The sequence below is a fragment of the Ursus arctos genome, unplaced genomic scaffold, assembly GCF_023065955.2.
Source record: "Ursus arctos isolate Adak ecotype North America unplaced genomic scaffold, UrsArc2.0 scaffold_32, whole genome shotgun sequence".
NCBI lineage: Eukaryota > Metazoa > Chordata > Mammalia > Carnivora > Ursidae > Ursus > Ursus arctos.
This window is the reverse complement of record NW_026623008.1, coordinates 14315822-14386115: the sequence shown is the minus strand read 5'-3', so window position 1 is coordinate 14386115 and position 70294 is coordinate 14315822. Positions and strand designations below refer to the sequence as shown.

The following is a 70294-nucleotide window of genomic DNA, read 5'->3' as shown; positions in this document are numbered from 1 at the left end:
CTCAACAGCTGGAAGGAGGGAGGTGCCACTTACCAAATGGGAAAGACAAGGATGAATCAGGTTTCTGAGGAGGGCAGGTGCTCAGCTGGGGACGTGTTAAGGTCTCGGCTGTCTGAGAGAGGTTTCAGTCTGTGGGTCAGGTGTGCATGCAGAAGCCCCCTCCGCACACCCCCACCCCCAGGGATGACATTTCAAGCATCTAGATTGAATGCACTCATCTAGTTGATTAAGTGGGGGCAGATAAGAAGAGGCCCAGGTCCGAGCCCTGGGGCCCCCCAGGGTTAGGAGACCGGGGAGATGAGGAGCCAGCAAAGAAGGAGCAGAGACTCTCGGAGGAGAAACCAAGGAAGGAAGCCTGTCAGCAGGAGGGAGGGACCTCTCACCTCTCTATCCTGGGGCACCAGATTATGCTTTTTCCTCTCCTCTATGTCTGTCTTCACTCCCCTCTTCACTTCCCTCTGGGTTTATCCCTGTCCCTCCCTGTCCCCCACTCTCCTTTTCTCTCTCCCCAGGGCTTTTTGTGTCTTCCTCCACCTCTCTCTCCCTCAGCCTCCTTTCCTGGGCTTCGGCCTCTACCCCTCCCTGCCCAGCGCCGCAGGGGGTGAGACCCCTGGGGTGCGGGGCTCTCCTGCAGCCCAGGCACCAGCCAATCTCCTGACGTCTCAGAAGCAGCTTGTGGGCCAAAGGGCCGCGCCTCCTGCCCGCGTAATGCGCTCCAGTATTTATTTCCATGCGGGTCAGACTATTATTTATTAAGGTATCCCTGCCAGCTGTGCGTGGGCTAATTGTTCTTAATGTGCCCCCTTCCGGTTCCCACGGCGACGCCTTCCTGGCAGCGTAGCCAGCGCGGCTCCGAGCGGGGAAACCGAGGCCCGAGCGCGCGGAGGGTGCCAGGAGTGCGGGTGACCGCGGGGTGCCGGCGCGGAGAGAGACCAGTGCGCACTCGAGGCACAGGGGGTGCTGGGAGCACGCGGTGGAGAGGTGCGGACGCGGGAGCGCGGGCCAGGGGTCGCGGAGCTCTGACCTGGAGCGCCATGCGGAGTCTGGGAGCGGGTGGGGGACCCTGAGAACAAGGGACGGTGCAGGGAAGACTGGGGGGGGGTGTCTTCTAGCAGGCGAGGGACCCCGAGAGCGAGGAGCCGTGCAAAGGGACTCAGGTGAGGGTCTTGGAATGGATCGGGGATCTCAGGAGGGGCGGTGCAGGGGACCCAGATGGGGGTCTTGGAGCGGGTGGGGGTCCCCGAGCGCGAGATCTGGCGGGAGTGAATTTCGGACGCACGGCGCTTGGGCCTGACGCGGCTCGCCTGGCAGTGGGCGGATAGACAGACGACCGCGGGGCCCTGGAGGGGGCCGTCGCCTACCCCCACCCCACCGCGTAGGCGGCGGCTTCGCCTCGCCCGGTTCTCCCGACGTCAGCAGCAGCCGCCGGAGCCGGAGGGAGCGGTTTAATTGGCAGGATTTTGGGTTAAGGACAGATGTGGCTTCGCCGGGTTTGGAGGCAGGGCGCGCGGGGGCGGGGGCGGGGAGGGTGGCTGGACGGAGGGGGGAGGGGAGCGGGGGAAATAGACCGAGAGAGACCCCGGCTGGGCGCCCCTGGAGAGTGGAGACAAAAGCAGAGGTGGGCGACAGCTGGGAGCGAGAAGCAGGTGGAGGGACGGCAAAGACAGCTGGGAAGAAACAGAGGCGACGTGGAGGCTGCAGAGACAGCCGGGAGAGGGCGCTGGCGAGCTGGCTTCTGCCCTCTGATCACCACCCTCCCTTGCCTGAGACCACCCCCCTCCCTCTATTAGCACAGTCCCTCCCAGGCGGCCGTCTTCCTTGCGGGAGGGCCTAGCTTGGGGACATTGAGTCATTTTATTACTGGTGCCGTGGGTACAGTGTCTGCCCACTCCCAGTCCTTGTTGGTGTCACCCTGAAAGTTCTCTCCTGGCTGGGAATTGCAGCTTAAGAAAACCCAGGGAACTGTGCCTCCCCCCCCCCCCTCGCCCCGCACCGGCTCCCCCACCCTTCCCCGCCTCCCAGCATTCAGTATAGGCTGACTTCAAGCAGGCAGCATAGCAGCCCCTTGGGACCCCCTGTGAGTCGCACAGGCCAAGCACATTTCTTCCTGTGAACAGCGCTGAGGGAGGGTTGGTGACAGGCCGATGCTGGGTGGAGAGGCCCAGCCCAGAAACACGCATTTTCCACCACTCAGGGCCAGACCTCTCATTGATGGTGGTTGTAATTTCATCAGGCCTGTGGCCCTGAGAGACAGTGTTGTGTTGGCCGCAGAGCTTTCTAGAAGGGCATCCAGTGGATTTGTGGGGTCAGTAGTCGCTCTGCAGTTTCCCTAGGCTCCCAGAGCTTATGTCTCCACCCCTGGACCAGCTGTGTGGCCATGCAGGATGCTGCCACCTGCATGCTGGGGGCTTGTGGCCCAAGGGAAGAAGAGTCCTTGTCTCCAGGAGAGCTGACACAACCTCATGGGCATCCCCACCCATGGATATTCTGGAATGTTCTGAAGTCGGGAACCAGGATGGTAAAGTCATCACCTGCTCTTATCCAGCTCTCCTCCCTCGTTCCCTAGATGGGGAACCTGAGGCCCAGAGTCTGTGCACCTGGAATGACCTGGGCCTTCACGGTGGGACTGTTGGGGGTGGGGGGCTGTGGACGGTGCCTGCCCCATCTCCTCATTTCAGCATCAGGGCGGCTGGGTTTTACTCCAAAGTGGGGAGAGCAGCAAGATTCGTTTTCTGTGTGCCCAGCCCTCTTTCCAGCTCCTGCTCCCCATCAGCTAGTGCTCTCTCCTGCCTTAGGACCCGACTTCACCGCCTAAGGGTCTAGCTTGTGGGAACCGTCCTCACCTGCACACCTGTGTCCACAGGGGCCTTTCCAAAGACCTTCCCTTAGAGGAGCTGTGATGCAGGATCTTTAGGCCCAACAAGGGCAGGCCTGGAGGGACCCGGGGGACTGGGGTCCAGGCTGCATCTCTTCTCAGGCCTCAGTATCTCCATCTGTAGAATGGGGCAGGGTGGACCTTTGGAGGTTTCTGAGCGCCCTTTCCAGCTCTGACAGCTCGGGACTGCCCACAGTAGGAGGAGCAGCGGGGACCTGGGTCGGGTGGGTCAGGGCCCCTCTGCCGCTTCCCTTCCTTGGGGCAGGAGCAGAGGGGGTGATGGGGACAAACAGCAGAGAAGAGGCAAAGCTCTCTGGCCCCCAGGGTGGCGTGTTCTATGCAGGAAGAGCATTTGTTACCCAGTCTCCTCCTGTGCCTGGAGCTCTGGGGTGGGGAGGAGGGGACTTAGTGGGCAAGGGGGCAGTGAGCCTGCAGTCCTAGCAGCTGAGCTCGGCAGAGTGGGAGAAAATGAAAAGCTTGGTATCAAAGGCTCCCTGCATGGCCCAGCTGCCTGGCCTGCTGGGAGCTGGCACCCAGGAGATGTGGGGTGTGGGAACCAGTGGGGCCAGTGTCTTGAAGGAAGGAGACCTGGCCCTAGGGTTGGGCGGACGTGGGTTTGGATCCTGCCCCACCAGTTTCTAGCCAGGGGACCCTGAGCAGATTAATTAATGTCCATGAACTTGGGTTTCCTCATCGGAAACACCAAAAGGCTACTTCATAGAGTTGGGAGGAGCCCGTGAGAGGCATCAGTGGAAAGACCTTAGAATACGGCTGACATTTAGGACTCTCCAATTTAAAACTGATTATTTTTATTAAAGATAGGAGGACTGGCTCACCCTCTAGGCGTGCACTTCAGCCTACATGGACGGAGCGTCTAGAAGGTTTCAGGCACCGCGGATGCCCAGTCTCTGCTCTCAGATTGCTTGTAGTCTGATGGGGGAGACACACGGCCCTGAAATACCACTGAGAAGTGCTGATAACATCCATTACCTGGAGTACAAAAGACTGTGGGGAAGGTCCAGTCGGCCCTGGGGGTACAGGTCAGGGAAGACTTCCTGGAGGAGGTGGGTTGCACACTGAGTTCTTGGTAAACATCCAACTTGGCAGAGAAAACGTGGCAAGGACATGAATGGCTTGCTTGGGGGACACTTGGAATGCAGTCTCTGCTTCTCTGTCACCTGTCAGAAGGTTGTCTACGTGCTCTAGGATAGTGGCACCCTCCCCACCCTGGCTCTGCCTTTCCCCTAACACTACTTCATTTTTCTGCCTTGTCACCTTTTGCATTAATGTACATTTCCTTAATTTTGTGCTTCGTGTCTGTCTCTCTCCACTAGAACATTAGCCCTACAAGTGCAGCATTACAGGCGCAGTTGTGTCCCCCACACCCCAATTCATATGCTGAACTCTGAATTCCTAGCACTCAGAATGTGATCATATTTGGAGATAGGATCTTTCCAGAGGTGATCAAGTTAAAATGAGGTCATTGTGGTGGGCCCTGATCCAATATGACTGGGTCCTTGGATAAAGCGGGAATTTGGAGACAGTCACGTCCCAGAGCGAAGGCCATGTGAAAACTGGGGTCTGCTGCCACGAACCAGGGAAGCCCCAGCAGCTGGGAGAGGAGCCTGGACCAGACCCTTTCCTTGCAGTGCTCAGAAGGAACCAGCCCTGTCTACACCTTGATCTTGGACTTCTAGCCTCCAAAACAGGAGACACCGCGTTTCCTAGGTCTGTAGTCCTTTGCTATGCAGCCCTAGCCAAAGCCCGGGCAGAGGCCATTGTGTTGTTGAGTGGCCCCCCGTCACTAGGGGGCACCAGCCACAGTTCTTGAATGGACTGCCCTTGCTTGCGACAGGCGGTGATGAGGGCCACATCCTGGGTGGCAGCCCGCATGGAATGGGGGGACCTGCAGAGGCTGGGCCAGCGTGTGGTGCGGTCTGGTGTCTTCAGTCCCTCTTGAGTCTCGCCTGCCTGCTTTCTGTTCTTTCCGGGAGTGGCGATCTTTGCTTTGATCCAACCCATCTTTCTCCCACCCAGGGTGCAAAGCTCGGGGGACTTGGGGGCATCTCAGATCTCCCCCTGGGGGAGGGAGAGGAGGGGTGTCTTCAGACTGATGATTGTCTGCCCACAGAGTCCTGAGACAGGTGCCACCGGAGCTGCACAAGTTGCCTCAGAGAGGGCACAGTCTGATGGAGGAGACAGAGCCCCATTTGGAAAACCCCTGGTCAGATGGAGGAGATAAGATCTGTGCCCCTGAGGAGCCTCCAGTCTGATGAGGGCTGCACATCCCTGCCCTAGGAGAGACCAGCAAGTATGGTGGGGAGGGCCCAGTCTGATGGGGGAGGCAGAACACACATACGTATACACTAGTAAATATCCCGTAAGAAGCTGCCGCTGGGAGGAGGCCTGGGAAGGCTTCCTGAAGGAGGTGGGCTCTCAGGGAGTCTGGAGAAGGAGGGCTACTAATAGGGTGGCCAGGAGGTGGAGTGGGCAGAGCAGGAAAGGCCCAAGTAGTCACCTCCTTTCCAGTTTGAGGGGAGCTAGCCCAGTGCCTGGACTCACGGGTGAGTACGTGACCGGCACAGCCTTTCAGTGGGCTTCGTAGCCATCACGAATCACCCATTTTTAGCAGGGAAAAAAGGCTGTTGACAGGGGACAGGAATAGCTTCTGAAGTCTCCCTTCATCCCTGCCGCTGCGCTCCTCTTTCCCCAAATGTCTCTGCAGGCCCAGGCCTGGAAGGCAGTGCACGCCCACAGCGCCCTCTGCCGGAAGGCATTAGAACAGCACCGCAGGCTCTGCGCGCCAAGGCATTTGTGCAAACAGCCCCAGGTTGCCGCTAGGTGGAAGCCCCAGATTCCGAAGCCAGGAGTGAAGGATAGGCAGGAAATGGGTCAGTGCCTGGGAGGGTCCATATCTGCAACCTGCAAGATCTTGGAGCTTAAGAGGAGTGTAGGGGGTGGTCAGTTCTACTTGTAGTGGCTGAGGGAGCCATCACAGACAACTCCCCCCACCCATCCCAGATCTTACGGGGGCTCAGGAGCTCTGAGTACCCAGGGCTCCACCTCCCCCCAGGCTAGGAGAGGACCTTCTCCCAAGAGATGGCCTTTCTCATTCTATCAAAGAGGATGTGTCCCTTTCTTTCTCCAACCCTGGATCTGGGGTGGCTAGACTTCAGGTGGGTGGTCTGGATGCTTCCAGAAGGGATTCATCATTGGCAGATTCTAAGTGATGCTCAGATGAGAAGGAGGGTAGCTGCTGCTGGGTGGCAGAACAAGAGAGCTTGGCAGAGCGAGGCTAGGACTCAATATACTGTTTTTTCCCCCATTTTGGATGAGGATAAAGATTAATGAAGCCTAAGGGAGCTCAGGTTTCCTAGGCAGCCAGTAGTGCCTTGGAGGGAACTGGCAACCACAGGACAGGGGACCCCGGAGACCCAGGACCTGAACCACTGGGCTCCCTTCATTCTCCCCTTCCGCAGAGTTCCTGGAGAGAATCCAGGGTCCTGAGCCTGTGCTTTCCCGAGTATGTTTTTCATAGCATGAGGGGCTAGGAGATCCTTATCGCCACCCCAGCAGGACACACACACACACACTCACACACACTCTCTCTCTCTCTCTCTCTCTCACACACACACACACACAGTGGCTTTTATAGAATGCACAGCTGGAGAAGGAAATAAGCAGGTTTCTTATAAAGATGGAGGTCATGCCCGCTTATAATGTCAGTGAGGTGCTAAAGGAACTTGTGGTCCCCCAGCAGCCTAGAGCTGTGGTCGGAGGTCAGAGATGGGGCTTGTCTAGCTCAGCAAAGGTGCATTGCCCAGCTGAAAGTCAACCACGAGGGCCACGGCTGTGCGCAGTATTTCTGTTGGTCTTGTCCATCTCCTCAGATAGTTCCTATTAGGGGCCGTTAGCACATCACAGCGATGCTTTTTGGCCTATTGGGAATTCCCATTTTAGTTGCCTGTTCTCCCTGAAGGCTGCAAAGGGACGGCCGACGTAAGGAAACAAGGTAAGCTGCTAAAGGATTTCCAAATGACTTAGGTTTGCAGTTTGTGCGGATTCCAAGACAAAATGGCAGCTGGTGATGCTTTTCAAATAAATATATTTTGTGACCACTAATTGCTTCGGAGGGAAATCTGAAATGGGGGAGGCAGCTGTGCAGAGCTGTGGTGGCAGGTGCTGTCAGTGTCCTGCCGGACCCCCACAGCTGGTTCAGTTCCCGGAGCTCCTGGGCTGAACACCTGCCCATACCTGTACTTCTCTGAGTGGTGGCTTTCCAGCTGCAGAAGTGAGCCCAGTGGGGCCACCCGTGGCGAGGCCAGAAGTGCCAAGGAATGAATGCCATTGCTTGGGAATGACCTTCAACCAGTGGCTGGGGGAGCTGGAGCACACACCGCATTCCTTCTCGGTGAACGTGGAGATGCGCGTCTACTCTGGTGTCCGGCGGGATGAAAGTCCACACTCGGCCATAACATTCCCTTTACTGGTGTCCTTTCTCTTGCTGTTTTACTTCCTCACTTGCCTCACGGTGTTTCCTGGGATGGCACAAATACACTCTTTGCACTGAATCCTTATCTCAAGCTCTGCTTCTGGGGGAACCACTGTGACCAACTTGTTCTGATTTTCCTGGGATTGTTCCACTTTTAAAAGTCAAAGTCCCACATCCTGAGACTGCCCTGCACCTCAGTCCCGGGCAGACAGGGGTGATGGGTCACTTGAGGGGGATCCTGAACCAAGAAGGATGTGAACACATGGAGCAAGGCAAACAGACCACTGAACCACCAGTTTGAAAGCCAAGTATTGGTTTTGAGAACAAAAGAGCAGACACAAGTATCATTTTGTCATATCATCAGATTCATTAGTTTTTACCAGCTAAACGCCTCTAAGAGAACAGTAGCCACCAATGACAAATAAGCCATTCCTTTGAAAACAGACAGGGTCCTACAGCCCCAGGGCGTGGTTTGCTAATTGTTGGTGGATAGAAGACGCTGACATCCAGGACTCCCACAGTGTCCGCGTGACTGGCTACTGGAAAAAGGCGGTGGGTGTTCTAAGAACAAGGAGTGTTGCAGGCACTGTGGGGACATTACAGGTGAGCAGGCAAGGGAACGGGGCAGCACGTTGTAGGCACTTAAGGCTCCGAGGGGGACAAGCACCGGCCATGCCACTTGAGCCAAAGCCACCTGGGCAAATAGCGAAACTACACCGCGTGTGTCGCCACATTCGACCACATTGAGGCAAGGCGCTGTGCCTTGGGAAGCGGCTGTAAGCTCAAGACAGCTGGCTCTGAGCCAAGGAGGCTTGCAGCATGAGCAGGAGGAATCCCACTTTGTCAGGTGATCTGGGAGGCAGTTCAGAGGTCAAAGTCAACAGGCTGGGGGCCGGGTGAACTCGCAGGTCAGGGAGCTCCATTGTAGGGGGCTGGGAGCCTTGACGGGAGATGCTGCCAAGCTCCTGACCTTAGGCCGTAGCTCTGCAGATCAGATTATCCAGCTGCAAAATGCCACATACGCCCCTGCCCTGGTTATTTTTATCCTGGCACCGTGGAGCGCGCTCCCGCTGAGGAATGCGCCCGTGGGGGGGGGGGTGGGTTGATTTCCCTAGTCCCTGTGAGATCGGTGAAAAAAACCCCCAAACCTCCCAAGTGCCACGGCAGTGAACACACAACCCATTCCTGGGGTAGCAACGCCCTCCTCTCCCCCCTTTCCAGGGCACTGGGATGCAGAATGCATTTGTGTCTGGGGACCCCTTGGAGAGGTTCCAATATGAAAGTAGTGAAAAGCAGCATTTGGACCCCTCAACAGCAGGTGCTTGTGTCACGGGTTCTAGTGGGGCAGGTGGGTGGGGTGGCTAGTTGCCAGGTGGAGGCTGCACACAGACCAGGGGAGACCCCTTTCCTCACTTCCTTTCATTGGGGGTCCCTGCCAAGGATGAGAGGAGGTTCCCCTCCTAGAGAGCAGGTGAGCCCCCTTACCCACCGCAAATAGTTTTAAGAACTCGATACTCCATTCACCCATCACAGCCACAGAGGACAGTGAATGTCATTTGTCCCCAGGCAGGGGAAGGATGGGGACGACGCAATCGCTAGCTGGAAGCCAATGCTTATTTTCAAACCCAGCACAAGTCTGCCTAAGTGTGGAGCCCAGTTTTCCGGGGATCTGGAGTTGATCTCAGCTGAGGGGGCCCGGAGAGACGACTCTGCCCTGTGTGTGGTAGGAGGTTGGACCCTTGGGACACTTTGTGGGCTGGGACTCCCGGGCTCCCTCTGGGCAAGGTGGCCCATGGCAGGCACTCCTGCCAGGGTCCCACGCTGCTGCTGGGAGCAGCTCTATCCCACCATCAGAGTCAGAAAGCTCAGGGGCTGCCCTCTAGTGCCGAGGGCGCCCAGACAGCACAGTCTGAGGCCACCCCTCCATTCGGCAGGATCAGAGGTTGGGGATGTGGCAGGGGAAGACATACGTGCCCCAGAATGCCAGGGAGTGGGGAAATGGTTCATGGAGCAGACATTCTCTGGACGCTTCTCACCAAGCTCGCAAAGGAACAGGAGCACTGGCCGATGTGTTCACTCTGCTGCCCCAGGATGCCCGGCATACAGGAGGCTCTCAATAAAGGCTCTTTGAATGTCAGTGCCAGAAGATCCCTAAGGGAGATCTAGACCAGTGTTTTCCCAACTGAATAACCCAGGGGAGAGCGCAACCTTCTGAATCACCCCATTGGAGACTGACAATACACATTTACATATTCATGACTCTGAGTCTGTCTTGACTAAAGAAATCTGTTTTCCTTGTGTTTCCCCAACATATTTGCCTGCCGGACAGTGTCTTGTGAATTGCTAATTCACATATCAACCAAGGAATGGTGTTGGAAATGCCGATTGAGTGTAACCTCCTCATTCTATGAAAGATGAAACAGGGCCCAGAGAAAGCAAGCAACTTGCCAGAAGTCACACAGCACACTGATGGACTTTAGACCAGCAAATTCCCCGGCTCTCCTCAGCGTTCTGGCCACTGAAGGCCGGCCTCTGTTGGACAGTGCCATTAGGCATTTGTACTCTCCTGATCCTTCAGCCAGGCAGGGCATAAATGTTTCTTTGCATCACCTAGAAAGCAAGAGCTAGTTTAACAAAAAATCCAGATTAATTCAAGTGAATCCCAGCTCCAGGAGCAATGTGTCCCTCCTTGAGAATTTCGGAACCACCTTAGCTTCAATGCATGTGCTAATTACCTAAGGTCTGTATCTTTTCCTTAAAGCTAGTGACTTCTGCTCTGGGCGTGGCAATCCTGGGGGCAGTTTGCGGACACTGCCTGTCATCGCAATACCTCTGAAGGTCTTTAAAAAAAATGTCTCTTATCCAGATGTCCCCCAGAGCCCTTGGGTTATTTGATATCAATGAGGATTTGTTCCTCTGCCCCTTTGGGTGCTGGGCAGGGGAGCCAGCGCGTGCGAAGCTCAGGTGCCCAGATTTCCAGCAGCTCCTCCTAGAGCAGGATCTGAGGACATTCGCTGGAGAAGGGGGTGGTACACCCACCATCTTGCTGGGTTCTCGGGTACTCCTTCCAGTTCTACACTGGGCCACCTTGAACCTTCTCATTGTCCACACTGAGCCTGAGGACCCAGAATCAGGTGGCTTGGGAGTCTGGATGGCCCAGTCCAACCTTATCATGTAAGAGGAGGAGAGGGGCCCAGAAAGCACAGCAACTGGTTCAAGGTCACACAGACAGTGCGCGTGAGTCCATGGTCACTAAGGGGGACCCATCTCAGAGGCAGAGAATCTGGGAACATCAGAGCGGGGGCAGTCTCCCAGCTCCAGCTCACACAGCAAGGGGAAGCCACTTGCCCAAACGAGTGCCAGGCATTCCCACTCTAGGCCTGACAGGCACATCCACTAAGGGTGGGCCAAGGAGGGCATGTCACACCCTTCTCTCCTTACCCTGAAGCTGCGGCTGCTGGCAGCACAAGTGTTACTTTTGTGCGGGCAGGTGTGTAGGGGGATGACAAGGCTGTCCTCACACCTGCTTGAGGCCTTGAGCAAGAGAGCCTAAAACCCTGATCCGTCTCAGTGGCATTGATTTTTAAGCCAACAGCCCAGACTGTCCTCCATGCGCCACCCGGGGTCGTGGTGGCCACGGAGCTGGTGACTGCCCCGCTGGGTTCCTCCCCAGAGGGTGATTCTAAAGCAGAACAGTCAGCCAAGCAGCCGCCAGGACTCTCTATGAGGTCTCCAGCCCCTTCCCTTCCCTTGGGGGTGGATCACCAGGTTTTCAGAGCCTCAGCAGGACCCATATGGAGAGAGCCCCACTCATGCAGGATTTTGCAGCGCAGCAGGAGGGCAGGGCAGGGCCCCAAATCCAGGGCAGGCTGTGTCGGGGGCAGGATACCCCATCGTGTCCAGGCTGCCTCTTCTCTACCCCTGAAGGACATTCTGCTGGAGCCCCTCTCCCCCTCCGCCCCGGCTGAAGACCGGGCATTTCTTGAGTCTTCGTGAGGCTGGGACGTGTGCCAGAGCCCACAGCCCCTCGACAGGTCAGTTCGCTCTGTGGGGACCTCCACATCTCCCTGGAGAGGGACTGGCTTTGTGCCAGGGCCCAGGGGCCCGAAGGGACCACTTGGTGAAGAGACGGTAAGGCCTTGGAGAGGGGGGTGTGCGGATTCAGCCGGGGGTCCCAGGCTGGGGGACTTCCACAGGAGTCTTCAGGGCAGAGACGACTGGGCGCCAGCCCCCAGGGCATCCGTGGCTGTGTCCTCACCACGGGGTACAGGTGGGCTTGAGAGAGGAAGCCCCCAGGGGCTCTCTGCTGGACAATTCAAGAGGCCTTCATTTCTTTGAATAAAGCCCTCTCCCAGGTGAAGCTGCTGGCCCCAGAGGTGCTACAGCCAAGCACTGGTTGTCTGTTGCAGAGGGGGTCCCCGGGCCCTCAGAATGCAGCCGACGTGGGGGGGGGCCTCGCACCCCCTCAGCGCCGGTGGAGTTCGCCTTGCACAATTCCTGCAACTGTGCAAATGATTTAAGGTGTCGCCTGGTTTCTCCACCAGCTTCAATGACCACGTCCATTCTGTTTGGACACTTTTGCACAGACTGAAGCTTAGCATTAACACCTCAGCTGGCAGGGTGCCCCCCGCCTTGTCCTCCCCGCCTCCTCTTCTTAGACAGGAGGTCACCGAGAGTCTGCAAACTAAAATATACTAATGGCTTCCAAGCCCAGGGAAAAGGCCCCGAGCAACTCTCTGTAACCTGCTGGGAAGGCTGTTTCTCCAGTCGGATTGTAAGTGGGATTTTGGGGTGCCGGATGGTCACCATGGAGACAAGGCAGCAGGCAGAGGGGGTCTCCCATGCCGAGATGCGAGCTCGCACGTCTGGTAACTGGCAGTCTTTGGGTTCGCTCATCCACCCTTTTATTTGAGGGGGGCTTTGCCCCTCAATGGATTGATTTTAAGCCACTCTTCCAGACCCTCTTCCAGAGAGAACTGGGGTTTAAACTGTATTTTCTTTCTCCCCACCCCACGGCTGCCTGGGTGTCCGGCCGAGAAGAACCTTTGGAGCTTCTCGAGATCTAGTCCAACTCCCTCACCTTATGAACTTATTTTACAGGTGGGGAAACTGAGGCCCAGAGGGGGGGTTAGGGCTGGCCTACAGCCACACAGCTAGGTGGTAGCAAAGTTGGGATTGAACTCAGGCCTCCTGACTGCCAGTCCAGGGCTCTTTCTAGCAACCAGTATATTGGCTCCAGCTGCAAAAGCTCCCCCGCCAGGCCCACACGGTCCCCTCCCCCTCCTCCCTTCCCACCCCTACTACACGTAATTCGGGTTATAGCAAAGCATGTTGAACTCCAGGTTCTCGTCCCAGTGCCGCAGCAGCACGAACAGCTGGCGGGCGGCCGCCTTGAGGGTGCCCCGTGTGCGGCCCTCGGGCACCTCCTGCTGCTCCAGCCACGAGCTGGCCTTGGCGGCCACCAACTCCCACTCGACAAAGTAGGAGGCCGAGCTGTGCTCCAGCCACGCCAGCGCCACCACCGTGGCCCACAGCTTCCCTGTGTGTTCTATCACCGCCCTGGGCTCCCAGCTTGGCTTGCCCTCTGCCAGGGGCTCCGGGGAGAAGCCGTCACAGGAGGGGTGCCGCGCAGAGGGGCTGGTGCACAGCTGGGGACTCGGGGCCTTAGACTCAGGCTGGCGGGCGGTGAGGGACACTCGGTGGCAGGTGAAGGGTGAGGTCCACTTGAGCTTCTCCATGGGGATGTGGATGGCCTCGCAGAAGGCTTGGTTGAGCAGGAAGGCTCCGGAGGCCAGCTGCAGAGACACCTGTGTGTGGGGGAGCCCCTCAGTGGGCCTCAAACTTTTTAGCCTGTGGAGCCCCAGGGCCATGCAAAAGCCTGGGTCCACACAGCCCGCCCATTCATAACCACCCCTGCCCCCAGCCTGCCCCTCCTGCCTGGGATATCTGCCGGATACCCTGGCCAACTGAGCGTCTCTGAGCTTACCCCACGGGCACTTCAGGCCGATCAGGCTCAAGCCAATATCTTCACCCCACACCTGCCTCTTGTCCTGCGCAAGTGGGTCCCGCTCAGCCATGGGGGCCATCCGTTGCCATTCCGCAGACTCTGGGCAGCTCACCTCCGTCTCCCTCCCTCCACACTGATCAGTTTCCAAGTCCCGACAGGTGTCCTTTCTACTCAGCTCTGCAACCCACCGGCTGCCTCCACTTTCCTCCCCTGCACCCATGCTCCTCCTCTTCCCTGCATTTGAGGGGTTTGGGTAAGGCATAGACCATGGCGCTCTTTGGAGGCCATCAGCTCAGTGACTTCAAGTTTCTCTTAGAATCTGCGATTTCCAGAGCTCTGGCTCATCCTTGACTCTCCCCCGCCCCCAACTCCAAATTCTCGGGCCCCTGAGCTCTCTCCTCTCTATACTGCCTGCCATGACCCCTGCACTCCTCAGGCAGTCAGGCTTCCTTCCTCCCTGACCTCAAACCTGGAGTCGGTGTCCCCCCAGCTGCCACCTCTCCCCCACCGAACCCGACCTCTGCTCTCACAGTGCCCAAGCATCAGGAGTGTCTGGTTCCCTGTCCGTGTCCCCACTAGACACTGAGTGCCGTGAGCTCAGGGACTATGTGCATCCAGTTCAAGGTTGTCTCCCAGGGTCTAGCACGGTGCCTGGCTCCTTAAACACTTCATGCAAGTACAGGGCTCTGCCGCCCAGGAGATCCGCAAGTTCAATGTGACGCTATGCCTTGGGCGTGTAGGGACTGGGGCTATGGAGTGCAGTTCACATCGTGGCCCCTTTCCCTGCACCCTCTGATCCCCAAGCCCCGCTGGGCCTCCCATGTGGTGGGGCCAGGCCCCCTTGCTCTTCAATATAGAGACTCCCCCCCCCACCGCCGCCGCCACCCGCCCGCTCCAGACCTGGGCTTCTCGCCCTGCCACAGCCTGCTGGGCTGTCTGCAGAGTCACTTGCTAAACATGGTGCGTGTCCCTGGGGTGTTAATTTTACTCACTTGTGAGCTATTTCGAGGCTTATTTTTATGTATTGGAAAATAAACACACATAGATGGTGGAGTAGAACGCAAAATTCCTGTGCATTTTTAAAGCAAAGAGAGCAGATTGCAAAGAATATTCGTGATGCTGACGCTGGCTTCTAGCAACACTCTTAGTGCCTGGCCCTTGCCCTGCTGGCTACTTGGGTGGGAAGGTCTCGGTCTTCTTCCCTTTGTGAAGGGGGCGGGGTGGGTAGGAGGCTCACGGGAAGGCCCCTTGGAGAGTGTTGGGGGCTAAGGTCTGGGGTCTAGGGCACTCACCAGCGGGATGTAGTCGAAACTCTGGCTCCCTGGGGTTGACTCTGGAACCTTGGTCAGTGGCTTGCTCAGGAAGCCCTTGGCTGCTCGAGTCAGCAGCCTGGACTTGCTCAGATTCAGCCTGTGTGGGCGGAACCGGGGAGAGTGGTCAGAGCTGCCCCCTGGCGTCCTTGGTCGTCCCATCCCCCAGCACCAGCTCAGCCGCCTCCGAAGGTCAGGGCCAGAAGGGATGTGACAAATGGCTTCCTCCAACTTCCTCATTTGACAGCTGGGGAAATTGAGGCCCAGGGAAGGGGGGGGGCTTGCGTTTCCCGAGTCACTCAGTGAGTTAGTCGCAGCCTAGACGAGGAACTTGTTAGTGTTCTTTCTGTGACCTTTTCCTGATAGCGTATCTCTCGTTCAGCCCATGGCCAGAGAATCTTCGGCTAGCCCTCCCAGGGGGTTTGCACCTGCTCGGAGACCACAGACGTGTGGGGGGGCTTCCACAGTGCAAAGATCGGAAGACAGTGTATCTGGGGGTAGCGGGCCTTCTCGATACCCTTCAGATGGTTCAGTTTTGTCTAAATGTCAGGCTGGGCCTGCTTTCCGCCTTCCGAGCCAGGGACGGCCCCGGGGAAGCAGGTGGTGGTACAGCCTACTCCGGTGGAAATCCCACGTACCTGGATCCAAAGAGAGAGTCTGAGGTCTTGAAGGAAGAAAGCGTATTGGCAGCCAGACTGCGCAGGGGACCTGGAGAGCCACAGAATGACAGTTGGGGCCTGACAAATGACGCTGTCCAACTGCTCACTGCCCAGCGGGGAATCAGAGACTCAGAGAGGAGCAGGGGCCTGCCTACATCGCTGGGGGTCCGAGCTAACCTTTAGACTGCAGGGCTGCTTTTGACCTGGGGGGTTGTGGGGTGAAGGATGAAATACGTATGTCCACATGTAAGAAGGCTGCTGGTGTCTTCTGGAAGATTACCCATGGGGGCAGTGATGGCTTCACATAAGCCTCCCATCCCTGAGTGGAGACATTGAGTTTCCTTCCCTGGCACATTGCTGGGGGCTTCTAAGCATAGTTAGGTGGTAGAAATGGTCCCTCAGCTGGGAACCGGGCAGTCTGATTCCAGGCCTGGCGTTGTCACTAACTTGCTGTGTGACCTTGGGCAAGTCACTTCACCTCTCTGAGTCTGTTTCCCCATCTTTAGATTAAGGATTACTCCTATTAATCTCACGTAGGGATGTTTTGAAGAATAAATGAACCACGAGGACTTTGTTGGGCTAAGACACTCTCCTAGCCCAAGGATCAATCCCTGCCACTACCTTGATTAAGGACAGAGTCCTCTGCCCGCTTACTCACCTTCAGAAGCAGCATACTTCTCGCGGCCTGGGGACGTGGTCTCACCGAAGGGCGCCGTGGGGCTTTCCTCCACATCTACAACAGACGAAGCCAGTGAGGCCTGAGCTCCCCTGGCCTCCCTTTCTCACCTCTCATCCCCCCCAGGAGAGTGAAGGTCCGAATTCACACTACCTGGGGCTGGGCTGGGAGAGCAAGGTCAGGGTTTCCACCCCTGCTTGTGTGGGCCTTTGTCTTCCAAAGGTAACACCGTTGATCCACCATAAGAATCAGATATGCCTGGATTCAAATCCCGACTCCCCCACTGCCTAGCCGTGTGACCCCGGGGAAAGTTGCTTCCTTTATAAGTTTAGACTGCAAAGTGGGGATCCGAGTATCTGTCTCACAGTGTTGTTGTAGGGATTAAGGGAGGTAATACCCAGCTAGTACTTAATGCCTGGCCCAAGGGAAGTGCTCAATAAAGCCCCGAGCTACAGACCCAGCAGGGAAATGGGAGCAGGTCAGGGGTCTGAGGGCGGCAGGGGGAGAGGTGGGCATCAGCTCACCAGGGCTGTGCCTCACTGAGGAGGGGCTCATGCCAACTCTCCAGGAGGCATCAGAACATGGCACTGACTTGTCAGAGGGCTCTGAGCCTCAGTTTCCCCATCTGTAAAATGGGGGATAATAACTGCACGTGGTCTCTTCAATATGCATCATCGGGGTGATTATTCTTATGATCGTTATTTGTCCAGCCCGGGATGGGCAATATACCACAAGGGAAGAGTACAAAATATGGAAAAGGCTTCATGCACAAATGTTATCAAAGCCTGTCTCCCCTCTGAGACCATTAGTGGCTCTGTGAGGGCCCAGAAGCTCTGTTTATCACCGGGAGCTTGGGAGCAGCTCCACAGCGAATTAGGGACTGGGTGCGGAGCGACTGAGGCAGCCGGGAGGCCAGCAGCACGGTCGTTAACCTTGTGGGCTCTGGAACCAGGCACTGCCTGGTTTCAAGTCTTGGCTCTACCACGTATCCACTGTGTGATACTGAGTAAGTCACTTGACGTCTCTGAGCCTTGCTTTCCTCACCAAGTTTGTCAAATATTTGGAGGAGTCATGGATGATGAGAACAGTGCCCAGCACAAAGGAAACTCGCAGTACGTGTTAGCTATTGTCATCCTTGGAGAGGGAAAGGGCTTGGGATAGAATAAGAGTTTAGAAGATACAGACACTTGGGTGTGAATCAGAGGTCAACTGAAAAGAAGGGATTGGGGTGCCTGGGTGGCCCGGTCAGTTAAGGGTCCAACTCTTGATTTCTGCTCAGGTCATGATCTTGGGGTCGTGGGATCGAGCCCTCTGTCAGGCTCCAGCTCAGTGGGGAGTCTGCTCAGGATTTTCTCTCTCCCTCTGCACCCCTCCACTCTCTCTCTCTCTCAAAATAAATAAGTAAATCTTAAAAAAAAAAAAGAAAGAAAAGAAGGGATTTGTGATTTTGATGGAAGCCATGGGCCACCAAGAACTGAGCTATGGAGAAATGAAAAGATGGACAAAAATTTCCTCTAGACGGGAAGCCCAGCTTGGCTCAGGGATTACAGCCCCCCCCCCCCCCCCCAGTTTGGGAGGCTCTGAGGGACCAAAGAGCTGGCGGAGCTTTTTAATTCTGGAGTTACATATTCTCCTACCCTTCACACACTGCTCCTTTCTTTACTCCATCCATGTCTGTAAGAACTTTCGAGTCCCTCAGGTAAAAATCTGTTATGATCTGGGTGTCTGGCCTAGTGGCAGGGTGGGGCTTCTGATGTCCTTCCCACACACTGAAGAAGGCAGGAGATCCTCACCGAACATGGGAGGGCATGAAGGAAGGGGTTAGGACTAGTGCAGCAGTCAGGCTGTCTTGGAAGGGACCATAAGACACGCACACATTCAGGACACAGAGGATTAAAACTATCCTGTGATTTAGTGCCAGGTCACAAAAGGGTCAAATCACAGATGCTTAAGGACCCAAGCTACAGGCACAATGAAATCAGGCAAAGGCAGAAAGGAAGCTTTGGGAATCCTGAAAGAAGCAGAAGGTGGGACCCAAACAGATGGAACTGCCTCTCTGCTCCTTGCTTTTCCCCTTGTTTATTAGTTTTCCTGGCATTCGGTGCCTGGGAGGACTCAAGGGATTGGAGTCAGGGAACAGCCCCTGGGCTCAGCAGACTTTGAAAGGGGAGAGGTAGAGGGATGGTGCGGGCACGCGGGCTCCCAGCAGCTCTCTCAGCAGTAGCTCTCTCAGCAAAGCTGTGTTAACAGCGGCACACTTGGGCCATGTTGAGCCTCCGAGAGCCCAGGAGGCCTGGCCTCGCCTGGCAAGGAGGCCCAGAGTGCAGACTCAGAGCCTGGCTTCCGTGGGGCCTTTTGGACACCAGGGTGCCTCTGGGGCCTAGGCTTCAGAACACGCCTGAAGCAGCTCTTACTTAGGTTCTGGAATTTGCCGTCTCCTGCTGCTGAGTCTTCCCCGAGCAGGGTCTGAGACCTTCCGAAGCCAGCAGCGGGGCCCCTCCACTGTCGGGTCAGGACCTGAGAGTTGATCATCCGCCATGCAGCACCTTCACGAGGACAAGGAGAAGGGGTCAGACGGGTACAACCATGTCAGTCCTTTGCCTCCCCACCAGGGCTGGCAGGAACGATTCTGCCTTCAGTCTGTCACTTGTCCAGAGGCAGAAAGACATTGTACAAGGTAAGACCATGAGCTTTGGAGCCAGAATGACCTGGGTTTGAACCTCAGCCCCGTCTCTCAGTAGCTGGATGGGGTGCTAGCCAATCTGTGCCTCAGTTTCCTCATCTGGAAAATGGGGATAATAACCTTGCTAAGTACGTGCTATTGCCGAGACAATGCTCAGGAAGCAGCAATATTTTCTAATTAGTTAAAAGGCTGGTTTTCTCAGGAACACCCCATTTCCCTTCTTTCCTAGTCTGTGGTCTCAGAGCCTGAGGTCTCCATTCCCCTCCCCCAGGGCAGGCCCCTGGAGTCCTAGGACCTCACCAATAGGGGATGGATAAAGAGAGATGAAGCTATAGCACCCTCAAGTGTGTTTTCGGGAGCCCCACTCTTGGAGAACACTAGTCTGTAAACTATTCCTTTAAAAAAATGATCTACAGGGGAGGTAAGTTTGGAAGAAGTTGCAAACTACAGTCCCTTCTCTGAGCTTTCTGATGTATATTAACATACTAAAGGCTCTGACAAGTTCTGCAATGAAAAAAACTGTTGAGCTTATTTAATCCAGGGGTTCCTAAATGTATTTCCTAAACTGAGACTTCCTAGTTTGTGCTGAATGGCCATGCTTAGGACATGCAACTAGGGTTCTGGTTTCCTGAACCACACTTTGGGAAGCACTGATCCAGGTCTTAGGGGGCTGTGGGACTTGGGTTAAACATGGGCCAGGTCCCTGAACCTTCCAGGCTGTGGGCTACAGACACTAGGAGGGACGAAATGCGTGGGGAGGGAGAGACATCCTGAATGTCATTCGGGGTGACAAAGCCCAGTGAATGAGGATGCCCAGTGGAGCAAGAGTCTGGGCCTCTGGCCAGAACCTGAAATGAGAGCAACCCAAAGAGGGAACAGGTCGTCAATGATTTTGGTACCACAGATAAAAAACAGCAGGGGAGGAGGGAGACGGGAACAAAGAGAGGCACATTTTGTTTTTAAACATTTTTTCACGAGGTCTGCTAAAAAAACAAAAAAGAAAGGAAAAAAAAAGAAATAAAAGGAGCTGCAGAGGATGGGAAAATGTAATTCAGGAAAGAAAAAGTACATATAGTTTATGTACCTGTGAAAAGTATCTCACCCAAAAACTAAAAAAAATTCCCCAAAGAGAGATTCTTCCCCTGCCTACAATCCTGGCAGCGTTTAGAAAGATAAGCAGGTGAAAAGGAGACCCCCGAACAACCTTTGTAGTCAGGCCACTTTGGCAAAACACATCCCAGTTTTAAATGGGCAGACCTTTTGATCTGCAATCTTACTCCTTTTTTTAAAAATTATTTTATTTTATTATTATTTTTTTATAATCTTACTTCTGAGAGTTAATTAACCCCAAGGAGATAACCAGACAGGGGTACAAAGATGTTTTTTGCACCATAATTTACAATAATCAAAAGGGGAATAAATTGAAGGTCTAGTAGCTGGGGGGCTGGTGGAAAAGGTTCTGATGAACCTTATGTGGTAGTGGAGAGAAGCCGGAGGGAGCACAAACTCTGCAGCCAGGCCATGGGATTCAAAGCCTGGCTCTGCCCCTCACTGCTGTGTGACCTTGGGCAGGTAACTTAACTCCCTCTGCCCCTGTCTTCCCATCTGTAAAATGGGGGTAATAATAGCATCTACCTGGCGGAGCCGTGTTGAGGATTACATCATTCGATGTAGATAAAGTGCTTGGGAGCACTGTCTAAATGATGATGAAAGTAGAAAACCCTGCAGCTATCAAAGTGGTGAGAGACATTCACCTCCATGGAAAGATCTTTTCCACACCCATGTTTTGTAGAACACAGCACATATTGGTATAATCCAATTCATGAAAAATTATCTTTTGATTTCTCTACATGCAGATATTCATAGAGAGAAGTCTGGAAGGATGGTCATACCAAGGAGGTAATTAGTTACTCACTTCTGGATGACTGTCAATTCCAGCCATTTTTATTTATTTTATGTCTCTCTCTATTCTGGAATTTTCTACAGAGAGCCACACACATTGTCCCAGTTGGAAAAATACAATAAAGTCCTATTAATTTGGTGGGAAAAAGGGAATGGGGTGGTTTCATTGCCTTCTGCAGAGCAGTGGGGTGGGGGCTCATGTACCCACCACCCTATGGTGACTGACCGAACCATTGGCTGGGGGCCTTTTTGCTTCTAGGCTATTCCTTGTACCCCTCTCTGCAGGTCCGTGCTCCATTGGGTCCCAGTTCCCCTCTGCCAGCCAAGGGGGGGCTGCTTGAACCTCAGAAGTGCCCGTCTGCCTTACCAGAGTTGGGGTACCCCACCACGGTGGGCAGGCACCTCCTCTCGCTCACGTCCACGGGCACAAAGACTGTATACTTGCTGATGACGTTGCAGGCCTTGCTGGTGTGCACAGCGTTCACCTGGTAACGGCGGCTGGACCCTGCGGATGGGGAAGCTGGGGGTCGGTGTGCGGACCCAGAAAGTCCTACCTGACACAGCCGTTCTGGAAGCTAAAAGAAAGGGCTAGACCAGTGGTCCCTGTCTTTGGGATTCCATAAGCCCTTAAAATCAAGGGGTCTGCCCACTTGCCAGTTAAGTTAAGCCCCTGCCCCCAAGATTATTAACCTTCATCATGATTTCATAAAATAAGGATATTTTAATGTAAAAGAGCTAAGACATCTAGGACAAAAAGATAGTTACACCCCTTAAATAACTTGAGTGTTATCTAAAAAAAAATCCTCTAGGGGCACCTGGTGGTTCAGTCAGTAGAGTGTGCCACCCTTGGTCTTGGGGTTGTGAGTTTGAGTCCCCCGTTGGGTGTAGAGGTTACTTAAAAATAAAATTAAACAAACAACAAAACCAAACCCCAATAACCCTCTATGTCACCTGTATTCTCTATTTTCATTTTGCAGCTATCCGATAAAAACTTTGCTGCAGGATTTTACAGGTCCCCTAGCTGGGTGGGGACCACTGGTCTGGCCCATTGGGACAGTCTTGCAGAGAACATTGAAAACCAGAGAGGGAGAGTGGAAAACACAGGGTCACACAGCAAGTTAGTAATGGCCCTGGGGTCAGATCATCCTGCGTTCTGATGATCTGACCCCTGGGATCAGAACTCAGGATGATCTGACCCCCAAACCCAAGTTCTTCCCACTGAACAAGTGAGCAGTCTCTGTGGCTCGGTGCCTCCAGAGGGCTATGTAAGCAACCAGGGAGGTGAGGGATGGACAGGTGCTTTGTAAACTGTACGGTGAGGTGCTCAGGAAAAAAAATGTATTATACGAAAGAACAAGTGATGTAAAATATAAGCAGTATATTATTGTATAAACAAAGCATGACTCTATCACAAGTAGTGTTCTCTAGATCTATACCGATCTCTTCTCCAAATGTGCACCATCGTGATCCCAGGAATCACTGTCTTAGGAAAGTTTGCCCCACCATCCCCGTTATAGGATTTCTTGGATCCCTGTATTTCTTAAGAGTACTCAGGACAAATGCACTCAATTAATTGTGTGTATAATTATTTGATTCATATCAGCTTCCCTGCTGGTCCGTGCCATAAGTAAGGATGGGAATTGTGGTGGTCACTGCACTGTTCAGCCTCGAGCCTGGCCCCGGGATGATCTAAAATCAATAAATGGCGTTGACGAATGAGTGAGTGAGTGAGTGGACCAACTAGGTCTAATGGGTTCTGTAAGAAGCTGTGGTCCCAGGGGAGCAGGTCTGGCGCGATAGGGCTGGCCCCATTGTTCTGTCTCTGGAGCCCTACAGGGGGCGCTGCAAGGAGAAGCCCTGGGAAGTGAGACGGAATGGGGGACTGTAAAAGAGGGGGAAAAGGAAAGAGAGGAGAGGACAGATCACCGGATCGCCGGACGGGGTGGGAGGGGTGCAGGAGCCCAAGGCTGGGGGGAGGCGTCTGGGGGCTGGGGGCTGATCAAGGAAAGGATGGAACCCTGGTGTGTGTGTGTGTGTGTGTGTGTGTGTGTGTGTGTGTGTGTGTGTGTGTGTGTGTGTCTCGGGAGTGGGGGGAGGTGGAGGGTGGGGCTGGGAGCTTAGGAGCAGAGGGGAGGCACCAGGAGGCAGCGGTGGGGGAGAAGAGGGGGAGCACTAGACAGTGGCAGGGCTGTGAGAAGAAGGAAGTTGCTGAAGCCTGGGGAGGGGAGCTGATCACCGGTGCGTGGGCCAGGAGCGGGGTGGGGCCTTCCGCCGGAGCCATGAGGAGGGGGCGGGGCCGGGGTGGGGAGGGGGCCTGGGGCGGGGCTGTGAGGAGGGGCTCCCGGAGGCGGTCAGGGGCGCGCGGGCGACGCAGCTCACCTGGTTCGATCTCGCCCTCGCGCTCCGCCAGCTGTTCGAAGTCGCGGATGATGGCGCGGGCCGCCAGGTGGTGGAAGGTCTCGCTCCACAGGTCGGCTTCGTGTGCTCCCGGCTCCGGCCCGGGGGGCCCCAGCTCAAAGGTCACTTCCCACTGCAAACGTTGGCTGTCGCGCAAGCCCTTGACCACGGCCTTGCCCAGCACCGGGCCTGGGGTAGGGGGCCTGCCCAGATTGATCCGCTCCTCGGACTCTGCTGGAGGCTCCCAGTCTGAGGATGTCTGGGTCTCGAAGGCAGAAGGGTGATGGGACGGCTCTGCAGGCAGAGGGACAACCAGGCGGTGCTCTGAGATGGGGCACAGAGGGTCAGCCCTTAGGGACGTCATTCCTCCCTAGGGCGCAGACATCGCCAAGAAAGTACAGTCTTCTTTCCCCCACCCTCCACCTCGAGGAACACAGACTCCTTCCCTAGGACAGTTGGATGGCAGGGACCTGTCCCCAAAATGGAGTATTCCAGGAATCCAGTTCCTGAGGTGGCCAGATAGGGTGGGGTGGGGACACTTGGGCAGCCACAGGGACTTCTGGAAGCCTCACTGCCAGCCCAAGGGCCAGGGTGATGGGGGGGGGGGTGGGATTGGTGAGGTTCTCTGGCAGGGATGGGCAACAGCCTATCCTTCCCCGCAAGGGCACAGACAAAGGCATTTGCCCTCAGTCCTATCATCTGAAGCTGGGCTAGGGCTACAGGCAAGAATTCCTCCCTGTCCCTGGTCAGGTTCTAAACCCTGTAGGCACTTACCCAGTTCCCCTGGGCTACGGCTGTCTGAGGCAGGCTTCAGGCTAGACCCAAGATCCGGCTCTTTCATGGGGCTCCAGGTTTGGGTCTCCTGGCCGGAGGGCAGGCTAGGCTGGCAGCCTTGGGGCAGCAGAGAGGGCCTGCGGGCTCCCGGGCCCCGGAGTCTGGGGCCCTGGCTCAGGTCCAGACCACTGTTCAGCAAGGGCTAGAGGAGTGTAAGAGGGAGGGGAGGAGACTGAGCTGGTGGTTGCCCCCTTCCCTCCACCCCTAGCCACAGCTTTCCCTGGGCACCCCAGGTCATTCTGCAGTACCAGAGGACACATAACCTACTTTCCACTACCCATGACAAACATCAACACAAATAGTCCAAAAGCATGGATAAAGTCCAAACTGTGGAAAACCATGGAAAATCGCATACCATGGATAATATTCTAAACCCACTCTTTTTTGCCATAAAGTTTAAAACTTTGTGTGTATGTTGGAAGGAGGCTAAAATTATCAGCCTTTTCCTTATGTCTTCTCATATGTCATGCTTAAAAGGTCTTTCCCACTCAAAAAAAAATTCTAGAATTTTTATGATTTATTTTTGTTTGCTTAAATCTTTGACTCACATGAAATTTATTTTGGTGTAAAGTAATAGGAACCAGCCTTTTTCTTGATTTTCTGAGTAGTACAGATCTCAACACCATTTATTAAATATGGTTCATTCATTGAGTTTCTAGGGTTTATCAGTTCCCTACCTTTATCCTATCAAAGCTCTCATGTACATGGGTTTTATTTCTGGACTTTCTCTTCTGTGTTGTGGATTTCATCTGTCTATTCTTTGCTGGTACAAAAAACACCAAAAGGCAAGGGATAAACTGGGAAATATATCTGCAACACACATGACAAAGATCATTTTCAAGAAAAAGCTCTTATAAATCACTGGGGTGGGGGGCAGAGGTAGCCTATGGGTTCAGGGCATCTATAGGCAATTCACAGAAAAGGTATCCAATAAACCCAAGAAAAAAATGCTCTGCCACATGAGCATTGCTCTAAATTAAAAGAAGTTATATGATTTTCCCCCCATCTTCCAGATTGGCAAATATTTAAACATTTGATGATACCCTTTGCGGCCAGTGGGGAGACAGGGTCTCTCTCGTGAACGTTGATGGGAATATGAACTTGACGCACACCTGTGGGAGGACACTTAAGCAGTGTGTTATCAACATTAAATGTGCACGAGCTCCTTTGACCCAACGATTCCATTTTTAGAAGTTCCGCGGACGTGCTCAAGGATGCGAATACCTATGTGCACGTACTGTAGATTTGTTGCAGTGTTGTTTGTAAAAGTGACTCTCTGGACACTCTCAAAGTGCACATCGATAGGGATTGACAAACACGTAGTGGTAGACCCATGCAATGGAACACTACACAACAAACACCGTAATGAGTCAAATTTCTTCATACTGCTGTGGGAAGATGTGCAAGGTCAAACATATTTTTAAACAAGTCAATTGTAGCCATTCTAAGTATTTTGATTGTGGAGCTAGTTACAGGACTATGCATTTGTCAAAACTCACAGAACTGTTCACCAAAAAGAGGAATTTTACTGAATATCAAAAAAAAAGAAAAAGAAAAAGAAAAAAGACATTAAAAGAGTAAATTGGAGATTTACTTTTAGATTTTGGAGATATCCAATAATAATTGGATATAATTGGAGATTTACAATGTGATTTTATTCAAAACATGTATGTTTGTTGCGTGTGTGTGTGTGTGTGTGTGTGTAGTATTTCTGGAAGGAAACACTGAAAATCAGTGGGTTTGGGCACAGGGGAGGGGTAATTTTATTTTTACTTTATACCTGCCTGAATTGTGTGAGGGTTTTTATTGAAAACTCGGAGTACGTATTACTTCTGTAATTAAAGAATATTAAATAATTAAAAATGAATTTTGTGCCTCTGGGAGCACATATGGTTGGTAGGGGGAGGGGATCGGGGGCGCAAATGCACTTGCAAGGCGAAACAGGAAGAGTGCCTCTCAGGTTTTTAGGTCAACAGTTAACCATTGAGGCTTTCTCATCTCTATCAAATATTTACTGGGAAGAGGATTGTGCCTCTTCATTAGATGGGGGCTCCTTAGGTCAGGGGCTGGGGGTCCTCCTTCCTGTCTCCTCTGGACCTGTGGTCCTAGAGATGGTACAAGGGTGTGGAAGAAGAAAGGGACTGGTCACTGGTAGGACAGCCTTGGTAGGAGCTGGTATCCAGCCAGGGCTGCTGGGTCCCAAGGGGTCCTTAATCCCCATCTCCCATCAGAGGCTGGGATTGCCCTCACCCCTGCCCCACCATCACCACCACACTGAGAAACAGACGCTGCTACAGTTTCTATGGCAACGGATTAGTCTAAGATTCAACCCTTCACCCAGCCAGAGGCTGCAGGGAAGGCGAATGTGCGTGTGTGTGTGCGCGCACGCGCATGTGTGTGTATTTGTACAAGTGTGTTGGGGAGAATCAGACCGGAGAAGAAGCCAAGCAGGTGATCAGGGAGACATGAGCAAAGATGGGCCAGAAGCAAGCAGGAGAGGACAGATGCTAAGCTGCCCAGAGCTCTCACCAAGGAGAGTGGCATTTAAAGGACACCTACTGTATACCAGGGATGCACCAGGTACTTCATCTCCTATCAGCCATTGCCTACAAGCCTTCCACTTAGAGTTGGCTCCCAGTCAATACCTGCTGACGGCAGTTAGCTCAATCAGCTGTGCAAACTGTTTTCCCCATTTCATAGATGGGGAGGTTGGGGCTCAGAGGGTAAGCAACATGTTTGAGGAGCAGAGTCCACCCGACTCCAAGGTCAGTGTCTTCCAACCGCATCAAATGATCCCTGGCTAAGCACAGAGAAGGGCCTGCAGGGACAAGGGGACAATGTCTCTGTCCTTGGGGAGTGTCAGAGCTTATGGAGAGGAGAGGTGGGGAGGGCTGGTTGTGGTGGGTGGGAGGGGGAGAGCAAAAGACTGCTTTTATGGCACCGTGACTCACAATGACAAAGCTACACGAAGCCCATTCTTAAGAAAGTGGATAAAGTATGTGGGTAATAACAAACACCACTCTGGTTTGGGACAGTGTTTCTCGATCTGGTGATTTTACCCTCTTCCCCAGGGGAATTTGGCAATGAGTGCAGACAGCTTTGGTTATCATGGTCGAAGGTGGTATTCAGTTGATAGAAGCCAGGGATCCTGCCAAACAGGACACAGCCTCTTCAACAAAGAATTATCGTGTCAGTAGTGCTGAAGCTGAGAAACTCCCGTCTAGCTGAACAGTGGGGACTGGTCCTGTTCTGGCTCTAACTCTGAGATGATCTCTGCCCTGAGTGAATGCTGGGATTCGCAGAAGGTGCAGTGTGATGGAGGAGGGAAGTGGGGGCTTTGCAGGCAGAGGGTCCTGGGTTGCAATCCCCTGACTGGCTATGTGACCCTGGATAAGTCTCTTGACCTTTTTGGCCCTCAATTTCCACATCTATACAGAGCGGGGGTGGTCAGCTCCCCCACTCCTTCCTCTCACAGGAGTGCTAGCTATAAAATCAAATGAGTGTAGATGGGGCTGCTCCTTGCCAGCTAGGAAGTGTACAGAGAATGTGTGATGTCGCTGAATACTGGGTACCATTATTAGAAAGGGGCTCAGGCAGATGAAGATCCAGAGAAACGAGGAAGAAGACACTCATTCTGCAGCAGAAGTAGTGGACCATCTCCATCCTTGTGGCCGAAGCAGGAGACAGCTGTCTCCCCATCTATGATCTCCCCCAACTCCAACCTGCCCTGCTCAGGTACCTGCAAATCAATCTGCCACCACGGGGCATCTGTGCTCGTCTGGTTGGTGAGGTCCTGCAGCTTGGCTTTCCGAAGTGGGTATCTCCTGGCAGGCACTGTGGGGTCGCTGGCTGTGGGGGCCCTTGGGGAGGGCTTGTGGTTGGTGATCTGGTTGGTGCTATATGCCCGCCGTCGCTGGGAGAAGTCTTGACCTGGATAGGGTGGTGACAGGGGAGCCGTCAGGGTGGAGAACAGCAGAGGGGTGGGGGTGGGGGAGGCTTGGATGCTCCTTTCCTGCTTGGAAACTTCTTGTGTTATCCATTGCTTGCCTGCTGAAATATTTGTAGATGTCTCAGCTCCCCTGATGTTCAAAGCCTTAGGTAAACTGGTCCTAATCCATCTACCCAGCTACTGTCCTTTCTGCTCCTTTTTCAATGTACTGTGCTCCAAACGTACCAGATGAGTAATCAATTGTGTATGTGTTTTCTAGGTGTCACATTTTTGTCTTTGCTCAGTCAGTTTCTGCTGCCTGGAATCTCCTGTCTCTTCCCGCTTCTAAGAATCTGTGTCCTCATTATGTCTCTGTTGATATCTTCTACCAATGTGTCTTTTCTTGGGACCCCCCCTTACAGGTTATTAAACTTTGCTGTGGTCCCTGTCACTCTGCTTCTATCAAAGTTAGAGCCAACTGTCTCTCTTCCGCTAGGCAGAGAGCTTCTGAAGGACAAGAGTCCATGTTTGCATCCTCTTTGCTCCCTATGCTGTGTTCAGTACTTAGCCTTAGTAGGTGATCCAATAAATGCCCTATGAATGGAAATTAGCACCATACAGAGGCTTTGGATGCAAACAGCTCTAGACCCGTCTGTACCCTCCCTCTTTGAGGTTTCCTGAGCTTAGCCAAATTGCTAAAATTCTCCAAGCCTCAGTTTCATCACCGGTAAAATCGGTGGAATAGGACCCATCTCCACAGCTGCTAACTCTTCAGTGAGATGGTTTGTATAGAGGGCTCAGCACACAGTAAGTGCTCAGTAAAATGTAGCAATCATGGCCTCCCTGGAAGAGAGAGCGAAGCACGAGGAGTAGCAGACAAACCAGGATTAGTGGTGGCATCTCCGGTGGATGGCTGCACATCTTTGGGCTGCCTCAGGTGGAAGTGAGCCCCCACACTCTTGGCACAGTTTCTGCTGTCTGGGCTGGGCCCCTCATCCTGGGAATGGTAGAAGACGGAACTGGAACTGCTGGAGCCCTGAGAGTGTAGCATGCTGTATCGTCTCCTCTTGTCCTGGAGGGAGGGAGAGAAGAGAGGGCTGGGAGTGGATGGCAGAAAGAACCTCTGGAGGGCAGCCAGGGCTGTGACAGGGGGTGGTGGACGTTCCATCTTTGAAGATCTGGAAAAACAGGCAAGCTTTTTGCTTGCTTGAGTCATTTAGGCAGACTTCTGTTTAAGAGATGGTGAATGGAACTGACTTCATAACATTTATATTGTTTATATTTTTAATTATCTTCTTTATTTAAAAAAATTTTAAATATAATTCTAAATGCCACTGCTGTCTCCAAGTAGGTAACCGGAATTAACAAAATGAGCCATCTGCTCTTTCCATTCCATTCTCTATGATCTAAACATATATATAAAACATAAGGGCTTTGGGGGTGATTTTTATTTTATGAGAACTGGACTATATTACTTACATGGATCAGTATCTTGAATTTCCCACTTAAAACATTTTGGAAATCCTGCTTATCAACTATTCTTTTTAACTTTCGACTGCATGATTTTCTACCACTCCTCATTTTTAAGCATTTGCGTTGCGGCCCTTCATTTTTGCACTATAAAAAAATTGCTACAGAGAATCTTTGGACGTAAATCCATTTACATCACTTTTATTTCTAGGTTTTAGAGTCTTAGGAAAGATTTCTGGGCTGAAAAGTTAGGTATTTCTAATTTCATTAGTTATTTCTAGATTGCTTTCCAGGTGGGCAAGTCATTTTTACACCACAATAGGCAAGGGTACCCTTCCCCAGCAGCCCTGCTAGTACTAGGAGAAAACTTTGCCAGTCTCGTGGATAAGGAAAGGAGAAGACATTTATGTGATGATCCCTTCAAGTGGTAGGGTCCGTTGATCATCTGCTGCCTCCCAGACCTCCAAGAAGGGTCTAGACTGTTCGAAGACAGACCAACATAATGTTTAGCGTCTTCTCCCTGCATCTGAACGCCCCACTCTCCATAACATATTAACCATTATCCTGACCATGATTCTTAGGAGATTGTATAACATTCTAAAAGCTGGAAGTAATCATACACAATTCTCACTTCCCTTGCAAGATTGAAAGCACCGTTAACGCAGAGCCCACATTCCTGTTTGGAAAGTTTATTAGAGCTGGGGAGGGGCCATCCAGTTTAGATGACCACGTGCCATCCAGTTTGCCATAGTCCCCACCACTCCTCTTGCCTCTCTATGGACTCCAGGATAAATGCTACCCTTCATGGCGTTTTCCCCTTTTCTTTTTAGAAATCCATTTCATTCATTTTATACCTGCTCAGTCCCTCTAGGCAATGAGTTGGTGACTCCTGCTTAAAAATAAAATAAGATGACAAATCCTTCAAGCAGGAATGGAGAGACTCACTAAAGAGGAGGGATGGGGAAATTTCAGGCAACCCCCCACATTCTAGCATGAATTCCACCTTTCTTTCAGAAGTTCCTCACTTTTATCTCACTTCTGTCACTACATACAAGAGAATGATCTGTGTAAGTAAAACACAAACTCATCTGAGGAGACATGACCTGAATAGAGCTTTTGGGGAAAGAAACCTGAGTTCAGTTGTCCTGAACTGAGTTGTTTGTCAAAATCACTTTGGAGAGATTATGTCAAATACAGGTTCCTGGGCCTTACCCTCAAAGACTTTTATTCAGCAGACCTGGGTTGGAGCTTGGGCTCTGCATTTTATTTTTTTATTATAATTTTTAAAGTTAAATTTAATTTTATTTAAATTCAATTAATTAACATATAGCATATTATTAGTTTCAGAGGTAGAGTTCAGTGACTCTGCATTTTATTTTCTTTATTTTTTAAAAAGATTTATTTATTTATTTGAGAGAGAGAGAGAGCTGGGGGAGGTGCAGATGGGGAGAGAATCCTGAGGCAGAATCCCTTCTGAACACAGAGTTCAACGCGGGACTCAATCTCAGGACCCTGAGATCAAGACTTGAGCCGAAATCAAGAGTTGGCCACTTAACCAACTGAGCCACCAGGCACCCCTTGGGCTCTGCATTTTAAACACATTCCCCCAATTTTTCTGCTGTAGGGGATCTTAAGAACCACGTATTGCAACGATAGCATTTACCCAAGAAGTGTCACCATGACCACAGGCCCATGGCCTGGCAACCAGACCCCACAACTGTAAAGCTAGATCCGATTAGTTCCTAGCGGCCACCAATAGTCTTTCCAGCTAAGGATGGTTTTGCGGGCAAGGTTCTGGAGCCACGGAGTTCTAGAATGTCTAAGATACTTACAGATCTGGGATGGGAGATGTATAAGGAGGCATCACACACAATGCCATATCCCACCAGCCGCTCTCCGGGGAAGAGGGAGCTGGTGCTCACAGGCGAGATCAGGACCTCAGTGGTCTCGGGGAAGACCCACTCCACAGTTACATCACTCAGGACTGGGGCCATGGCCTTCTTCAGGGATTTGATCATCTGTTGGGCAGGGTTAGAACATGAGTTGGGGGCACGTGTGAGCAGGGGCATGCACAGAGGAGGAGCACAAAGACCATGTGGGTATGAGCCTGGGGGTGTGTGAGCAGAGAAGAAGACACAATAGGCCTTGGGTGGTTTGTCCAGCAGTGAACAGGCCTCTGAGCTTCTTAGACTATTAGAATGTCAGAGTTGGAGCAGATCTTGCTTCTCTAAGCTTGGCATTTTATAATGAGGAGATCTAAGACCCAGAGTAAGGTTGAGACAAGCCTGGGGCCCAAAGAAAGTTTGTGTCAAAGCATGGACTGGATAGCGATCTTGAGCAAGTTAATTTGCCTTTCTGGGCCTCAGTTTCCTTTTCCGGTAAAGTGAATTAGTAATTTTCAACTCTCAATGTAGTTGGGAGGATTAGCTGAGATACTGGACTTGAAGTCGCTGCCTCATGATAGGTGTTCAGTAAACGATAGCTGTGGTTTTGCATCACTTAGGCTGATTTCTTCAAACATACCGCAAAGCTGGAGAAAAATGATTTGGGGCTTATGGCAGCCATAAGGGTGCACTCCCAGATGCCCGTTGGGGGAAGACTGTGACCTTTTGCTGCAAGGAATGCAGTTAGGTGATAGTCTCCAGATGCAATGTCCCAGCTTTCCAGCCAAGACCACACCTCTCTCTGGAAGACCCCCGACAATGACTGAGCACATCAGGGATACTAGTGCCTGGTGTTTCAGCCCAATTTGAGGACCTAATGGGTAATCTTTGCTCCAGAGCTCCCTGTTGCGTTGGCTAAGACCTTGCCAGGCTTGCAGTCTGAAGCTCTCCCTGCTCAATCCTGCTTCCCTCTTTCCCTTTCACGGGTATGCATGTTCATTATAGGTTGAACAGTTCTCCTTCCTGCTTCTTCCTCTTTTTTCTTTCACAGACATTATTCCCCAATGAACCTCTTGTAGTTATGAGCTTCTTAAATCCTGCTCTGTCTCTGCTTCCTGGAGGATCTGGACTGACCCAAGGATTTTCTAAGAGTTGGGTTATTTGTGCCAACTGTGCAGAAAATGGAGAGATGACTATAATCTTGATCTCTGGGTCCTTTAGATGCTTCTGAGCCACCATTTGTCATCATCAGGAATGTGGCCAGGAATGACCCCCAACACAATTCCTTATCCATAGAGGCAGTGACTCTTTCAGAGCCCCAGTTCCGCCCAGCCAGTGGATGGAGCATGTGATCCAGTGACTGGAGACCAGTGGATCTAGTGTCCTCTACTAACTCCAGGAGTTGCCTGCTCTGTGGCCTCTACCTCTCTGATTCTCACTGGGGTGTATTGTGGCCTAGTGGGGAGCTCAGACTTGGGTGAAATGAAATCCCAGCTCTACCACTGAGTTGCTGTATGACCGGTCTGGGCCTCTGAGGTACCAGCACCAGAAGAGACTGAGCTCCTCTTGCCTACCTTGGGTTGGAGCCGCTCCCCCTCCACCAGAAACTCAGCACTGCCCTTGGACACAGTTGCCAGCCCTCTCACCAGTCTGTGGCAGACGTTGGGTCCAATTCCAAAGCTATAGCACCTGGGGGAAGGGGAGAAGAGAGGCTGCTACTTCCCATCCTCTGTGTTCTCTTTGTCCCTTTGGTGGGGAAAGGGACAGAGCATGATCCAGCAGAGCTATCTGAGAGCTGACCCTAGCTTCAGGCAGAGGGTGAGGGAGAAGGCAGACAGCCATCAGTGGGCACTCACATTCACAATAGCACATAAACTCCCAGCCCAGGACAGAGTCAAAGCAGCAGGAAGGACTTCCTCCACCTAGGCTGCCCTTTGGGATCTATCTGCAGAGGTGTGGTTATCTCATCCCACCTGAACTCTTGAAGGAAAAAGGCGAACGTTAAAGTCAACTACACCACTCTGGAGACAAAGCACTGTAGGAACTGGAGTTCTCTCCTTTCCTTCTGGCATTTTCTATGATGTCCCACTTCCAGCACCCCCAGCCCAGGGCAGCCCAGGATAACCAAGGCCTAGACCTTCAGCCTGTGCCCACCTGGTGGAGAAGGCATGGTTTCTCAGCAGTTCTAGCACCTTGCCGGTATTGTTGACGGCACCATCTGTGATCAGGAAGAGAAGCCGCGGGTGACCTCGGCGCACTGGCTGCCGAATGATCCACTTGAGTGGGGAAAGGATGTTGGTGCCACCCATGTCAGCACGCATTCTCTGGATGTTGTCACAGGCCATGGCCACGCTCTCCTGCAGGGAAGGGCCACGGACAGGGAAGATAGGCCCCAGGATCACCATATGGAGCTGAGACCGTAAGCCCCCTGGAGGATGAGTCCTTCGTTTCCCTAGATCTTAGATCCATGGATCCGTGGATCCCTTAGATCCAAGCACAGGAGGAATGGATGGCCACTCATTTGGTGTGATTCTGCCCAATAACACCCCCTACGAATGCCCTAAATGCTGTCCATGATGTGCTAACTCACCACTGTCCTTTCTTTTTTCCTCATTAAAAATATAAACACCCCTGGAAAAGGTAGCATGTCAAGCCCCGATTGCTCAGCACAAATGAGTCCTTTTTTGATGAGCGAGGCAGGAGGTGTAGTGGTAAAACCACCATGCTAGAAATCTTAAAACTCAAGTTCTGGCCCACCTGTGGTGCTAAATCCCTACAGCACCTTGAGGAAATCATATGCCCAGTGTGGGCTTCAGATTCTTTTCCTCCTGGATCAACACTGTGGAACCCAACTGGCCAAGGACTCCTGGCACTGGGTGGATGTCACTGCAGCAAGGACAGATTCTCACTGGACATCAGATGTTCTGCTCCTGAGTCATGAAGATGTTCTTCCAATACCCATGCTTGGGGTAATGGCACGTATCAAAAGTCTTGAAATGGATATATACCTTTTGAGCCAACAAGACTAAAGATTTATCCCAAGGGAGTCATTAAGGATGGGTGTGGAGTCTTTGCTACAAAGTTGACTGAATAGAAAAATGTGGAAGCAACTGACAGCTCAACTGTAGGGATTTAGTTCAATAGCTTCTGATTTATCCGTGCAGTGAAATACCAGGCAGCCATTAAAGCCAGTAAAGCCGTGGAAATATGCTTATGATAGGCTGTTGTGTTAGAAAGTAGGTTAGAGAATGGTATGGCAGGTCTAATCCTATCTTTATTAAAAAAGGGTATAAATGCATAGAATAAAGTCTGGAGGGATTTATACTGAGCTTGTAATGGTGGTCTTTTTTTTTTTTTCTGATGTGATCATGGGAGACTTTTTAATTTTTCTTTTTGATTATCCAGATTTAAAAATTGTGGGACAATCAATATGTATAATATTTTTGTATTTTAAAAACATAATAAGTTATTTTTCATTGAAACGTGTTCTTCCTTTCTCCCTCCCCTCCCTTACATTTTTTCTTCCTGTTTCTAGACCTGGACAGGATATGCTCCAGTTTCGAATGTGCTGCTGGGGCCCCAGTCCTCTTGTTCTAAATTGTAGTTTGAGCCTTGTGAGTTCTATTCTTAGCCCACCTCCCCACCTATTCACTCTGTAACCCCTTACCATTCGCTGCTTTAGCTCAACCTTGTAGGAGTCTATCGTTCTCTTGAAACAGAAGCTTCAGTGAGTGGCAGGCCTAGGATATATCCTCTCTCTACCCCTTCCCTGCACCTCCTCTCTGTGCACACCCATACTTTGCTCAAAATAGTCCTTATTTTAAAGAGGAGGGATGTCAGAAGATGAGATGTCAGCAAATGGCATACTCAGAGACAGCCTCTCTAGTTCCCTGCTGTGGGCATCATTGAGTTTCCACGGGGCAGGGGGGAGCAGCTCCTGAGGCAGGCCTCAGGGTCACCTGCACTTTCTTTTTCTTCTTTTCCTCTGCTCCTCATCACCCACCCATCCCAGACCCAGCCCTACCCCCTCCTTACCTCACTGTAGGTCTGACTGGAAGGGAAGAGGGTCTTAAATGTGGATCCAAACCCAATGACATTGAAGAGGCAGGCTGGCATGAGGCTCTTAAGAGCCACCAGCATGGCATCCTGGCAGGCAAGAAAGGGATTTTCAGAGTTCGGGAAGGAATTACTAGCTCTGCCATCACCCAGCAGTATTCTCATCCCAGCACAGAAGCAGCCTCCAGAGAGGCTTTCACCCCTCTGCCCGCACCCAACAGTGCCTTCTCCCTCAGATCAAGAAATTTGCTGACAGAGACCAGAGTCTGGACCAAAGCCATCGTCATAAAACTTCTCATCTGTGTAGCAAGTCTGACTTCTCAAAGCCTTTCTATTATTCTTGCCAGCTCCATTTCACCTCCTGCTGACCCTGACAGGTAGGAAGAGCAGGGAGCATCCACTCCCTTCTGCAAAAATGAAATCAACGTCCAAGGGAGGCATGTGGCTGGGTCCAGGGCACACTGTGGGTGGAACAGACTTTCATCCAGGCCTTTCTGCATCCGACGCTCCTTACTTATGGTTAACTCAGGACAAGTCTCTAAGGGGCAGTCTCTTCAGCGCATATTTGTTAAATGCCCAGGAGATACTTTATATGCATTACTTCACGTAATCCTTACCATGACGCTTTAGGCAGGCACAATATGATCCCCATTTTATACAAGAGAAAACTGAGGCACAGAGGGGTGCAATGACTCATTGGTGAGCATTCTGAGAGTAGTAGAGCCAGCACTCAAACGTGTGTCACTGTGCCTCCAAAGTCTGGGAACATTACAGAGTCCTAACTGACTTAACTATGCAACACCAGGAGCCCTTGATGAGGACTGTTGAAATAAATAATCACAAGGAGGAAAGGTGGAGGAGATGGCAGGAGGGATGATGATGATGATGATGATGATGATGGCGGCAGCACAGAGCAACAATAAATCTCAAGCAATTACTATGTGCCAAGCCCTGTGCTAAGCACTTTCTATTAACTATCTCATTTCATCGCTATAACATGTATTATAGTACAGTGGGTTTAAATCTCACTTTTACCATTACTAACTTGACCTTGGACGAGTTAGGTCACTCCTTGGAACCTCAGCTTGGCACGTAGTAAACATTCAGTAAATGGTTACTGTCACCAGTCCAATGAGAAACATATTAATAGCAACACCTCTGTTTTACAGAGAAGGAAACTGAGGTGCAGGGTGGTTAAGAGGTTGCACTGGATCACAAAACCTAAGAACAGGACAGCTTTTAAAACATAGCTCAAAGATCATTATTCCTGTTGGCTCTCTGCCCTGGCACAGAGCCCGGGAATGAGGGGCTCTCCCTCATCCCTGAGTAGTTTATCGATGGCACCCTAGGGATCTCAGCATGACTTCGGAGAGACAAACTGTATTCCAGAATCAAGAAGGAAGCAGTTAGTTGCAACTGGATCTTGGGAACTTCCGCAGCCTATAGCCTTGCAGGCTCCACAGACCTGCAGCCCCTCTCCCATCCCCTCTGTAAACATCAAACATTAATGTCAATGTTCCCTCATCTCTTCTTATTGCCCACGTCAGTACATTTTGTGTCTCTACAGAAGAAGTCAATATCTCCTTATTTTTTCATTAGCCGCGAATGTCTATTCCTGCTAGTGGGAGACTCTGCTGATCCATAAAGATTGTCTCTGATTGCACCTATTAGAATTTTTAAAGCCATGTTTTTGGTAGCCAGGGGCAGCTGGAGAATGAGACCAGCTGCAGGAAATTAAATTGGCTGAACTTTCCCCCGTGGTGTGGCTATTCAGATTTCTCTCTCCTACCTTCCTAAGCCTAGTTTTTCCCAAAACGGTCTACCTAACGGGCCGCAATTAATGACTCAAGCAAACCGCTTATGGCCTCATTGCCAGTGGGGAAAGGAGTGTGTGCCTTGCGTAATTTCGGCACCTTTCTCTCAAAGGGGGCATGTGTAGCAGAATGGATTGTGCCAGGGCAAAGCCATTTGTGAAGGAATGACCTTGAGCTTAGTGAGCCGAACTGGAAAAGCAAGCAGAAGAGACACCAAAGGGGAAAGGCACTGAGAGGGGAGCCAGATGAAGTTATTGTCTGAAAATTCTGGAAGGTAAAGGTTGGAAAGGTCTTTAGTTCAGGAAATGGATTTCCATTCATAAACTAACTCCATTTATCTGGTAGTAACAGCCTGGAACCCAGAGATGACAAGGATATAGAGAATGAGTCCAGGCTCAGCCTGAGAAAAAAATGCCATGGTCAATTATTGATGTCTGTCTGGCCTTGGGAGAGGGAAACAAAGGGACATGTGACATATGTTTGCCCTCCCTGAATTAATTTTTCCTTCTCACTTTACAGAAAGGATAACTGAATCCCAGAGCTGAGAGTCAACTTGTCCAAAGCCACATAGCAAGTCAGTGGCAGAACGATCCCCAAACCCAGGCATTGCTCTTTCTACTAAGCCATGGAGCGGAAATGACATAATCAGAGAAGAGAGTTTTTCTCAGTAGAAGAGTATTATCATTCCCTATCAACAGGGTAAGGAAAATGAGCACTGATCCAAGATAGGGAAGGCTTTGATTTCCTCATTAGATCTGTGATGCTGGGGAAAACAGCCTCTTGGAGACTCAGTTTCCTTACTGGGAAAATGGATTAAACGCTCTCTAAGAGACATCATAAGATCCCATGATACTTTAGAGTAACTGAAGAGATGTCTTACACATTGATAGAGCTATGGAATGAAATACACATGGCCACACAGGCCTGCAGTGTGCTTAAGCAGGACTATGGACAGCTCCCTGTCTGATTCTTGCCTTAGATAGACGGCAGAGTTCGGGAGAAGGTGACAACCAGTCCCACACCTCAGTGTCAAGAAGCTTCAAACAGGAACTTTGGTCTCATATATGATTGCTCAGTCATACGTCCAATCATAGCAAGCCCGAGGAGATAGCTGGTATCACAGATCCCACCCAAACCCTCCCCTCCTTGCCAGTCCTGTTGCCCTGGAAACAAGAGTTTGCTCCAGGGACAAACTAGGGGGAGGGATGAAATTTCAGGTGACAGCAGAGCCTTCTCTCTTCTTGTTCCCACATCCTTCATTTCCTTGAACTATGCGCTTTTACCCAGTTCAATAAACAGCGACTGGGGGCTTTTTATGCATAAGTACAGAGCCAGGCTCCACAGGGAGAGATAGATGAGAAAGATCTGGTCCTTTCCCTTAATGAGTTCATAACTCCAAAAGAGGAGGCACACGTCTACACAATAAAAAATACAAAGAAGAGCTAGATAATGCCATAATCGAGGTGAATAATCTCCTGAGGGAGATGAAATGCTTCTGGATACATGGGGAGGAAGGTTTATCACTCTTCTGTGCTCCTTCAGAACTTCCCACTGCAATGAGGCCATGCTCCCAGCTATGGCTGGTTAGCAGGGCTGCCCCTTCGCTTGACTGTGAGCTCCTGGAGGGCAGGACTTATGTTTACAGCCTGCTGTCTTTCCACATGGCCAAGCACAGGGCTTTGCACATATCAGGCACTTGAAAAAAAAATGAACCAAATATTTTCTACTGGATGATACACTCCTTAAGGCCATGTGCAATGAATCTCTAATGTCAGGTGGTAGGAACAGAGACAGGAGTTTCATTTTAGACCACACCAGCTGTGTGACGTTGGGAAGGTTACCGAAATTTTCAGGATTGACTTTCCCATGTGGAAAATGGTGACAATAGGGCCAACCTCACAGAATTATTGTTCGGATTAATCACCAAGCTGTGCATTAAGTGGCTAGGGTTGTATCTGATACATAGTAAGCTTCAGCAAATGTTGGTTCCTTCCTCTCTTTTCTGGGCCCCTCATCACTCAGGACCTAGTGAGGTGTTTCAGCCAGAGCAGGCCCTCAGCAAAGGTTTGCAGAGTGCCAAGGAAAGCTCTAGAGGACTTCATCCCTTGGACAATAATTCTACCTCCATTCACACCCCTTCAAAGTTTTATGTTGGGAACAAGTTGAGTTTGGGTGTCTCTGTTCAAACTGATTTTTAAAAGTTAAGTTGTTCCTTGTAGTCATGGGTAGTCATTGAGGAAAGCAGTTCAGGTGTGGAAGGAGGGCTGCTTGGAACACAAGAGTACTGAGGAAGCTGGTTTGGGGGAGCACAGATGATCTACCCGGGAGCCCTAAGTCCCCGGGGATGGGGGTCCTCATACAGGTACCTTGACACGGTGAATGTTGGTCCCACTCATGCTGCCGCTCCGGTCAATGAGGAAGATAAACTCCCCATGGGTCTTTCTCAGGTTTGGCTGGACTGATTGGAGGTCAGGGCAGAAGTTGAGCATGATGACCGAATGGTGGGGAATGTCCTTGTGGAGGCGTTTCCGGATGATTTCTGTCTGGAGGACAAAGGAAAACTCACTTTGGGCATTCCAGGGGTCCAGAGCTGCTCCTCGGGGCTCACGCTGGTCCCCCCATTCCTCACCAGGCTTTGCCAAGATCCCACTCACGCTCTGCACGAGACAGTCCCAGGTCGTCTGCACCTGGCTCTTCCGTGTGCTAGACTTTCACAGTTGCATGGACTTCGGAGGCAGAAAGACCGGGGTTTAAATCCCAGCTCTCACCGTCCCGCCCTGTGATCTTGTTCAAGTCCCTCCTCTGGGTCTGTTTCTTGATTTATAAAGTGGGGAAATGACGTCCCCTTCTCAGGGCGGTTAGGGGATGACCCTGGGCAGGAAGCCCCCACACAGGTGCTGGCCCTCAGCTGGAAAGCATCTCTCTGGCTTTCACCTCCAGGGTCTAAGCCACTCTCCAGCTCAGCTGTCCTGGGTTTACTGATTCTGATTCTCTCTCTCTGCTAACTTCCTACTCTTCTTCAGATTTTCCCTCTTCAGGACACCTGCCCCCATCTTTAGGGTGGACTGACGAGTGCTTATTTCCTCATCCATGGCATGAAGACAATGGTGCCTATTTCACTGAGTTCAGTGTCATGCTTGTGAAGCCTGCTGTCTGGCACAGAGCAGCTGTCTCCAAATAGGAGTCACCGTCACTAAACCCTCTGGGGTTTAACTTAGAGCCCCATGGAGAGATGGGCTCCTAAACATTAAAGGGAGGACAGATTCGTAGTTCTTTATCTTTGTGTGTGTGTGTGTGTGTGTGTGTGTGTGTGTGTTTTGCTGGCCCTGGCATGCTGCTGCTGAACGCGGCTTCCGGACGCACCCACGCATGCTGAGCCAAATCTCATTTCCTCGTCCTCATGCTGCCCCCCCTTTGCACCCCGACTTCCTCTCTCTCTTTGTCTGTGTCTGTGTCCCTGGGTCGCTGTGTCTGTTTCTCTGTTTTTATTGGATCCCCTTCCTCAACTCAGTCGATGACATCATCATGCACACAGGTGTTCAAACCCAAGACCTAGGGGTTGTCCTGGGTTCCTCTCTGTGCTCACCCCGTACATCTACCATTCAGCAAAGGATCGTCATTTCTGCAGCTAAGATGTTTCTGAACGTGTCTTCTGCTCTCTGCCCCACTGCCACCACCCCAGTGCAGGACAGTATTGTCTCTTGTCTGGACCCTGAGGGGCCTCTTTCTGCCACCTTTATCTCCCTGCGCGTCATTCTTTTTTTTTTCCATTTATTTACGAGAGAGAGAGAGCGCGCGCATGAGCAGGGAGAGGGACAAGCAGTCTCTCCGCTGAGCAGGGGCCAGAGGTGGGGCTGGATCCCAGGACCCCAAGAGCATGACCTGAGCCAAAGTCAGATGCTTAACCGACCGAGCCACCCAGGCACCCCTCCTTGCGGTCCCTTCTACATAGGGCAGGGAGTGTGACCATTCTTGTCATCTGTTGTTTAAACAATAGCTTCCCCTCATACTTAGCATCATGGTACGAGGCCCCCTGATGCCTGACCCATGCCTCTCTGTTCACCCCATCTTTGCCCGCTCTTCTCCCAGCATTTCAGCAACACCGGCCACCTGTTTCCTGAACATGTCACCATGTCCTCCTTCTGGTTCTGAGCACGATCTTCTGTTCTTCACCACTCACCAGGTCTCATTCTCAGACAGGCTTTCTCTAAACCCTGGGCTAACCAGCACCCACACTTATCACTCATTATCATATTATCTTGCTTTATTTCCTTCATAGTCCCCAGTCCTCTCCACACTGATCTTGCTCATTCATTTACTTCTTGTCTGTGCTAGAATGTAAGCTTCATGAGAACAAGGATGTGTCATTTTTAGCGTTGTCTCCCCACTGCCTAGAGAAGAGCCTGACATCTACTGGGGACACAGTGTTTGTTGAAAGAATACATGAGAGGATGAATCTGTGTGGGTCTTTTTATCTGCCACTGACCTATGTGTGCATCTCTGGGTTTTTTTTCCCCCCAGTCTTTCTGTCTCTACTTGTCTCTGCTTCTCTCTGCATCTCTGTCTCTGGTACATGGTGTCTTCCTCTGTGTCATTTGCTGCCTCTTTGCTAAATCACAGCTTTGACAGCGTGTCATACCCACTCTTCCTGATTGATGTTCACCCTCTGGAGGCCTGCCTCCCTCCTCGGTGAGGGATCGTGCCCCCCCCCCCTCCCCGCCGTGGAGCTCCTTTGCCAAAGGCCACTGCCCAGCCTGGCTCTCTGGAAGACAGAGCCTTAGGCAGCAACAGCCACATCTGCTGGTGAAAGGAGCCCCTTCTGGGAACCTGATTTTTGCCTCTCAGAGAGGATTCTCCAATGTCTCCTCCGGTTGCCTTTATCCAATTACAATAAACTCATCACTTCTTAGCAGCTTTGAGTGATCCCTAGCATCCCTGGAGCTCACGAGAATACAGGGTATTTGCATAACCAACCCAAGGTGGCAAATTCTCATTTGCTTCGGCAGTCCCAGAGCTAATTGGTAGGTGTTGGCAGGCAGGGGAGCCAGCCCCAGGCCTGGGAGCCCCACTGCCTCCACTGTTGCCCACATGCTATAGTTCCCACAGCTCAGGGCCACTTCCACTCTGAGAATCTGGCCCCAGCCTCTTCTCCCAATGACTCATCTGGGGGAGAGGGCCCCTCTGGGAAGGCAGGGTTTCCAGTGGGGACCCTAACATGGAATGATATGGGCCATGAGCTACTGACCCTTTCCCTTTGCCTCCCTCCCACCCCCCACCAGGCCCCTCCAGGGATGTCTAACAATGGGGATGATGTGAGTAGGAAGCGGTCTACACATTCCCATACCTCCCCCCTTGCCATAGTCCTCTGCCAGTCAGGGAGGGGCTCTTAAATCCAGCGAAGCTGCCCCCAGGATCGACTCTTAAGTCCTTAGCCTCACGTCGACCAAAGCCAACTCCCAAGAGAACGATCTTTACCTCCTCCCAGCTCACCAGTTCTTTTTGGGTGCTAAACCTCAATGTTCTCATCTAAAAAGGGGAGACCAAAAAAAGAAGTGTGCCATCGGTCTTAAACCTGACTTGGCATTCAGGGCCTGGCTTGGTGTGCAGGGCCATGAGCAGGAAACTCTGCTGGTATAATTTAGAGCCAGGGTCCCGGCCTTGTACCAGCCTTCCCCAGCTCACCCCTCTGTGGAGGCCTCCTCGTATTGGCACTTCATGGGGGGGGGGGTTGGGCCGAGAAAGGGTCTTCTTCAGGCTTTCTCTGCTCTGCCTTTATTCTTTACATAATAGCAGCAAGGATCTCAGAGGAAGGACGAGAGGAGACCCATTCAGCAGGTGGGAAAAGAAGGGCCCAGGGGTAAAGATGGGGCTGGGAGGGCACCTGCCTGTAGGGTCCTGGGGGCCCTGTGGGGTGGAGTAACTTGGAGAAGACCAAGGTTGTTTTTGCCAGCCGCCTAGAATGTCACCTGGCTTAGGCCCCTTGGTGGCACCAGGAGGAGGTGGCCTGGCAGGAGGTGGGAGGACAGGGTGCCTGCTGCATCTGGCTGTCCATCTTCCCAGCGGCGCCCCAGCCCGCTGAGGGAAACAGGGATGAGGATCTGCCACCAGCTTGCTGTGGGAGTGACCCGATAAGCCACCCCCTTCCGCTGCTTGGTATCCTTGTTGGTCCAGTGGTGACCAAGTGTCACCCCCCTTCTGCCACCACAGACTCGGTCCCAGCCACCCTCACCTGTCTCTCTGCCCTGCTGTCCTTCTTCATCCCTTTAATAAACTCCGTTCTTCCTTTCAAGTGCTGCTCGAACTCTCCCAGGGTCATGTCCCCTTTCTCCATCAGGACGTGTGGCATGTGGGGCTCTGCAGAGATGAGATCAGTTCTTGGCACTTGTCCAAATGTGAGGACAATACCAGGGAATTCACGGTGGGGAGGACTCCCGATTGGAAGAGGGGGATAGAATCCCTGACTGCCTGGCGTGGTGTGGGGCCATGGGAGACTCCTTAGCTGGGAGGCAGGAGAGCCTAGTGGTCTCGGATAACTCACTGTCTCTCTCTGGGCCTCAGTTTACCCATCTGTAAAACGGGAGAGAGACCGGGCTCTGATCTTTTCAGATCCTGACATTTTATGAATCCTTAAAGAGACAAAAGAGTTGCTCTCTAAGTGTTCAGAGCTGGGAGGGTCTCATTGAGCTTAGGATTTCAGAAGTCATCTGCTCAGCTTCCCTGGAGGCAATGCACCCCAATGGGTGAAGGAGACCCTGGGGCCTCTGGAGCTAGAATCCGGGCACTCAGCTTTGCCAACTGGATTCATGTTTCCAGGAGCCACATAGCTGGTCTCCTCTCTGCCACATGCCCCTGCGCTCTCCCCGGCCTGGCCACTGGACCAGGGGCCGCGTGCCTGGCCCCACGGGATCAGCATCTCTTCCCTCCCACAGGCTCCCCAGGGGCCCCGCCTGGCGCACAGTACCGCTGGGGTGGATGAGGATCTCCACGGACCGGTCGAAGGTGTGCCTGTTGGCCAAGGTGATGATGATGCTCTTGGCTGACCGTGCACTCGGGGCGGCGTCGGCTCGGATCTCGTGGGTGGGACTCTCCACCCCTGTGGGGCGCAGAGAGGCGGAGTAGGCTCGGCAGTCTCGGAAGAAACAGGACTCAGAGGGGGACACGGAGACACAGGTCAGAGATGAGGGGCTCCTGACCTGCTGTGTAACCACGGACAGGCCTCCTCTATTCCCCCATCTGAAAAATGGGGGCTTAGACAGATGGTGTCGATGGCCTTTCCTGCCCCGACCTCAGGATCCACTGGGGTCAAAGGGTGGCTTCCTCTCAGGGCGCATAAAGAAAGAAAGAGCTCAAAGTTCGATCTCCGGGCGCTCTCTAAGTGCTTTTCATGTTGGAACGTCATGCTGCTCTGGGAGAACACTGAGTGGCAAGAAACCGTGTCCTTGTATCCCTTTAAAATCTTGAGTGGGTTGGGGGAGGGGAGCCATCAGAACAATGGTCCCCAACTCCGGCTGCACTTTAGAATCACCCGGGAGCTCTGACATATTCCAATGCCTGGGACACACCCCAGACCACTGTCATCAGTAGCTCTGGGTGGAGTCTGGGCGGCAGGATTTGAAAGCTCCGCAGGTGATTCGACCATGCAAAGTAAGAACCAGGAAGCACCTCTGCGGCCGTGGCCTCTAGGAGAGGACCAAGGACATCCATGGCCCTTTGGACATCACCCCACGGGAGCCATTGAGGTGGACATGGGGACAGCCTTGAAGCCTGTCCTTGGGAGGGGCTCATCTTTGGGCCAGTTGTAGGGGTTCAGGAAGCGGGGGTCCATGAGGCTCCATGAACTTCAGATTGTCTTCCATCTGGGCAGGACCGCTTCCCTACCCTCTCCCTCCTCTCTATCCCTGGCAGCTTTTGGCCCAAAGCCCTCCCCACTTTGGGGCATCAGGTCTCCTTCCCAGCCCCAGTCCGGATCTGGGCAGCTGTGTCTCACCTGCGAGCAGGCACGGCCCACGAATCTCCAGCTGGAAGTTGAACTCGTACTCCATGGGGTTGGACACGTTGGTGTCGAGGAGAGACGCCAGGCATAGCTTGCTCCAGGAGTCCAGAGAGCGGGTGCCAAAGCAATGCTTGTCTTTGCTGGGAAGGGGGTCAAGACGAGGAGGAGAGGAGGCAGGGGGCCAGTGGAAAGGCAGAAGACGATGGTGAGCCCAGGCAGCCCGGGAACCCCTGCAGCTCAGCTCTCAAGGGGGCTGATTAGCTTCCTCCCACTTTACACCCTTAGCCCCACGACCTGCCTCCTGGGAGAGCCCGGACTCAGGCATAAGGTGCAGCTTCCTACAGTGGATGGGCCGGGCGCCAGGCCTGGTGCCCCCCAGCAGCAGCACACAGCGTTCTCACCAGTGTCCCTAGAAGAGGCATCAGGGCCCCCATCTCCCCATTTCCCACATGGGAAAATAGAGGCTCCACCAGATGAAGCGGCTAGCCTAAGTTCCCACGGCTAGGACTTGGCAGAAAGCGCGTCCTTGCCAGGTCAGTCCTACTACACAGTGAAGAGGTTAACACCACATCACCCTGCTTCTTGGCTCCCTGCCCTTCTCTACGAGCTGGGACCCCCTGCACAAGTCACATCTCCAAGCCTCAGTTTCTCATCCATGAAATGGGGATAATAATGAGGCGCCTTGAGCCAGAGCTCAGTGAAGTGTCACCTGCTGAAGGCTCAAGTTTCTGGGCTCTCTTTCTGGGTCATCCCCACTCTGTCTCTGATCCCGCTCCATCCCCCACCCCCAAGGCCACACCCTCTAAGCTCTTTGCTCTCCGTGCTTAATACTTGACACACAGGGCTCCTTGTGAAGTCCCGGTGGTGGTGGGGGGAGGTGGGAGGGTGCGGTGGCATGTGGTTGTGTGTGTTCAATGGAAGGCAGCGCATTGTGTCCTGAATCACATTCAATCACTTCCTTTGTTCGCTCGCTGCTGTGTTTCTGAGCTCGGTCTATGTGGGTCTATGTGGCTGTCTGCAAACCAGCCTTTGCGGGGACACGAGATTACTTGGGGGCATCTCTTATCATGTACTTATTTCTTCCAGCCTCCCTGTGTCAACAGATGACGAGGCCATGAAGATCCTCGTCTGCGTCCCTTTTTTGGACTTAGGAAAGACTATGTCTGGGGCTACTGGGTCAAAGGCATGTAGGTGCTGTCTTTGCACCTGCTGACATCGGCACCACCGAGCCTTCTGTGTTCAAGAGGCAGGGCCTACCAGAGCTGGGAACATTCAAGACCTTGGTGGGTCCAGGAACTAGAGGTCTGGGAGGCCCTGAGATGTTTATTCTTGCCCCTTCCAGCAGGCAGAGTGAAACAGGTGCTCCCGAGAGAAGCCGGCAACAAATCCCCATGAACCTCAAAGTGGCTCAGACAGAGCGACACAAGAAAAAATAAGAATATTAGGTAACACCAAGTGCTAGGGAGGAGGAGGAAAGAGGAAGACTCTGGTGGAAACTTTCCAGCCTAGAAAGCAAATCTGACAATACACCACGTGCGTCTGATGTTCCTGGTCTGACACTGGCTTGTGCTGCCAGCTTCTCTGCTGTGCCAACAGGAGTCCTCACCCTAGGCTTCAAGATCCTATCATCGGACTCTCCATCATCCCTCTGACCTCTCTCTTTCCTGCTCCCATGCTGCTACAGCCATATTAGCCTTCCTGCTTCTCCTCCAGCACACCATGTCCGCTGCTGCCTCAGGGCCTTTGCACTTACCACTTGCTCTGCCCTCTGCCCAGAATGTTCTTCCTCCAGTGTATTTCCACCCTCCCTTTCTTCAGATCAGGCTTCAAATGTTGCCTAAACCATCTATTCCTGCTAAAATAGCAACCTATTTATCTATCTATCCCCCTCTAGCCTCTATGCTATGAAGCATTTAGTTTTATAGAACTCACCCAAGGTATTACATGTTATGGGCTTATCTCTTTACTGTCTGTCCCCATGTCCCCCACCCCCATCAGAATGCCAGCCCCACGAGGGCAGGGACCTTGTCTGTCTAGTTTACTGCTGTATTCCCAGCACCCAGAACCATGCCTGGTACACAGTAGGTGTTTAATTACTGTTCAGGTAATTACCGAGGAGTGCCCTCCAGACTGACTCCACATGGGAAGCTGCAATAACCCTCCCCCCAGCTCGGCCTGAGGCCAGCATTTTAGCGGTAGCAACCAGAAGTTTGCTGACACTGTCTTCTGTGTTCCCGGCTGTCCCCGGAACCCTACCAAGGTGTGTATGAAACTCCTGGATATACAAGGTGCACTGTCCTGGATTTCAGCTTGGCTCAAAGGTTTGAGACAGGGCTTGGGGTTGCGGGAGTTAAGTAGTTTAACTGGACATTAATTGTGAGTGTTATTTTAATGTCAAAATGGTGCAAAGACACTCTGGAATAGATTTTAAAAATTCACCCATGAATGATAAAATATAAGACCTCAAAAGACATGTGAACGCAACGAGTAAGAAGGGCCTCCTCTCTCCCTTAATGGGAAATGCTCGCCCTCCTCAGTCCTCAGGTGGGGAAAAGGGAGGAGACCCAATTTCAGCAGCAGGGGCTTCAGGCTGGGACCCACCTTCTCTTTCTGCCTACCCCTCGAGGGCAGCAGAGAGAAACTGTCCTGCCTTGGGCTTGCAGTGTTCCCTGCCCCACCTTGCTGAAACACCTTGTAGTGGCTTTTTGTTGCTTTGGGAGAGATCTGAAGTTGGCCAGGGCCACACGGTGTCCCTTGTGTCTACAGCCTTGTCTCCTGTCGCCCTGCTTTGGTTTCTTTCTGGAGTCCTGTCCTTGCTACCTCAGGGCCTTTGCCACTGCTGTTCTTATCTGTGGGAACGTTCCTCTCTGTGAACACCTCCCCGTCCTTGCCCAGCTCCCACTCCCAGAGCAGCCTGGCCTGGCCCCTGGGCCCGCAGGGTGGGTCCCTCTTTTATACTGTCAGCCCAATGAACTTCTCCTTCATGGCTCTTCTCACGTCATTAATTATGCATGCAAGCCCAGAAACAATTACCTACACATCAGTAGTGTTCTTATTGGATCATGATCTCTCCCACCAAGCTCCAAACAGGGAGGAGCCACCTTGGCGTGGTGCCCTCTGTATTCCTAATACTCAGCTCCGTGCCTAGCATCTAGTAGGTGCTCAGAAAACACCTCCTGTGTGCAGTATAAAATAAAGCCTGGACATTCTAATCCCAAGCTATCCAAATACCAGAGCTTCTGGCCCATAGCGACAGGGGGCATTTCAGGGAGATTCTGAGTGCTCTGAATGGGAGCGGAGGGGAGCAATTATTTGGATGGTGGCCGCTTTAGCACTGAGCCCCGCCTTCTTCTCCCTACCTCTCCCACCCCTCACTCCCCTGCCTTCCTCCGATGGACTCCCTGCGGCCCCCCAAGGCTCTACCCCTGGTCCGGGCTGGGGCTCCTTACCCTTGGGTCTGCTGGGTGGAGGGGCCGATGCTCTTGGTGCAGCACTGGGGCACGGTCGGGGCGCAGACGGCAGGCAGCAGGACCCGCACAGCCCCGCTGGGCAGCGTCGGGAGCTCCGAGGAGGTGCTGACAAAGACAGTGACGTTCTCCATGGGGGCGATGGTCCCCAGGTTGACCACGAACAGGATCCGCTCCAAATCCTCATCCAAAGCCAGCTTCCCTGGTGTGCAGGAAGGAGGGGTGACAGAAATCCCCTCTTGCAGAGTGTTCCCTAAGCGACAGGCCTGGAGTCAGCAGCTATGCATGTGTTACCTCTAGTTCCCTGTAAGGGTGGTAGGTTTGTAAGCCCCTTTTGCTGATGGGAAAACTGAGGCTTAGCGTGAGGGTGCAACTTGCCCAAGTCATTCAGCGAATAACTGACTCGTTGAACTGGGGTCTGAACCCACAGAGATCTCTACTTTCCATTGCACCCTGCTGGGAGTGGGAGGCTGGGACCCGCAAAACCCGGGCAGAAGTCACATCCCCGTTCCTTCCCAGACTCTGCTCCCCCTGAAAGAATCGCATTCAAGCACCCTCCCAGCTTTGCGGCAAGCGTTTTTGTTCATTTCTCTCCTGTTGTCTGACAGGCCCATTTCCTCACCCCTGCTTAGCCAGCATCACCCAGCCACCAAGTGCTCCATGAAAGCCTCCCTGATGCCCCCTCGGCCCCTCTCTCCCTCCTCTGACATTATCCAGACCTCTTCTGCCAGAGCCACTCCCTCCTCCCACCTCCTGTTGCGGTTACCCCGAAGAAGCGTGTCCTAGCTCTTCTTCCAGCCTGTGAGCAGCTGTAACAACTTGAAAGCAACTTGGTATCTTACACATGCTGGGTGCTCATTAAAGGATTCTCGAATGTCTTGATGACCGGGTAAACAAACCGCATTCGATCGCAGACCCAATGGTAAGAATCTCTTACGTCACATGATACTTGGTCTGAATTCAAACCCCTACTGTCACTAACCTGCTGTGTGAACTTGGGCCAGTCACTCACCCTCTCTGTGCCTCAGTAGACTCAAGAGCAGGCCCAGTAGCCATGATTCAAGTCCTTCCTCTGTATCAGAGACTGTCATCTCTGCAACCACGTCTCTGTTGAGCTTTGGGTGCATACAATTATTTGTTCCATTTTACGGATGAAGTTTAATTTTTTATTTAAGCTCATACCACTGGCAAGCAACAGGATGGGGAGTCAAGCCCTAGTGTGATTCATTCCACAGCCTCTGAGCTCAACGGACATGCTATCGAGAGAGGTAGAGGCAACAGCTCATGGGGTTGTTGCCTCTGATCTTCACCACGATTTTGAGGGGAGAGCAGGAACGAGGTTCAGAGAGGTTGAATGATTGGCCTGAGGTCACACAGGATTCCTGACTCCTGGTGTAGTGCTCTCTCTACCCTACCCCACTGCTGTCCTTCCAGTCTGCTCGAGACCCCAGACGGGCCCGGGCCCTGCCACAGCCCTTCTGTCCTCCTCACCTGTGACAGTGGTGGCTCGGATGCGGGTGCCCTCAAAGTGGGTGCTCTCCATCTTGGCTTTGTCCTTGATCTGTACTGTCACGACGCGGTCGGCAATGACCGCCTCAAAGCCGATCACTGTGGTATATTCATCCAGTGGGTACACGAAGAGGCCTGCAGGGGAAGGGCCCAGCATCACGGGGTGCCCCAGCCGCACCCTGCACACCCCACCCCTGGGAGGGAAGCCAAGTCTTTTGCCAGATCGATGGACGGTACTCACTGCCACTTAGAGGACGCTGGGGGGCTCCAGTGGGGACCTCGTGGCTCTGGGGCTGGTCAGGTAAGGGCACCAGAGGCATTGTGGGAGCAGTGGGGCAAAGGCACAGCTGCTCCTGTGTCCCAGCTAGCCTTACTTCGCTGGCATGTGAGACCCACGTGGCCAGGGCTTCTAAGTTTTCAAGACAACGTGGAAATCCAGGTTTTTATGTGACTTGTTCTATGTGCCAAGGAGCTGGGGCATCGGAGGAGATAGACGAAGGCTCTAATCCAGTCCCTGCCACCCCTCCTAGCCTGGTGACCGTGAATAAGACACCGGGCTTCTTGAAGCCTCACAGCCCCATCTGTAAAATGGGGCCGATAGAGCCAAACTCATGGGCTTGTCGCAAAACTGGAAAAAGTAGCCACCATGATTTAGCCGTGTGCCCTGTGTTTTTATACCTTTGTGCTTCTCAGACTCTAAGAGCACATGCGTCACCTGGGTGAGGGGTGGGTCTTGTTAAAATGCAGATTCTGATTCAGTAGTTTCGGGACAAATTCTGAGATTCTGCATTTCCACTCAGCTCCTGAGTGATGCCGATGGCTTGGGGGCCACTCTTGAGGGATGGAGGTAGGATCTCATTTGATGCGCCCATGAACCCTGGGGCAGCCCAATGCCTGGCCCATGGTGAGCCCCCCATAGACCCTGGCTCCCGTCCTTCTGAGCCGCAGCCTCCTTATCTACAAAATGAGGAGACTGGCTCTCCCTGAACGTGGAAAGCCTAAGGACCGTCCCCATGATAGCCAGTCCTTTAGTCTCCTGGGCCCCTAGCAAGTTCCATTTTAAGTCGCCCCCTGGAGATTTTCCTGAACAGACCACCAGGGTGGTCTTCTCGGCCCAGAAGTTTTCTGAGGAAAAGTCAGTTTCCCTGCAGGTTTCTTTGGGAACCGAGATGGTTGGGACAGAGGGTGGTACCCCAAGACATGAAGTCTGGGGGTTAGGAGGCCCCCCTCACTGTGGATGAGGAGGAATCCTAGCCACAGTAAGACTTTACACAGCCCCTCCTGGCCAGCCTTCCTGTGCCCCCCTTCCTGAAGTGGGAAGAGAGGCGATTGATTTACAGACTTCTGCCGGCCAGCGTCCCGCACGCTCTCGCCTGCCCCGCACTGATGATTCATCGTCTCACACTGCTTTTCATGCCACACTGTCCTTGCTTGCGCATTACCTCATTGGCTCCTCCTGCAAACCCCGGCGTCCCGACGGGCAGAGGAGCGTCCCGATCTGCAGGAGGACAGTGGCTTCCCCAAGGTCACAGAGGCAAGCGTGGGAGCTCCTGGTTCTCTGTGGAGTGTTGATGCCTCTCCTACTGGGAGGCTCCCTGAGAAAGTGGGGGGACCGGCCATTTGACGCAGGTGGGAATGCCTTGTGGGATGGAGATAGTGGCGGGACAGCCGGCTGGGGCTGAGCCCAAATCCTGACCCGATGAGCTACTGGCTTGGAGGCCTGAGAGGAGGAACTGCCGTGCCTATTTCACAGATGAGCAAACTGAGGCTCGGAAAATGTACATGCCTTGCCCTGTGTGGATCGGCTAGTACATGTCAAGGTGAGGATTACACACGATGGAGGTGGGCCCTGGGGAAGCCGCAACAGGGGTCCTCACCTTGGAAGGGCTGGGCTTCCAGGTTGCCGTAGGTGAGAGAGGCAGTCAGCCCCAGGGCGTACCCACTGACGAAGGAGGTGACATCGGAGGCGGTGAGGGGCAGGGCAGCCCCTGTGATCTGGTTCAGCAGACCAGGCATCCCGCTGGCTACTCAGCCTTCAGGACCTGCAAGACACAGGAAGGGCGGAAAGTGGGGAGAGGTGCCCCCATCCCTTCCCTGCCCCGGCCTCCACTTCTGCCCCCACAGGCAGCCAGCATGCTGTTCTCCCAGTTCTCCCCACGCTCTTCCCAGGGAGTGACTCCTGTTCACTCTCAACCATCCCTGAGAGAAGTAGGAATTCCCTTACTTTCCATTTCACAGCAGAGAAACTGAGCCCTAAAGACATGTGGCCTGCCTGGGTTCACTCAGTGGGAGGGAGCAGAGTCAGGGTTAGAGCCCAAGGAGGTTCACGGCCAACCTGGAATTCTCCCCAAAGGACAGGGCCTCCCGAACTCAGGATGGGAGCCCAGGGACACAGGCGTCCCTTTGTCAGTCCCTTCATCTCTGCTCCCTAGGCAGGATGAGGGAGAGGAGATAGTGCACCCCATCCCTCCTTCTCTGATTGCAGAGGGCATCTAGAAGGAATCTACCCACCGCCGTCAGCACTGGTTGTGAGGGCGGCGAGGAGTACCCCCAAAAGATACTCAAGTGAAAGGAGCCACCTGTTTCCTCTAGGTGTGCAGGTCAAAAGGCTGGGAGTCATCCTGGCGCCTCTTTTTCACCCTGCAGCCCCCATAGCAGTCCAATGGCTAAAGCTTGTGATTTATCTCTGCAAACGCCTGGCACCCACCCATTCTCCGCCACCGGCATCCTCGTCCCAGCCACCACCGTATCCATGTGGACCAAGATTCCCAGTTGGCCTCTTGAATCTACTGCTCCCCCCAATCCATTCTCTCCTCAGTGGCCAGGCCTCCCTAGCGACGCACCAGTTGGAGAGCTCTCCAGCTCCCGCCACCCAGCTCCCGGGGCAGAGACCAAAACCTTTAGGACGGCCGAGGGCCTGTGTAGTCTGGCCTGCTGGCTTCTCCAGCGGGTCAGTCACCGCATCCTCACACAGCCCTTGTGGCTCTCCCAGCTTCCAGTCCATTCCTCAAACATGTCCTGGGATCTCCCACCTTGGTCCTGCCATTCACCCCTGAAAGGCTCACCCTATGACCCACTTTTAAACTAGTAACCTCCGTCTCGTCCTTTGGTGTCAACCAAGGGTCACCCCGTGGGGAAGCCACACCCCCCAGGACCCAGCGTTCTCTGTTCATCTGCCTCCCGCAGGGCCAGCTCTCTCCCTCAGATGCAGTTCGTCGTGTGAAGTTCTTTTGTTGCTATCATCCCATGTACAGGGTGTGCTCCTGGAGGGCTGGGCCGGGTCTCTGTGCTCCCTGCTGTATCCTCAGTGCTGGTTAAACGAATACAGGAACGGACGACTGTCGTCACTGCCGAGTGAAGGACCGAGCCCTTCCCAGGGCAGGGATGTGTCCCTGGTCTACTGGGCTCCCGAGACCCCCCCACCCCAGGTCCTCACTGTGCTTGAAGGGTGTGGTGGGCATGGGAAGCGAAGTCAAAGGGTGGGGAATGCAAATCTGAGGTCAGGTTCCCTCTGGGTTTTCCTCCCTATGGAACCTTACTCCGGCTGGTAGCTGCTGCTTTGATTTGCAAGGCTGTTCCATGCATGCTTATTACCCTGCCTTTTCTCAAAGAAGGGACCTCATCCCCTCCAGTCCTCCTCGTGTCCCTGCTGGGATCCTCCCGCGCTCCCACACGTCCTGCCAGGCAGCCGGGTCTTTAATCGTGTTCTCCCTTGTGGCTCCGGCCCAGACGGCTAGCAGCAGCCCGGCCTTATCTGGTTGGGCTGACTGACAGCAGGAAGCAGATAAGGATCCAGGAGGGGGCTGCTGTATTCCCAGCCGCCTCCTCCCAGGAGTGTTCTCTGTCCTGGTGGCCGAGCAAAGCCCAAGGGGGGCAGAACAAGATGGCGGAGTTCATTTCCTGAGCCACCTCCACGGCCAACCACCCTCCCTCCTTCCCCCTCCTCCTCAGCCTGGGTCACTCCTGGCAGTCTGCTGACTGAGGAGCCCAGCTTCAGGGAACCAACACCCAGATGTGTGGCCAACTTGGCCTTTATCTTCATCCATTGTGGGATGGAGTTTGGCCAGGGGCATCTTCCCACACCGTCCCTGGGGCCTACCCTATGGGCACCTTGCCCAGGAAGTAGGGGAGGGGTCTTGGCCCAGAAAGTGGGGCAGGGTGTGGGCTCGTCTGGGAAGTGGGGCTTGGATGAATGTTGTCGATAACACAGGGGCAGACTCACTCAGAATCGACCTTTTAACAATATCAGTACCTTCTCTTCTTGGGAAGAGTCAACTTGAAATTCTTTGGGGCCTAAACAATGCGTATTTTTCATCAATTCATGCAGCACTGATAAGCACTTACTGTATTCCAAGCCCTGAATTCACACCTAGGGGTATGAAGACAAGAGGCCGCTCTGTCCTCAAGGAGCTTGCAACCTATCTGGCAGCGAAGAAGGAGCGTGGAGGAGGAGTGGTAACAGCGGCTGGAATCTCTTGAACTTCGAATGTGCTAGACGCTGTATTATTTCACTGAATCCTCACAACCGCCGTATAAGGTGCATTACTGTTTTGCAGATGAGGACAGTGAGGCCCAAAGAGAGATATATTCGGTCTTGCACATGAGTTTGGGGGGGCGCAGAAGGACAGAGGGGTACAGGGGGTGCTTGTGTAGGGCTTTCCCCTGAAGCAGCCCAGGGCCAACCCTGTGAGAGGTAGAAACCAGAGCCAATAATGCTGGGTGTCCTCCCTCCAATAATCCCAATTTGGTTATCGAGCCAGGGCTTAGGAAACACCCAGGTTTCCCGGGGAGACTGAGGAAACCAAGACTCTTCTTGATGGTCTAGAACCTGTAAATTGCCCGCGATCCCTGTCCTTCGGGCAGGCCTCTCTGGAGCCGGACAAACCTAGCCGTGAGTCCTGGTGCCTCACTGACTGCTTCACTCCCCCAAGTGGGTGCCCTTTAGTCCCTGGATGCCAGCTCCCTCGTCTGCAAAACTGGGCGAACGGAGGGGCCGCTGGCTCCCACCTCATCAGCACCATGAAGATCACATTGAATAATGTTTAAAAGTACCCAGTACAGTGCCTGGCACATATTAGGTGCTCAATAAATATTTATACAGTGGAATGAATGAATGAATGAATGAATGAATGAATGAATATGCAATTATAATACCAGGCTGGCAGTTTCTGGGTTCCTCATTCACCCGGCTGAGGGAGAGATGTCCTCTGACCACCAGGGCAGCTCCTCCGGGAAGACATTGATGCTAAATTCATCAGGCTCTCATCTCAGTGTTCATGTCAAGGCCCCAAATGTACCAGGGTCCCAGCATCTTCTAACAGACGGTCCGTCCACAGGGGATGCTGTGATTCTGTGTCCCTGCGCCAGCCTCCGGCCACCCCCAGCTTCCAAGGCTCCCGCTGGGCCCTCTGCAGCCACGCCGGAGCCAGCGGGCTCCTCTCCGAGTCCCTGTCCAAGGACCTGCTTCCCCTGCAGCCCCAGACAGGAAGGGCTGCTGACTCCTTGTCTCCCCTCAGAGTTGGGAGGTGGGACAGGTGCCCTCCTTGGTCTCAGCTGCTGCTCCAAGATCACCATTTTTTTAATCTGCCTATAAAACCCCTTCTCTGTGGTGGTGATTTGGTGGGGGGGTACGGGGCTGATGCCCTTTGGTGATGCAATGCCCCCCCGCACTGCTTGCCGTTCCCAAGGTCCTGGTTCCACCCTTCTTGTAGCAAACACTTGGCACCTGGTTCCCATTGTCCTCTGCTCCCCAGCCCTGCCATCAGCCCGGTGACTTCAGCATCCATAGCGTGGTGCGTCCAACTCCCTGCTCTTTTATCCCTCACTCCCTGCCCCCTCCCCCCGAAACCTTTGCTCCCCGCTCTAGCTCAGCTTCGGACGCCACCCTGAACGCTCCATCTCCAAGACCGCTCTCTCAGTCACACAGGTCGCTCTAAAAATCACCAACTCTCAGCACTTCCTAGCCCTCTTTCCTGGATTTCTCCGAAGCACTTGTCACCGTCTGGCATACTGTATATTCTGGTTTGACGTGTCTCCCCAACTCTCCAGAGTGTCATCCCCAACGGGGGCGCGGGGGTTGTTTTCAGCTCCTTCGCTGCTATACCCACTACCGAGACAGCAATGCCTGCCTGTAGTAGATGCTCACTAAAGATTTGTTTTTGAATGAATGAAATGTCATTCCACGGGCTTTATCTGTAAAGTCTGGCAACAGCCCTCCGGCGTAGGTACTCCCAGAATCCCTGTCTTATAGCTGAAAACACCAAGCTCAGGGAGGTGAGGTAGACTTTCCAAGGTCACACAGCCAGTAGGGAACGGGGCTGGAAGCTGGACCCGAGCAGGAGGACCACAGAGCCCGCGTGCTTGCTTTGCTGTGTGGCTGCCCTGCCTCCTGCTTAATCTGCTCCCCGCGCTGGAACATTTCCGCCCAGGCGCTCTCTTGACGTCCTCTTTGTCTCTCCATTTCCACCGCTGCTGCCTCCTTACTCTGCCCTGGACCACCTCTACCATGTCTGACTTTGTCCTTCAACTTCCAGGCTGTGTTCTTTCCAGTTCACTCTGTTACCTCAGGCACGTACACACACACACACACACACACACACACACACACACACACACCCCAGCCTCCCTTTACCCTGAGCGTCATGGCTCCACATTGCGCTTGTCTGTTGGGACAGGTTAAACCCTCAGCATGGCATTCAAGCCTCATCCCCCTTAGGTCCCCATCTCTGTCCAGTGTCACCACCTCCTGCCGTGGTCTGCATGGTCACTTTGTTCCAGACCTTTTCACTGTGCCCTGAACAGACCAGGAGCAAGTTATTTAACCTCTTTGTGCCTTAGCTTTCACATCTGTAAAATGGGACCATGACAGTGCCCACCTCCTTAGAAGCTGGATGGATAAAGGACAGAATGCCTGCAAGTGAGTGGGCAGGAAGCTAGTGGGTCCTGATGGGGCTGGAGGCTTCTCTTCCGTGTCTTTTCCCGTAGAACCTCCCTGCAGGGCCCCTTCCTGGGCTGAGTGGGCTTGCACAGGTGCCGAGTTGGCACAGCTGGGAAGATCCTTGGGAAGCTGGGAAGATCCCTGCCCAAGAGCCCACCTCAGTAAGCCCTCTGATTCTGGCCTTGCTACTGAAATGGGCCCTATCGCCTCTCCTCCCCAGTTCACTTTTTGTCCCAGAGGCAGCCTGGCGGCCCTCCTTTCCCCACTTGGAAAGCCATTCTAGAGACCTCTCCCCTTCCCCCTAGCCAGATGCCCCCAGACTGTGCCCACAGGCCCAGGGCTCCTCAGCTCAGTGGGCTCAGCCACACCTGGGCCAGATGTAGACTGTGAGCCCACCATGCAATTCTGGCCTTGACCCCTGCCCACTCACCTTGGGCTGGGGGTCCTCATCCTTTTCCCTGTCACTGAGCTGTTTAGAAAGTCCATGCTTTCATGCCCCCACTGGGAGCCAGTCCTTCAAGGACTGCCCCCCACACACAGCAGCACCAACACTGCCTTCAAAGTAGGGGCAGAGTCAATGGGTTCTCAGGCCTGGCTGATTGTCCTAAGCTTCTAGAATTCTGGGGTTCTCACATTCTGGTCTCCTTCTCTCCATGCCCCCACCTTGGGCCTACATCCATGCTTCTGAACCCTCCCACCCCCGCCCCATCTACCCTGTACTCCAACCAGTCAAAACCACTTGCTCTTCCTCTAAACAAGCCTGATTTTCCTGCTTCCACGTCTCTTCTGATGCCACTGGCTCTGCCAGGAAGGCCGTCCCCACCCCAACCCTGCCCCCCAGAGGAGGGCTCACCCATCCCTTAAGGCCCAGGTCAAATGCCACCACCTCCATGAAGTCTTCTTGGCATCATGACTGCCCTCACTAGCACCGTTGGCAAGCCCACTCTCTCATTGGCCGTGTGCTGTCCATTCAGCAGATGTAGATGGAGTGCCTCCCATGTACCAGAATTGTGCTGAGCCTGGGCCCCAGAGGCGAGCACGATGGACAAGGACTCTGCCCCGAGGCCTTGTGTCCTGTCCCTTTGTGTCCTGTCAGCTCCTGGCGCTCCAGGCGAGGACTGTCCCCCCCATTGTCTGGCCCATAGTCAGTGCTCACCGATGGCCTGAATGGATGCTGGCAGGTGCTCCATTGGCCCAGTGATTGAATGAGCGAGGGAATGAATGAATAAATGAACAGGATGGAATGTATCTGGGGTGGGAATAGGCCTTGGCTGGGGGTTCATCTAAAGCAGCTAACAATGCGAGACATCTCTTGATTTCAGCCCAAAGCCTGTAGGATTCCATCCCAGGGACAGATGTAGTCTTCTTCTGGGGTGGGGAATTGGGTGGTAATCAGGCCGGAAGATGCCCAGGCTGCTCAGTGCTTGGCGTGCCCACACTGCCGAGAGAGACCTGGAGTCCGGCCAGTCCGGATGTCCAGGTCAGCCAGCCCTGCAGGTGGCTGAGGCCCAAGCCGCCCACGGTGGCGGCAGAAGCTTCCAGCTAAGAGGCTGCGTCTGGGCCTGCTGCAGGAGGGAGGAAGAGGCATAACCACATCATAAAATGCACGTCCTCCAATCCCTTGGTGAGGTTCTGTCGGGTTTCCGAAAAGAGTCTCTGTTGTCCACCATTGAGAAGGTGTGTGAATCCTTGCGGGCGATGCTGGCTGACAGGTGCACAGAAACGGGCCTGTTTCCTGGGGGCCCCGTGACGTCCCTGGTGTTGCAGTCTCTGCCCATTGAGGGTCATTCAGAAACGAGCCACCCCATCACTGGGAAAATTGGGCTCCACTGACACAATGCAGTTTCCACCCATCTTTCCAGGGCCGCACGTGCAAGGTGAGCCCCCTGTGCTGAGCCACTAGCAGCCCCGTGGCCCCAGGAAACGTACTAAATGGTCGTCTGTGGCTTTAGCCTTGTCCAGGCCTCCCCGGGGCGCTGAGGAGTTCACGGGAGGATGGTGCCGGGGAAGGGCTGTTTCAGAACCCCGCCCCCCGCCCCACAGTCCTTTGCCTTCTAGAACTGATCTCTTGCATGGTGGGGGGGGGGGGGTTGCTCCTTAGAAATTGAAGAGACACCCTTGTACTGAGCCTTCCCCAAACACTTGGAAGTGGTAGAATGACAGGCTAGGAAGCTACTTGCTGCTTCGGGAAACTGTCTTTCCTCTTTCTTGCCAATTGTTTCTCACAGCAACTTCTTTGAAACTCAGTTTTGCCCTCTGTATAACGGGCATGTCAGGCGGCAGTATAACCGCCCCGCCCCCCCCGGCTCTTGCAAAGATTGCAAGTGAGACACTGCGTCTAGAGGGCTTGCTTACCCCAGGGCCTCCTCCTAAATGCATGTTGGCAAGGCTTTCATTTCCTTTCCTCTCTGGAATTTCTTCCTGGTCTTGCTCTTCCACCAACTCCAGCCGCATCTGAGCACCTGTGTTTTTGGCATTTCCCCATGGTGGTCATGGACACCCGTAGCCCCCAGACTTGCCGTCCAGCCACCCCAGGGGCCCCTTTTCCCACAGCACCTGGCCTGGGTGTTGGCTGAAGCATAGATTCATTGCCTTAACTTCCTCTGAGGTCCCAGGGAGGTTTGCGCTACCCTGCGAGGCTACTCCCCCGCACCTGCTGTCCCCTCTGATGGCACAGACAGGCTGCATGGGCTTTGTCCAGGGCACTGGACAAAGAGACAAGGTCCCCAGGCCCGAGTGCCAGCTCTGCCGACCACTCCATATGGGCCCCAGCCTGGGACCCTGCTGTCACACACACTGCCGGGGCCCACCGTTTGGATCTCCCACTCAGTGCGCCTGGCGGGACGCAAAGACGGGTGGGTGGCTGGCTTACTGTCTGTCTTTGTCCACCTTGCCCCAGGGGGTAGGGACCGAAGGTGTCTTCTTCCTTGTTATGTTCCCCAGCACATAGAAGAGTGGCTGAAAGAGTTCTTTAAAAGTAGTAACAGCTAGAGGTGCCTGGGTGGCTCAGTTGGCTAAGCATCTGACTCTTGATTTCGGATCAGGTCATGATCTCAGGGTGGTGAGCCCTGCATTGGGCTCTGTTCTCAACATGGAATCTGCTTGAGATTCTCTCCTTCTGCCCTTCTCCCCCGCCCCCTGCAAAAATAAATAAATGTATGAGATCTTAAAAAAAAAAAAAACGTAATAACAGTTGACATATGTCGAGTAATTAATATCTGCTGGGCATTATTCTAAGTGCCTTTCATGCATTAGCTCCAAGAACCCTCGGGAGAACCCTACGAAGGAGACAGGTCTGTTATCCCCATTTTGCAGATGAAGAAACTGAGGCTCAGAGTGTTTGCATCCCTTGCTCAAGGTGATACGCTCATAAGTGATGGAGCTAGGATTTGGACTCTGGCTTCAGAGATTGAGCTGTTAACCACAAGGCCCCTCCATACTTATTGCAGTGACCTGGTGAGGGTCACCTCCCAACCCTGACCCGGTCTTGACATCTTTATCTGACAACATAAAGAGATGGGCCTGGAGAATTAATCCACTGTCCTCTCTCTCAAGTTGAAAGTCCAGGGTCCACCCAGAAGAAATCAAGTGCTCCCAGCTGCTCTAAGGGAACAGATGTGTATGGGTTCCCCATCTTTTTTTTTTTTTTTAAGATTTATTTACTTTTTTGAGAGACAAAGGAGAGCATGAGCAGGGGGATGGGCAGAGGGAGAGAAAGAACCTCCAACGAACTCCCCACTGAGTGCAGAGCCCAACCTGGGGCTCGATCTCAACCCTGAGATCGTGACCTGAGTGGAAATCAAGAGTCAGACGCTCACTGGTCTGAGCCACCCAGGTGCCCTGTATGGGTTCCTCATCTGAAGGTTCCCATTTTAAGGGGGCCACATATCTGACTTTTAGGCTACTTTCAGAGGCGTCACTGTTTCTGGAGTTCTCCAGGGGATTATCTCATTTCAGCCCCATAAAGACCTTATGAAGCAGATCATCTTCACTTTATAGCAGAGGAAACCAAGGCCCAGGGAGGTTAAAGACATCTCAAGGTCACACAGCAAGCTGGTGGTGCATTTAGGATTTGAACCCTAGCTGTTTGGCTCCAGAACGTAGGTTGTTAACTGTGTCCTTCTGACTCCTAGTCAGATCCAGGTACCAAGGCCCCTTCAGGGCACCCGAGAGCCCGCTTGCCCTTATTCACAGGCTGCCATCCCTGGCCTCAACGGGGGCAAAACCCCCAGGCTCCACATCACACTGGCTCCCACCCTCTGACGTTCCTTCCCCGTACTTGGAGCAGCAATGATGGATCCTCCTACAGAGTCGGCCTCGTTGCGGCAACTCCCGCTGGGAAATCATCTGCGCTAAGAGGCAAACAGAGCATCGTGGACACAAAGAGAGGCCTTCAAATGGGTCTCAGGGGGTAAGAGCGCAGGAGAAACTCAGAAGAGGTTTTGCAGTGTCCCTTTTCCCGGGAGGGCTCCAGCTGCTGAAGAGCCAGTTGAAGGTTAACAAGGAATCTGCGGGGCAGTGGAAGGAGCTGGGTCCAGCATCGAGTCCCCACTGCCAACCAGGCTTAAGGAGATAGGATTTAGAGGCTCCCAGCACTTACAACAAACTGTCACTGAATCAGGCACTTCGCTAAGCAGTTTATGGGGATTAGCACACTGATTCTTCCTGAGCTTATAGACTTCTTTTTTCATTCATTCTTTCTTTCTTTTTTTTCTGCAGATGATCTGGGTGAACGTAAGAGAGGTTAAGAAACTGGCCCAAGGTCACAAAGCTAGTCAGTGATAGGTGTGGGGCTAAAAGTCTCGCGGTCTCCTTCCCGTGCCTCTGCATCTATCACTGTGCTGTTGTAGAAGCCGTACTGACCATACCCCCCACGCTCAGGAGCAAGACAAAAGGCTTCTCTTAGAGTCCAAGTTACAAAGTGGGGTGATCTGCAACGGAGACAAGAAGACAACCAGCTGGGGACAAGAAGGCAGAGAGAGGAGGCCAATGGGAGAGGCCCCCTGATCAGCCAGCCTGAGGGTCAAGAGCTCAGGCTCTGGAGTCCCAACAGTTAGGTTGGAAGCCAGGCTCTGACTTGTACCTCCGAATAACAAGGGCAAGTCACTTCATCTCTCCGAACCTCGGTTTTCTGATCTGTAAAATGGGCACAGGAGCAGACCTGCTTTGAGCATCATCATGACGTGGTGAAGCCACGTGTGTGAAGCGCCAAGCACGGTGCCTGGCCCGGAGTCAGGGTTGACCGGATCTGCACAGGTATATACGACTCAGCTGAGGTGGTCCGGTCACCTGAAGCCATGTGAACGAGGGAGGGCTGGCTTTTGAAGGTGAGCAGGCAGCTCTGGCCTGTGTGGGGGAAGATGGGCTGAGGGGCAAAGCTGGTCAAGTCACATCTCCCGACAGAATCTTGAGGAATCTCTTAGAAAAGACTTCAAGGTTCAAAGAGTTGAAAATGATGGAATTTAAAGTAGTGAGGGGGTTCTAGTCTCTGCCCAACTTACCCTTTCCCGTCTACCACTGTGCCATGAAAGTGGGAATGATGAACATCCGTGCCTCATATGGAGAGATTTGTAATATACTTTCACATCTATGAATTAATCGGAGCTCTATGACTTGGGGCAGAATAAAGATTATTATGCCCATTTTAAGGATTGGGGACTGAGGCTCAGTGGGGGAAGGATGCAGGAGAATTGGAGCTCCTACAGCAGAGTGTTCTTTATGCTACGGGCTGAAAGTCCGTGTCCCTGCAAATTCATATGTGGAAGCACTAGTCCCCACCATGATGGTATTTGGAGATGGCCTTTGGGAGGCAATGTAGATGAAACCACGAGGGTGGAAACTCACAATGGGATTATATGAAAAAAGGACGAAGCCAGAGCCCTCTCTGGACACAGCAAGAAGTATGTCTGCATCCTCATAAAGACTGTGATGCCCCTGTCTCGAAGAAGCCCACATGTGATCTTCACACTGTTGGGCAGCCCTTTCCAGTTCTCCTCCGGGCACTTGGCAGGCTGTCCCCAGAAGGTGTGGCTGTGTGTCTTGCTTCAGCCAATGAATTGAGAGGAAGTGAGGTGTGTTTCCACTTCCAGGAGGAAACTTTCAAAGCTGCTGTGTACTTGGCCATGTCTTATTCCCTGTCACTGTGATCATGGGGACACGTGTCCATGAGGAGCCTCTGTTGTCCTGGACCTAAGAGCAACTGTGTTATGTGACAACATACATGACCCACTTTGGTTGTGCAGCAGGAGCAAGAATGAAAACGCTGCTGCTTTTTACTGCAGCACAACCTAATCTAACTTGGCAGGGAGAGCCATGAATGTTCGGGTCTCTGAGCAAAGATGATGGTCCAGGGACAGAAATCACAATATTGGGAAGGGAGTAAGAGGTGGGGGAGGGGCGCTTGGCCAATGGGTCCACTAGAATTTAAGCTCCGTGAAGGCAGAGATTTTTGTATATTTTGTTGACAATTGTTTCCCTAGTGCTTAGAAGAGTGTCCAGCAATCAGCAGGTGCTCATTAAATGTTGAGTAAATGAATGAATGACCTCCATATTCCCCCAATAATTGGTCCAGAACAAGACCATTCTGAGTGAATCCACTTAAGACAGGAGCCAAAATTTCATATGAACTAGTGAGTGAAAAAAATGTTTCCAACTGGGATTTTATTTTGAAAAGTGAAACTAAAATTATGAATATAGAATCTTATATTGGGCCAAAATAAGATTATAATTACAGACATGTGCTAACCCTTTCAATGAACAAAGAACAAATCAACTATTGATTGGGTTGGGGGGAGATACATTTTTTGTGCAAAATTAAATGCTAGCATGATATGACATTCTTTTTTCATTTCTTGTTTCACTGTCAGTGTAACGATTCAAGTTTCCTATCATGAACTCATTGTTGCCAATTTTTCCTTCTCTTGTTGACTGGTCTACCTCTTCAGGGTTCTAATTCATCTGTGACTTTTTGTGTGATTTGAAGAGCTCCGATGTTGCCTTTGGTTGGCTTCATTAAATCCTACAACCTTCACAAGATTTCAGTTTCATTCTGTGATCCTTCGGCATTGTATGTTCAGCTGCTGACATCACCCCAAACCCAAAGAGAGCCTGATGGATGTAGATATTAAGTGACGGGCAGGGATGGATGCTGGCATTGAGCAAGGAGAGATGTTCAGGTGGGAGCTACTTTTTAGGTGGTCAGTTCATTAATGCTTTTCTATTAGATGACTCTTTTTAAACCTACAACCTCACATCTGTGGGGTCTCAGATAATGATTACTGAGACTCCTGTATGGCATCTGAGCAAGGAACAGGGGAGATACATGACCAACCAGGTGAACCCATCCCCTGCCCTCCAGCCGCTCTCACCCATGGCTCCTTTCTAGGCTGTACTGGGAGCATCCACTCCAGCTACCTGTCCTGACCCTGGGTCCTTCACTGTCTCCAGAATGACACCCATGGAAGGAACCACGTTGTGTCCTGGGCCCAGCAGTGTGATCCCTAATGTGGTTATAGGAAGAGGGAGAAGAGCTTTGTACTAGGATCGCCTGGAACTCAGGGACATTCACAGTGAAAATTCTGGCACAGAGTTTCAAACTGAGGACTGTGATCCCCCCAGATCCCAGTGACTATTTAAGAGGTGAAATTAAAATCCTCAGGTTCGTCAGTTTGTCTTCCTGGAGTCCCCACCTGACCAGTGCTTCCTCGCTTCAGGATTGCCAGTAGCTTTGGCTGAAGCCTGACTCCTTCATGTCAAATTCAGCTTCCCTGATGGTCACGCCCCTATCGACTTCTGCTGCCTGATCCCATATTATTCCTCTTCTCTTAATGCTATGTTCCTGGCAAAGCAGTACGTTTGTTCCTCCCTGGACCCCCATGGGCCCCCAAATTCATATCCTTGCTTATGAACTTCCCTCCACCCAGAGACCATTGTCCCATCTACCAGTTTCTAAATCTCCTTGTCCTCTGGGCCTTTTCAAGTCCTGCCTCTTCCCTGAAGACTTTTCTGATCTCTTTATCTGGTGTAAGGCTCCCTCCCCTGAGCCCCCTTAGCCATATCCTGCTATAATCATCCCCCTCCATGATGGTTCTAACATCTCCAAGGGGATGGCATAGAGGCCCTTCTCATTCCTCTTCTGTCCTGGCACCAGGCACATAGCATGTGCTCAGGAGTATCCCTTGCTTCATTTCTGGTGCAATGGCTCTGCCGTTTGCTAGGTGACCTTAAACCTAGCTCTTGGAGGTCTCCAAGACTCAGTTTCATCAGCTATAATGTAGGGATTAAATAAAATACCAGGGGTAAGGTCCCTGACAAGGGGACAGCACAGGGCAGGGAAGACATGAGGTACTGGTCCCTCCCTCCGGCAGCCCCTTCTCTGTCTCTTTTGCAGACTCATCCCTCCGTGAGGCAAGTGACTGGGCATGGAGGCAAACATTCCACGAGGGTCCACCTCAGGCTGCCTCTGCTGTCCCAAAGTGGTTGACCCCTGCCTTGTTCCAGTATACGAGCAGCTGACTCACAAGTGTGTCTCTCCGGCCTGGATCCATCCCTGCGCCTCAGGTCCAGAGAAACCCCATTGCATTCTCCTTTTGGCTAGCTCAAGAGACCTCAAGTCCAAGTGCTCTTCTCCTTGGCACTATTTTAAATAGTTGACTAATGTTGGTCTGCCTGTTGGAGACTGCAAGCTCGTTGAGGACAGGGACCCAATACCTAGCACAGAACCTGGCCTAAAGTAGGTATCCAGTACCCGAATGATTGTCAATCTTTTCCCTCTTTCCACCCTACCTTGTCTGTTCATTCACACTGACCTACCTGATGCCTGTCAACAAAGAACTCCTGCCCCTCCCAACCTGTACTCACACCTCCAGTCCATATGAACCCTCCCTTGCTCCTCTCTGTCCATCCAAATATCCACAAGCCCCCTAATTGCTACCTCCAAGTCCCCACTCCAACACCACCTTCTCCAGGAAGGCTTCTTGGCCCCACACTGAACACCCCTGATCCCAACCCCTTCTCCCAGAAGGCTTCATGTGTCAGCTATGCTGCTGGGTGATTGCCTCCCAAGAGTGCTGGCTAGGGTTTTCACGATGGAGTGCCCAGTGGTCACATTCTTTTAAAGGAGGTTAAATGGGATGACAGGATGAGTTCATCCTTGGTGACCTACAGCCACACTTTGCTCACTGAGCCCACTGAGTTGTTCCCAATGCCTGCAGGGAAGTCTGTTGATTTTTTTGTTTATGGTGACCCTCTACTTGGTATTGCCAGATGGGGGACGCTAGTGAGACCACGAGAAATCTAGGTTGGCTTGGCCTTTGGTTACCCTGGCCATGTAGGTGGAGGAACTTAGCCAGGAGGTGCTAGAAGGGATGCACTCACCCAGCAGAAAGGACAGCTTGAACCCTGAGGTCAGGGTCCTGGAGGAGCGGCTGACGTGGAGCCCTGGGTGGGATTCTTCCACTTTCTCCACTCCTCCAGGGCTGTCTCCTTTCTCTGTGGAGCTAGCCCCCTGCAAAACCATAGTCAACATCATTTGTTGGCAAAGGAGAAGCCAGGGGACCATTGCAGGTGCCCACTCAGAGTGGCGTATGGTGAGAGACACTAACACGCACAGAATTGTTTCTTCTTCCCTCTGGGTCAGGATGGCTTTACTAACGGTCCATTCCACCACCCAGCAAACCAATGGCCAATGGCTGGAATCTCTACTGAGATTAGTCTGGTCTGGATTTGGGGTTGATCCTAACACTATTTTCTGCAAGGCCACAGAACCCTAGTTACCTATCCCCCAAGGCTGGGAACCTTGGCCTGTCTCACGTCCAAAAAACAGTGGGGTCTGCAGTCCACCCATCAGAACACAGTGCCCATTTCACCTTGGGCCCTGGATCCCCAGCTGTGTGGGGCTGGATGGAAAACAGCACTCTTCCTGGAGGGGGATGCTAACCAAAGCTGGGTGATGCCTCAGGGATCCTGCCCAGCAACCTCTGCGTCAGGTTCAATCCACAATCATCTGTCCATGCACATGTGTGCATGTGCGTGAGCACACACATGTGCCCCACACCCTTAAATCCCTGCAGGCACAGGGCATCCCACACAAGTACCCCTAAACACGTGAACACACTTATACATGCACTACTGCCCTGCCTCCCCTTACCAACTTATGGAGCTCACTCCCTACCCTCCACAGACACACCCCTGCACACACATGCCCCATACACTTATCAACACACATCCTATATACCACATACGCACATGGTCAGCAACCTCCAAGCCCAGCTAACCAAGGGAGCCTCCATGCTCTCTGCCCTCCACCCTGGGCAGGAGGGCAGGAGTTCATCCAGTGCCCTCTGAGCTTCTGCCCAGTTCCCAGACACCTACCTGGGTTCAGACAAATGAACCCAGGGATCAGGCTCCTTGCCAGCAGAGGAGAGAAAGAATGCTCTGCTTTGTCTAAAGACTTGTAGAAAGAAAGAAAAAGAAAAAAGACAAGGCGAGAAAGAGAGAGAGAAAGAAAGAAAGAGAAGAAAGAAAGAAAGAAAGAAAGAAAGAAAGAAAGAAAGAAAGAAAAAGAAAGGAAGAAAGAAAGAAAGGAAGAAAGAAAAGAAAGAAGAGAGCGGAACAGAGACACAGGAAGGTGCCTGTTGCTCTTGGAGGAGGAGAAGAGGAGGGGAAGCTTCTGGCCTCCACCCCACCAAGCCTCCACCAAGCCGCCGCTGCTGCGCGACAGTGCAGAGGGAGCGTTGCCTCAGATGGAACTGTTGGGGCTGCGGGAGATGTAATGACAGGGCTCCAGCAGGGCTTGACGTGTTAGCAGACACCACTGCTACGCTCTGGCCAAGTCCCCCGCAGCAGCCCACCTCCCACCACCCACCTCCCACCACCAGAGGACCCCTTCTTGGTCCTGGAGCTCCACTTACCTGGCAGGAGGGGGGGGACATGTGCCGCACTCAGCCGGTGGCTAAGGGGACAGTCACACGCCGGGCACCTGGAGGGCAGCAGGCACGAGCCAGGCAGTCAGGGATGGACAGCCTGCAGAGCTCCTGGCAGCCCCAGGGCTCCGGAGGACAGACAAGAGACTATGGGGACCTGGAGATGGGGGAAACAGGTGGCTGGGATGGGGGAGGGTAGGATGGAGGCAGAGACAGAGAAAAGAGAGACACAGAGAGAAGGAGATGCAGAGAGAATCACACATAGAAAAGAAGAGAGAACTAGACAGCTCCAGAGAGAGGGAGAGAGAGGGAAGGAGTGGGGAGAGAGAGGGGGAGGGCCAGAGGGAGAGCGAGAGGGAGAGAGAGGATGAGAGAGAGAGGATGAGAGAGAGAGAGAGGATGAGAGAGGGAGGGAGGGAGGGAGGAGGATTCCAGCAGCAACATGTGGTAGTTACAGCTCTCACTTCTAGTGCTGGAACATCCTGAACCCCATCTTTTTCTGACCCCCTCCCCTAGTACAAACACACATCGTACACACCCTGACGCACACAAACACACGCACTTGCATAGCCAGCGCACACAGAGGCACGTGAATTCATCATGTCTACACCCTCCTGCGCGCCCTTCCGCACACACACTCAGGACAGCCCAGCAGCCAGCCCCTCTGTCTCCCACACGCTGGACCAGCCCTTACCTGCCCCAGAAGCAGCACATGTCTGGGCAAATACTCCCTTTGTCCACAGCCCCAGAAGCTGCCTCCCCGCACCTGGAGTTGCTGGAGGGGGCGCCCAGGGCTGGGCTCCAGCACCCAAGCCCACTGCCCGCCGCCCCGGCGGCTGGCTTGATGGAGGCACACATGGCCAGGGCTGTTGAGGTGGCCTGCAGGAAGCAGAGCCAACTGTTTTGTCAGAGCGTAACCATGACAATCACCCCATGTGCGCACCGCTGGTGCTGCTCCCCCCTCCCCCCTGCCCTTCCCCCTCCTCTGGGGCACTGGAGGAAGCAGGAGGCCACTTAGCAGCCTTTGCTAATTCCTGCTGGGACTGATGGGAAGGGCCTGGCCAGTGATAACAGGCATGAGGGCAGCCCCTCCTTGAAGGAAGGCGGCTGCCTCCCAGCCCTTCAGCACTGTGCTGGGCCTGCCATGGCCCTGGGGCTCTGCTCCCTGGGACCAGAGCAGAGCTGGCTCCCTCTACGTCTCCTTGTCCCCCAGCAAGTCCAAGCTGTAGCTCCATCAGGAAATGCACCCTTCCCCCTCCTGGCCATGATGCAGCCAAGCAGACGGTTCTAGTTACTGTGGTCATGGGCTGGTTATCTGCCAAAACCTTTGGCCACGCCTGTCCAGCCCTAGAGACCCAAGCCATCACCTCCTGCCCTTGGTCATGCCAAAGCCACAAGGGAAATTGCTGGGCTTTTCGGGTTTCCAGGAGGCATCAGACTAGAGGTCTGGCCTCTGGGGTACAAAGTTGGACCACCCAGAGAACCAGAGGCTTATCATATCAAGGACAAGTAGATCTGGAAGCAAGAGGTCTGCCGGGTGGCTCTGTGAACCCTAACTTGGAGTCTAGAGCTAAGCAGTCCCGGGTTGAGAAGGTAGGTGCCCCAGGAGAACAGGACAGAGTTAGCAGTCCTACACCTGTGCATCTCCTTTAGTCCTTTGAACACCCTGAGAAGAGGGACTTCATCCCGACATGGTAGGGGCACTGCAGTTCAGAGAGGTGGAGTCACTTGCCCAAGGACACACGGTAGGAGGTGATGAGAATGGATTCAAACTCACACCTGTCAGACTCTGTCGCCTGGGAACTTTCCATTACACCTTGTTGGCCTTTTCAAGCCGTCACTGCGTGCCAGGCACTGCACGCAGGGCCTGGAAGAAGGGCATGTTCGCTTGCTCTGTGCCACACACAGGGAGATAGATGCTGTGTTCCTCCTCATGTCAAAAAACAAGCCCAGAGAGGTGAAGTAACTTGCCCAAGGCCACACAGAAAGTGGGAGAGCCAAAATTCAAGTCCAGGTCTGTCCAACTCCGTCTCTCCACCCTGCCTCCTTCACCACAATCAGGCGACATCCAGGGCAGAAGATCTATCCCTTTTCCGGATTCTCTGCCTAAGGAGGGTGGAGTCTGACGGTGGGACAGGAACAGTGGGCAGACCCAGTGGGACAAGGAAGGGGTGAAAGAAGCAGAGATGTCACCTCGGGTCCAAGACCTGGGATCTTAGTCAGAAGCCTGAGAATTAACGGTTCCACCATTCGAGAGTCACATCATAGGGTTCCCTGGAGCCTGAAGTTCCCCCAGACCTTCATTAAATGTCTACCTGAAACCCCAGGTCTTTCCCGGCCCTGCAGGTGTCAGCCAGCTGAAAGGGAGGCCCCAGCAAGAGAATTTTGGAGAATAGTCTGGAGGGAGAAACTTGGGAGGGTACTGCTGGGCAAGGGGAATGGAGGGGTGGAGAGCGACGGGAGCTAGCCTGAGCAGAAGA

At 52.9% G+C, this 70294-nt stretch overlaps 1 protein-coding gene across 1 annotated transcript; it reads right to left on the bottom strand.

The window, feature by feature from the left end:
- Nucleotides 1–12667: 12667 nt before the first annotated feature.
- Nucleotides 12668–51971, bottom strand: VWA5B1 (von Willebrand factor A domain containing 5B1). Its single transcript, XM_026517170.3, has 21 exons — nt 51833–51971; nt 49938–50090; nt 48429–48699; nt 44974–45119; nt 43948–44079; nt 43216–43340; nt 39353–39529; nt 35152–35262; nt 33271–33473; nt 32691–32805; nt 31066–31251; nt 28646–28835; nt 27575–27765; nt 23776–23977; nt 22984–23295; nt 20972–21109; nt 18452–18565; nt 16002–16076; nt 15323–15392; nt 14667–14784; nt 12668–13174 (listed from the first exon to the last, which is right to left on the bottom strand). Exons 1-21 carry the CDS (start codon nt 51969–51971, stop codon nt 12668–12670), a joined length of 3675 nt encoding a protein of 1224 aa, XP_026372955.2.
- Between the last annotated feature and the right edge of the window lie 18323 nt (nt 51972–70294).

Excerpts from the sequence above, each read along its gene's own strand:
- VWA5B1 (XM_026517170.3), bottom strand. The coding sequence starts at position 51,971 with ATGCCTGGTCTGCTGAACCAGATCACAGGGGCTGCCCTGCCCCTCACC. Across the intron at positions 32,806-33,270 it reads AACCATGCCTTCTCCACCAG|GTGCTATAGCTTTGGAATTG; the intron begins GTGGGCACAGGC and ends CCCTTCCCCCAG. Across the intron at positions 16,077-18,451 it reads AGACTCAGCAGCAGGAGACG|ATGTGGAGGAAAGCCCCACG; the intron begins GCAAATTCCAGA and ends CGTCTGTTGTAG.